Source organism: Pipistrellus kuhlii, unplaced genomic scaffold (genome assembly GCF_014108245.1).
Source record: "Pipistrellus kuhlii isolate mPipKuh1 unplaced genomic scaffold, mPipKuh1.p scaffold_m20_p_17, whole genome shotgun sequence".
Taxonomy (NCBI): Eukaryota; Metazoa; Chordata; class Mammalia; order Chiroptera; family Vespertilionidae; genus Pipistrellus; species Pipistrellus kuhlii.
This window is the reverse complement of record NW_023425482.1, coordinates 1,104,556-1,165,503: the sequence shown is the minus strand read 5'-3', so window position 1 is coordinate 1,165,503 and position 60,948 is coordinate 1,104,556. Positions and strand designations below refer to the sequence as shown.

General features: G+C 47.7%; 1 protein-coding gene across 1 annotated transcript; it reads left to right on the top strand.

Moving 5' to 3' along the window:
- Positions 1-758: 758 nt before the first annotated feature.
- LRFN3 (leucine rich repeat and fibronectin type III domain containing 3) lies at positions 759-11,022 on the top strand. Its single transcript, XM_036440603.2, has 3 exons — positions 759-1,712; positions 3,370-4,806; positions 7,160-11,022. Exons 2-3 carry the CDS (start codon positions 3,386-3,388, stop codon positions 7,614-7,616), a joined length of 1,878 nt encoding a protein of 625 aa, XP_036296496.1. The 5' UTR covers positions 759-1,712; positions 3,370-3,385; the 3' UTR covers positions 7,617-11,022.
- The last annotated feature ends 49,926 nt before the right edge of the window (positions 11,023-60,948 follow it).

The window sequence follows — 60,948 nt, the reverse complement described above, 5'->3', positions numbered from 1 at the left end:
TGAGCACACTGGCCAGGACTAGCTCCAAGTCCAGAGAGTCTTGAAGTCAGCTTTTCCCTTTGCAGCCAGCCCAAGGAGTCTTGGGGAGGAGCACTCCCTCCTGTGGCCTGAAAGGTCAGTCCTGTTACTGGGAAGGGTCCAGGTAAGGAAGCTCCACTTGTGGAAAGGACATCAGAGGAGGTGGTGCTGAGACAGGGGACAAGTTTGGGCGCCAGGGACTCTAGGATGGAAGGCCACATTCAATGCTCTGAATGAGAACTGGACACACACATGTACACATACCCATCCTCACAGCTGAGTTGGCCCATCTCAGGCCCCCACTATGTCTCTTTGACTTTCTCCATGTCTTTGTCTTTATGTCTTTGTCATTGCTCCTTGAATATGTCTGTCTTTCTATCTCTCTGTCTTTCTCTCTATCCTCCTAATCGAAGTCTGCCCATATTTTCTGTCTCTGTCTCTATCTCTGTATCTCTGCCTGTATCCAGGATTCTTGCTCCTAAGCAACGCCCCTGCGACTCCTTGGGAGGCGGGGCGGGGATGCGCCTTTGGAAAAGGGAGGGCAGCCTACGCCTTTAAGCTCGGGCGCGCGCCAAGCCTGCGCCTTTAAGCGCGGGCGCGCGCGCGGCCCTGGGTTCCTGGCGTGGAGGCCGCGGGAGCACCCGGCCGGCCTGCCTTCCCAGCCCCCGCCCCGGCCCCCGCCCCGGCCCCGGCGGGGGAGGGGTCTCTGAGCACGGCCCCTCCCCTGCGCCCCTCCGGTGCCGCGGTGCCCTCACCCTTCGTGCCCCCGGCTGTTCGCCCCACCCCGGCCCCCGGGGCTTCCTGGCCGGCCCCTCCCCCACCGCCGCCGACCCCTTCCCTCCTGGCCAGCCTCTGCTACACACTGGGAAGCAAGCTGGTAGCCTGCACCGCAGACCCAGAGCCTGCAGCCCGACATCGGGGGGGCCTGCACTCCGAGATTGGATCCAGGGATCTGGAAACAGGGACCCCAAGACTGGAGTCTGAACACCAATATCTGGGGCTGGAATCTCAATATCAGTCGCTGAGAACCCAATATTTGGAACCCGAGCCCCAAGACTTGGATTATGGATCCCAACATTTGGAGCCTGAACCTCAAGATTTGGAATCTAAAACCCCCAATCTGGAGCTAAACTGACTTCTGTGTCTGAGACTTTGAAATCTGGGATGGGATTCCTGTGTCTATTCCCCCAGAATCCACTACTTGGGACCCGAACCCTGAGATTTAGGCCTCAAATTCCAAGATCTGTACCCTGGCATTCCAAGGGGCCTAAACCTGAGTTCTGGCCTGAAGTCCTTGCTGCAAACCTGAATGCTGAAATCTGGGACTAGAGACCTCCAAAACTTGACTTAGCAACTCAATAACTGAACCCAGCACCCCAGTTCCAGACCCCAGGACTGGACTTAGGGCTTAGACCCTAAACTCTCCATTTGGCTGTTTTGCATCCCAAGTCTAGAGCTGGGTGACCCTGACTCTGAACAACCTAAAGCGGTGCCTGAGTCTCTAAAACTGGACCCTAGCTGCCCAATATTTGTCTAGAGACTCCATGACCACATATATAAGCTGAAACACGAGGATAGTCCCTCTACAGAGGCCTTGGGGACAGGAAGGAGCGACTAAGCACCCCCTCCAGAGTCCTGATCTTTGACCCCCTGGGAGCCTGAAGACTCTGCTCCCTGGGACGTCTCCAACTCAGGTAAGGCAATTGGGAGGGAGTTTCTCAGTGACTCCCATCATGGGAAGGGACTAGAGAGGAACTTTGTGGTTGGGGGTGAATGTAGGTAAGGACCATGTAACCCTGGGAATCCTCAGGGTTTCTCCCAGAAATAGACCCCCATCCATGGATCTACCTCCAGTTCCTCTGCCTCAGACACTCTCTGGACATTTGGCCAGTCCTTCCCCTCTCTGATCTCCTCTTCCCCACGTGATGGCATCTCTAGGTCTGAGACCCACTCCCAGTAGATCTTCTAACTTCTTCCCACCATGTATCTGACCATCTCCAACCACCTCTCCGATCCACAGCCCCTGTCTCTTTTCTCTCTGACCATCTTTGACACTTCTGTCCACTGCTCCTATCTCTGGCCACTTCTGGCCACCACTCATCTCAGTAACCATCTCTGTCCACCTCTTCTGTCTTTGATCGTCCACAGCCCTGTCCACAGCTTCTCTCTCTGGCCACCTCTATCTATTGCTTCACTCAGTGACCACCTTTGATATCTTTGCTGCTCTCTAGTCATCTTTCATTGGCTCTCCTGCCCTTCTCCAGCCCTGACTTTCAGCTGTGGCCTTTGACTGTCTGACCACTTTTGACATCTCTGTCTACGACTCTTCTCTCCAGCTGCTTCTGTCTGTCTATTCTCCCACTTCCTCTGTCCACATTTCCTCTCTCTGCCCATCTTTCATCATCACTCTTGCCCTCCTCCCACTCCTGACCCTAATTGCCAGTTGACAACCATCTGACCATCTCTAGCCTTTACTGACTGACTACCTCTCTTCTCTGTTCTGTGATCATTTCTAATATCCCTGGCTGCCTTCCCTCTATCTGATGACCTCTCCACACCCATCGCCCAGCTATCCTCTACTCCTGACCACTTTTCTGGCTTTTGACCATTTCTAACCATCTTTTACCATTTCTCCCAGATCTGACCACCCCCTGACCACTTCCTCTCTCTTTGTCCACCACTTGTCTTCTTGATTATCTCTAACCATCTTTCTTCTCTGGTCATTTTCAACTACTTCTGACCACCTATTCTCTCTTTGGCCACCTTTGACCATCTCTTGGTGACTATGTCTAAAGCCCTCTTGCTTATCTTCTAATCACCACCACCCTGACCAACCCTCCCATTCTATCACCACTCTGGCCATTTTTAATCACCTCCCTGCCTTCTGACCATCTTTGTTAATTTCTGCTCCCTCTGTCCTCCCATGACACATCTGAGTCTTTGACCATCTTTTCCAGCTTTTTTTTTTTTTTTTTAATATATTTTATTGATTTTTTACAGAGAGAAAGGGAGTGAGATAGAGAGCTAGAAATGTCGATGAGAGAGAAACATCAACCAGCTGCCTCTTGCCCATCCCCTACCAGGGATGTGCCCGTAACCAATGTACATGCCCTTGACCAGAATCAAACCTGGGACCTTTCAGTCCGCAGACCGACGCTCTACCACTGAGCCAAACTGGTTTCAGCTTTTCCAGCTTTTTGATGTGTCTGACCCTTCCTCTGACCATCATTAACCAACTCTTATGCTCTTAGCTCATTGTTACCTTCTCTCCTGGTCTTGGACCATCCCAACACCCTCTGGTAGCCCTCTTCTGACCTCAGCCTGCCCTAATGCCTCCCTTCTTCCCTGCAGGCCAACCCTGCCCGAGATGGCCATCCTCCCGCTGTTCCTTTGCCTGCTGCCGCTGGCCCCTGCCTCATCTCCACCCCAGCTAGCGACATCCAGTCTGTGTCCCCGTCGCTGCCGCTGCCAGACACAGTCACTGCCCCTGAGTGTGCTGTGCCCAGGGGCAGGCCTCCTGTTTGTACCACCCTCGCTGGACCGCAGGGCAGCCGAGTTGCGCCTAGCGGACAACTTCATCGCGGCTGTGCGCCGCCGTGATCTGGCCAACATGACGGGCCTGCTGCATCTGAGCTTGTCACGTAATACCATCCGCCATGTGGCAGCTGGTGCCTTTGCTGACCTTCGCGCCCTGCGTGCCCTGCATCTAGATGGTAACCGGCTGACCTCACTGGGCGAGGGTCAACTGCGTGGCCTGGTCAATTTGCGCCATCTCATCCTGAGCAACAACCAGCTGGCAGCCCTGGCAGCTGGCGCCCTGGACGACTGTGCCGAGACACTTGAAGACCTCGACCTCTCCTACAACAACCTGGAACAGCTGCCCTGGGAGGCTTTGGGCCGCCTGGGCAACGTCAATACATTGGGCCTCGACCACAACCTGCTGGCTTCTGTGCCTGCTGGCGCCTTTTCCCGCCTGCACAAGTTGGCACGGCTGGATATGACCTCCAACCGCCTGACCACCATCCCACCTGACCCGCTCTTCTCCCGCCTGCCACTGCTAGCCAGGCCCCGGGGGTCACCTGCCTCTGCCCTGGTGCTGGCCTTCGGTGGGAACCCCCTGCACTGCAACTGCGAGCTGGTGTGGCTGCGGCGGCTGGCGAGGGAGGATGACCTTGAAGCCTGCGCCTCCCCGCCGGCTCTGGGTGGCCGCTACTTCTGGGCTGTGGGTGAGGAGGAGTTTGTGTGCGAGCCCCCTGTGGTAACTCACCGCTCACCACCCCTGGCAGTGCCTGCTGGTCGGCCAGCTGCCCTGCGCTGTCGGGCTGTGGGGGACCCTGAGCCCCATGTGCGCTGGGTATCACCCCAGGGCCGGCTGCTAGGCAACTCGAGCCGTGCTCGCGCCTTCCCGAATGGGACGCTGGAGCTGCTGATCACTGAGCCGAGTGATGGAGGCATCTTCACCTGCATTGCGGCCAACGCAGCTGGCGAGGCCACGGCTGCTGTTGAGTTAACTGTGGGTCCCCCACCACCCCCTCAGCTAGCCAACAGCACCAGCTGTGACCCCCTGCGGGACGGGGATCCTGATGTCCTCACCCCACCTTCTGCTGCCTCTGCCTCTGCCTCCGCCAAGGCAGCAGACACTGGGCCCCCTGCTGACCGTGGTGTCCAGGTGACAGAGCACGGGGCCACGGCTGCTCTCGTCCAGTGGCCAGACCAGCGGCCTGTCCCAGGCATTCGCATGTACCAGATCCAGTACAACAGCTCAGCCGACGACATCCTCGTGTACAGGTGCAGTGCCCAGGCAGGGGGCAGCTTGGGTGGGGGAGTGAAATGGAGGGAGGGTTAGAGATACGTCTACTGGTACCCAGGCTGCAACACAGCTGAGAAATGAGGCTGCAAACTTACAAAGGAAATCAGATAGCAAAGGTAAAAGAAATCAGACAGAGAGAGTAAAAAGGAATCTGGCAGCAGTGTTAAAAAGAAATAAGGCAGCAAAAGTAAATAGTAACAAACATATAAAGGAAATTAGGCAGCAAAAGTAAAAAGTGACCAGGCCAAAAGAATAAAGAGTCGAAGGAGAAAGGCAAATTTGGGGAGATACAAGCAATTTTAAGTAGTAAAGGAAAAGAGAGACCAGGTATTTCCAGGTGACAGGGCTAAATACAAGATAGGCTGCAGGAAGAAAAAGAGATCAAGCAAGAAAATGTAGTTATCGTGGGGAAAACGGAATGAGTCAGCCCTGCTGCAAAGGTTTCAGACCAGGGGTTAAAGGAAAATGGGAAGGAAGTTAAACAGAGTTCACTTTGGGTTTGTGCAGTGCAAACTGCTCCACATATTTGGAGTTCTTATATGCAACATCTCAATTTTTTATTTTCTAAACCAAATTAAACCTAGTTTAAGTTCCACCTGCTAGGCGAGCAGGAATGTTCAGTTTGCCACTGTTGGGGATTCCCTTCTCTCTTCAGTTATTGCAAACACAAAACTTGGGGCTTAAATACTCCACGAGATGGGCCAGCATAACTTCTGCCCCTGCGCTGGAGAGTACATGGCACATCTGCTGAGGCCACATGTGTTCTTTAGTCTTGGCTCTGGCGTGAGTGCTTCTGACACCTCTGACCCAGTCCAGCCTTGCATGGAGAGCTGTGGAAGGCTCCCTGTTCTCACTGCCAGGCTGAGTCAGTGGTGCAGTCCCACCTCCTGGCTGCGGAGAACTGGGCCTCCTAAGACTTGGGGTCTGCACCTTGTATCCTACCATGTGGGTCCTGTTTCCCTCCTCGGGGACCCCAAGAGATAATCACTTGATCTTCTTTTCAGTCTTGGAAATCTAATAAGCTCATTCCACTCTCTTTCATAGGCAGAGTGCCCAGTAGATTCCATGGAGGGTCCACCTGAAAATCACACAAATTCTGTCCGCTGTGCCTGGCAGGGGATGGGACGAATGCTGTCCTAGATAGTCACCCTCTCAGAGACAATCGCAGAGTTTCCTGTAGCTCCCTCATTAAAGCAATTTAAGAATAAAACTGATCATAAAACAAGTTAAATCTCCAACAGAGTGCTCTGCTACAAAAAGTAGTATAGTGGAATTGGGTGTTAGAGAAACTAAGCAACAGAGATAAAAGGAGTCAGTAGGCAGAGATGGAAAGAAATAAGGCAACAGAAAAAAAATCAGCAGTGGTGACTGAGGCACATCAGTTTAATGAAAATGGTATCAGATGACAGGACTCACTGCAAAGCAGGTTATAGATAGAATAAGGCAGTGGGACTAGGAAGGTGTTCATTCAAAGGTTAGAAGGAAATTGGCTTAGTGATATGGAGCAATCAGGTGGTTAGATGAGAAAGAACCTAACTGTACACTAGAGGCAAAGAGAAATAGGCACGGGCTGGAGGGAATCAGAAGTTAGAGGGAAACTGAGAGGTAAAATAAGAGGGAAAGTGGATATGGGGTTAGAAGGAAATGGGAATTCGGTTAGAGGGAGGTCAGAGAAGGTGAGGATGCAATTGGGTGGTGAACTAGAGATTGCTGGCTGTAGTCTAGAAGAAGCTTAGGTGGTAAGCTGGTGGGAAGTTGGGTGAAGGAACTCAGGCAGTGAGCTGGGGAGACTAGGGTGGGAGGACCAGAGTGAAAGCAAGTGGTGGAGTGGAGCAAAATTGGGCAGCAAAGTTAGAGGGAACTGTAGTTGCAGGCTGGTGGGAAATTGGGCTGGCAGTGCAGGATGGGAGTCAGGCAGCTGGGGATAAAGTGAAACAGGACTGGGAGAACTCAAGCAGTGGACCACGGAGAAATGGGTAGTGGGCTAGAGTGGAATTAGGCAGCAGAGCAGAGGGGAAGTGGTCAATGGCACTGGAGGGAATTTGAGCTTATGGGGGGCGGGGATCAAACTGGGGGATGTGAGAGGAATGTGACAGTAAAGTTAGATGGTGGGCTGAGGTAAAATTGGCTAACAGACTGGATGCATATCAGTTAGGCCACTGACTGGGTGTCAGACTAAAGGAATTCCAGCAGTGGTTAGAGGGAATTCAGAGGTTAGAGTGAATGCAGCAGCTGGACTGGGGAGAAATTCTCTAGACTGGAGGGTAGGGATGAAGTGCAGAGTGGGTGCTGGTAGCTGGAGACTTGACCCCTGCCTGCCTGTCCCTCCAGGATGATCTCAGCCGACAGCCGGTCCTTCCTGTTGACAGACCTGGCGACGGGCCGCACCTACGATCTGTGCGTGCTAGCGGTGTACGAGGACAGCACCACGGGGCTGACGGCCACACGGCCTGTTGGCTGTGCTCGCTTCTCCACAGAGCCCTCACTGCAGCCCTGCGGGGTCCCGCACGCACCCTTCCTGGGCGGCACCATGATCATCGCGCTGGGTGGTGTCATCGTGGCCTCAGTGCTGGTCTTCATCTTCGTTCTGCTCATGCGCTACAAGGTGCACGGTGGCCAGCCCCCCGGCAAGGCCAAGGCACCTGCACCCGTCAGCAGCGTTTGCTCCCAGACCAACGGCACCACACAGGCCCCGTCTGCTCCCGAGCCCTCCGCACTGAGGGCCCACACCATGGTCCAGCTGGACTGTGAGCCCTGGGGGCCCAGTCACGAACCCACAGGACCCTAACCTCGTGCCCACCAAGGGGTGGCAGGACCTAAGCACCCTGTGGGACCTGGCCTCAGACTCGCCAAATTGTTCATGGTTTTTAAAACTGATGGGGAGGGTGTCAGGGGCACTGAGGGGCACAACAAGAAAGTCCTATTTTTCTAAGCTTGGGCCTGGGCCCTTGCCCTTGTCTCTGTCTGTGGGAGTTGGGATTACCATGCAGGGTCTGGAGCTGGGGATGCCTCTTCTGGGGAGAGATCCATCTAGTTCTGTCCAAGGTCCCTGGATGTGGCTGAGGACCCATTCCTTAAGCGTCGTCTGTGAGCACGCCCTGTGATGGGTGATGCTGTGGTGCCTCTGACAGCCCCAGCTATGCCTTCAGGGAAGGTCATGAGGGAATCCTGGGAGACTGTGGGAGCCCAGAAAAGGTGCCTGACTCAGCCTAGGAAGGGCTTCGGGGAAGAGACATGGGACCTGAGAATTATCTCTGGAGGAGATAATTGGCCAAGAGCAGAGGAAAGGGTGTTCCAGGCAGAGGGCACAGTACAACTAAGGACTTTGTAAGTGCCAGACATTGGGGTACTGTGATAGAGGAGAGGTAGGAGGGGTGAGCAGGGTCCAAGCTTTCCAGGTGGCCAGATAGTATTGGGAAGCCATGGGAGGCTTAATGCAGAGGAGGACAGCATCAGGTTTGGGCTGTAGGAATATCCTAGCTACCATGGGGAAGGTGGACCAGAGGAGAAGACTGAAGTAAGGAGCCCAGATGGAAGCCAGGTTAAGGACTAGTATAAGTAAGGACAAGACTGGACCAGGGCAGGAGGGCTGGGAAAGCAGTTAAGGTTGGATGAGAATGACACTTAGGAGGCTGAGTGGCTGAGTTATGGAGCTGAAGAACCATGGGGGAAGGAAGTGTCCAGGATGAAGCCCAGGGCCCTGGCCAGGGAGGGGACAGCGGAGCTGCTATGATACTGGACCAGGGAGAAGGCGCAGATTTGGGGAAGATACCAAAGCTATTGTGGGACTTGGTGGATATGGAATACCCAGAGAGCATCCAGAGGGAGATAGTCAGGGGTCCTCGGCCTCTGGGAGTTTTCATGTCTAAGGGACAAAGAAAAGCCTAGACTAAAAAAGACTAAACGAGCAGCAGGTGGCAGGACATAGTGAAGCAAACTGGGCAAGTCAGATCCAAGTTATTCTTGTGTTTAATGATATCAAGGCTGCTGTGAGAGTAGTGTTAGGGGTTTAGTTGGACAGATGTCAGACTCCACTGATTTGAAAGTAGGAGGTAAGAAAGTGTAGAGAGGGAGTGTAGACCTGCCATTCTGTGAGCCTAGATCCTGGTTCAGGTTGATCTGGATCTTTCTGCATATCTCTCCAGCGCTGGTCCTCACTGTCTTGAACTGCCCTAGGCTCCCCTCATATACCAAGAGGTTCGGAGGACCAAACCCTGGCCTTGGAAATATCAGGTCTCATAGGAGATCCAGGAATGGGATTAGCAGTAAGAGGAATAGTGCTCCTTGATCTCAGGCTACCTCTAGTGGTGGGTGCAGAGGCAGAGATGTGGAGAGAACTTGGGTCCTATCAGTATTCTCGGGAGTGATGCTGATGTGAGGAGCAGGGTGAAGTGGGCCCAAGACCCGACTGGCTGTTCTCATGATGTAGGGCACCACAGCTTTGTCGGTGGGTGTAGGCCTTGGAAATGGCCTTCCTTGGCCGTGGAACACCTGAATCCCAGGGATCTGGCCTGACTCCCAAGTCCTCCAGCAGCATCATTAGGTCCTTCCTCTTGTTATCCTTAGGGGGGCTGAGGTCAGGAGCAGCCATCAGGGACAGTGAGATATCTTGAGAAAAAGGCCTACGGAGGAGCAGGTTTGGATACCTAGAGCCAGTTGCTGCCATGAGGGGGAGCCAGAGTGCACTGTTCCTCAACCCTGTTTTTAAGTTATTGTGTGCCTACTTGTGCTACATGCTGGGGATACAGGCCTGTCCTGCCCTCATTTACCTCACCATTTGATGGGGAAACAAATGTTAAGTAATCACAAAAGCAGGTGTAAGCATCGGTGATGACAAGTGGGGTCATGCAGGAGAGATCCATGCAACTGAGAGACCTGACCCAGGAAGGGAGTTTGAGGGAGGTTTCCTGGAAGAAATGATGCCTCAGCTGATCTGGTTGGAGCTAACTACACAGCGGGTGGAAAGGGCATTCCAAGCTAATGGAACAGCAGGTACAGAAGTCCGGGAGCTAAGGGATGCATGTGCTGGAGTATGGTGGGGAGAAGGAAGTGATGCAGTGTTGAGACAGGAGAGTAAGAAGGGGACAGATGATGCAGGCTACTGGGAGAGTCTGGATTTTATTCTAAGTGGCATGAGAAGCCATTGGAAGGTTTTGAGCAGTGAGGAGAGTTGTCCTTTTTAATCCTAAAGAAACTCCAGTGGCAGGTCTGTTTTGCATGTGGGAACTAAAGTAAAGCAGGGAGACCAGGAAGGAGGCTAGTGTAATGGTCCAAGCAGAACATGTGGGGGCTGAGTGGATGGATTGAAGAGAGAGTTGAGACTACTTTCCCAGAAGTCTCCATCCTCTATGCAAATGAGGATAGTCTGGATCACTACCCCGCTACCTTTTCAGGCAAGATTGCTAAGACTGGGAAAGAAAGATCCATTCCTTAGATGGGGGAGCTGACCTCTCTGTAGAATAGAAATTAATGACCTTTTCCATGTTCAAGTACCAGGCAAACAGTAGATCGAGGCTCTGCAAGGCAGAGGCTGTGGCTGGTTGTGGGGGATGTGAACACAGGAAATGTGGGCCCAAAAGGGGGACACACCTGGTGGTAACTTATTGCATGACTGGAAGCAGGGAGGAGGAAAGGAGGTATATAGGATAGGCTGGTCCTTCCAGCATGCCCCCTCCCCCCCCGCCAGGCGCCCCCACAGGATGCCTGGACCATCTCTCACTCCCATGCAGAGACAATACAAGTGGACATGTACCTAGAATTTAAAGTTAAAACATAGCTTGTCCAACACTGCCTACCTAAGTCCACCAATTTCCTGAGCTCAGGGAGTGCTACTCCTTCACTGCCCAGCCCCATGTGGCTTTGAAAATGCCTGCACATTTTTGAGACCAGCTTTCTTGGTGCCAAAGTGCCACGATACTGGAAGCATTTTCTTCAAGTGACTAGTTCTGATACCAGGACTTTGTGTGCTGCCCAATCCAACCCATGTGCTGGGTGTGGCTATTCCAACACAGGTGGAGTGTCTGGGCATACTTGTGACCTCTGGCAAGGCCTCAGCTCATGCCAAGTTTTTTCAGCTCTTTACATGGACACATATGTGGGAGAATCAGAAAAAGGGGTCATCTCTTCTGGGTTGAGCATGGCTCCTGCTTTTAATCCCTTTCTGGTGCCTGTGCTGTTTCATGCCACACGAAAGCGAGAATAGGTATCAATGCTCAGTGTTGCCCTGACCTGTGTAGAGTGCTGCGGAGAATGATGTAACAGTGACTGACACACCCTCAGACCATGTCCTCACAGAGTTCCAGTCCAGTGGAGGAAATAGATATGAAAAAATGACAGACCAGAAAGGCCAGGGCTGGGATGGGGGAAGCACAGGTGAGAGTGATTGGGGCCTGTTTAAGCTCAAGGAACTTTGGAAGTCCGGATGGGCTCCTAACAGCCTGGGATGGGAGTTGGGGAGAGTCCAAGATTTCCTGAAGGCAGGGCCAGCTTCATGGCAGTGTGATCTGTGCAGGCACGCAAAGCTCCACTTTTAGAAGGGCCTTGTGCTTGGTTGAATGACCTGCTATCACCACTGTGAACTTCTTCATGGTTTTTGATAAGGTACTCCACATTTTCATTTTGCACTGGGTCTTGCACACTTGCAGGATATACAAAGAGGGCCAGGAAAAGAAAGGGATATGCACAGAAAGCCAAGGAGAGAGAACATTGTGTGCAAAAGACAAGAAAGGAGGATAGAGGATTGTGTACTTAAAGAGCTGGCCAAAGTTCTGTGTAGCAAAGAATGGGGGAAGGGAGATGGTGACAGCTAAGCTCACAAAGTAGGCAGTCGCCAGCTGCCAGGCTGAGGGGCAGTGACTATACCAAGGGCACTGGGAGTCATGGCGAGGGACGGTGTCAGGTTCAGACTTTAGAAAGATCCATCTGGCTACAGTGGGGAGAGTGGCTGAGGACACATAGCAAACAAAGAACAAGTTTGGAGTGGGGGGCTCAGTTACCTGTGGAGGAGGTTGGGAATGTCTGGCTCCTGTGGACAGCTTTATGAAGAGCCTTGAATGCTTGAATGACAAACACCCCAAGGCACCTGGACACTGTCTGGGGAGACCACAAAACCACAGGATGAACCGATAGCTTCCTTTTCACTTGAAGGTTTTCACTGTTGAGGCTGGGAGGAGGGTACACAAGGGTAGGTTAAAGGATGTCACTGGTAAGCACTTGAAAATCTTTTTATATGAGTTCTCATGGATTGATTAATTGAGGTGAATGCAAACTTGGCAAGAAGAGTATAAAAGTGAGACTTCAAATAACTTATTCTGGGTACATTCTGGCTTTGACTCTGTGGAACTCCTAGGGTGTACTTCCCTCTTCCCAGTCCACCGGGAAAAATATCAGTTCTCTGGGAACCTCCTCCTCATCCACAGTCCTAAATGCTGTGGCCCAGGGCTAGAAACTGACTCCCTTTCTGCTTCTCCACTCACTTCTTCCTGGAGTATCACTCCTTCCCCACGTGCCTCACCGCCTTGACTTTCCTTCTTTGCTGATGACCTCTACCATCTCTGTCCCAAGAACTGGGCCCTCTCCTAACCCCTTAGGTATCTCACACCCCCTGGGACCTACGCTGGCCTTAGCTTTTCCCCAAGCTGAAAAGCCTGGAGAGGATCTTAAGCAGGGAGAAAGGAAGCTATTGTAAGAAAGTCAGTTTCTTCTTGAATTCTCTGCTACTCCCCCTCCCCAAGGAAAGGGTTCTGTGGGAAAAGGGGAACTAGAGGGTGCAGGCTCCTAGGTCCTAGGGGAGGAGGGGGCTGAAAAATATATCCAAGGTCCTTGCCGCTCCCAGTCTGGAACCAGCCTTGTCCTTCCTTCTGGATCCTCCATGAAGGTCTATTGTTCCCCAGCTCAGACTGATGTGGCAGCCATTGTCTTCCGTTGGGGAGCTCCACCCCAAATCCTCCAGACTTCCACACCTAGCAGGTTGTCTTTGCCTCTGTCTAGTCACTTCCATGACCCAGGCATTCAGGTCCCTAGTCCCCTATTCCCTCAGACACAAATCGGTCTCCATTCCCCTCCTTTCTCAGAATCAGGAGTCCTGGCTCCTTGCCCCTACCTCCCCAGGACCCCAGAACTTCCAGCCTGAAGCTTCTCCCTCTGCGGCAGGCTCAGGAGTCTGCCCCTCTTAGGAACCATGGCATTCTTGCCTTGCCCCCTTTAATATTCTAAATCATCATTTTTCTGTCTCAAACTTGGATCCCTCACCCGTCCAAAACAACCATGTCCTCCACACTCAAAGGCCCTTTGAGTGTGGAAGACAAATCTTTTTCTTATCTCTCTCTTGGACTTCATGTCTCTCCATCACTCTATTTTTTCTGTTTATTACCTTGTCTGTCCCTCTCCCCACACCCATCTCTCCATTTGGTTATAATTTTCTTGTGTTTTCTCCCTCCCCCTTTTAGTGTCTGCTCATCTCTGTCTCACCCACATAACTGTCTCTTTCCTCGCTCTGTCCCTCCCCCCCTCCTGATGGGGACATCTGTGTACAGGCCCAGGGAGTGTGCTGAGAGCCAGACCCAGGCACCTGAGACTATATGTGCCCCCACAATGTGCCTGGCCGCAGCCTGAGCAGGTGAGGCTCCCAGTCTTGCCTTTTCCCTGGACTCCAGGGTGGAGCTCTTCTCCGGTCCTGCAGTGGGAGGGCTGGAGGGCAGGCTGGCAGGAGAAACTACACTGAGGAGCTGGTATCTGCATCAGCCAGAGCTGTCCTCACACTGCCCTGCTGAGCCCTGCGTTTCCTCTGCAGTGAGCAAGCCTCATAGACACAGGCTGGGGATCCGGGCTGGGTTTGGGCTGGTTGTGCTGTCTGGGGCTGGGGCTGCCTGGCTTGGATCTGTAGCAGGGGATTGGCCACAGTGGAGCTTCTTGGGACAAGGCCCTGGCCAGCTGTGACAAGGGACTGTGTTGGCAGATTCTGGGGCAGAGGATTTAGCAAATTGGTTGTGGGAAGACCAGGCAGGTCTTTTGGGGATGAATGGTCCAAAGGAAGTGACTTTATTTTAAGCTAATATTTGTATAGTAGACATCATTCCATGCCCTTTACATACATCATATAGTCTTCCCATAGCTCTGTGAAGGGGTGCTAGCACCCCTTTTATAGATGAGACAGCTGCGGTCCAGGGAAGTTAAGTACTTTGCCCACGATCACCTGGCTAGAGAGGGCAGGGTCAGAATCAGAACCCGATGTATTGGCCTCAAAATCCACCTGATTATGCGTATTCCCTTCTCTCCTCTCCCGGTTCTCGGTTCCCTCAGGCCAACCGCTGAGTTTATGAGTTTGCAAGGCCATCACTTCATCCGGGCTGTCTTGGAGAAGGAGGCTGGAAAAAGCTTAACTTCCCAAGTGAGTCGCCGCCCCCTGACGGCGGAGCTACCTGAGCCTGCGGCCAGGGCGGCTGCAGAGCACCCACCTTGCGCTTTGGAGCCGAGGGGCTCGCGGCCGGCAGCAGGGTGCGCCTAGCTGGGTCTCGATGGGTGGGAGTGACGGCGTCGATAACGCGAGCGGGCTGGGCGTGCCTCCCTGGACCCTGCGCTGGCACACGCCGCGCCGCCTGCCGGACGGTAGCTACACGGTGGTGACACCGTCGTGGCAGCCCATGACTGGCACAGGAGTTTGCCTGCACACACGCCTGGCCTCACGCCTCCAGTGCCGGTACTGCTGGACTGCGTCCAACACGCTGCCCGCAGCCGCTCCTCGTGCGTCCTGGGCTCCCAGGTGCTGCCGGCGCAGAGAGCACATTTGCCAGGCACGCGCGGATGGCTGGCCACAGTTGTTTGCAAGCGGGAGGCCAGGCCAAATGATTGCTGCCACAGGGTTGCTGGAGCTACGCCTACACGGTGCCCAGTCCGTGCCTGCCGGTCGTCCTCATCCACAGCCAGAGACCTGTGTACGTGCCAGCCTGCGATGCGGGGAGGGGAACGGCACCAAGCGGCGCGGGCTCGGAGCCCTGGCGCCTCGCTGCGCTCTCTGGACATGGATGCATTCCTCCGCCTGGTACAAGTGCTTTGTCGACTACAGCTCAACCCGCAGGCACCGCCTGTGATCCCTTCGTCTCGCTCATGCCCTAGGTGGGCGTTCAGCCGCAGCTTCCCACGCCAAGTGCAGCCGTGCTTTCCCGACGTGGAGGTGCTGGCTCCTGTCAGCCTCGTCACTGACAGCGTTCGGACCAAAGCCGAGCCCTGGCTCAGGCCTTCTCCTGGGCAGAAGCGGCCTATGGCACCGCCATGCCCTGCCTGGAGAGGTGCAGGGCATAGGGCAGCTGATGGCAGGTGAGCAGCTCCGGGCCCAAGAGAGTGCTGAGGTGAGCAGAGAGATTCCTGGGCATCAGGGTAGGGGAACATAAAACTTTATATTCATTTGCTCATAGAGCAGCCAGAGATAGTATTTAAATGCAAGTCTTGTCCCTCCTCCATTCAAAATCTTCCCCTGCAGGCCTGGCCGGCATTGCTCAGTGGGTTAAAGCCTAGACCCATGCACAGAAGGGTCGCAGGTTCCACTCCCAGTCAAGGGCATCTACCTGAGTTACAGGTCCCATCGCCAGCCGGTGGGGGCACATGCTGGAAGCAATCAATCAATTTGTCTCTCTCACATCAATGTTTCTCTCTCCCTCTCTCTCTACTCTCTCTCCCGCTCCCTCCCTTTCTCCCTCACTTCCACTCTTTCTAAAAATCAATGGGGGGAAAATACTCAGGTAAGAATTAATGACAATAACAAAAAAACTTCCCATGAGGTGTAGGGGAGGCTGGGGGAAGGCCAAATGGGAAAAGGAAAAAAAGGAGACATATGTACTACTATTTTTAATACTTTAAAAAATAATTAAAAATAAACTTCCCATGCCATCATCCCACCTCACTCCCAGTGTAGATGTATGGTAGCCCAGAGGCCCAGTAGGTATCCTCTGTGATGGCCCCTGCCTCTGTCTTTGTGCCTGGCAGCTGTACCTACATGCTGAGCCATTGCCCTCACCAAATCCAGTGGCCTCCCTGCCTTCCAGCCGTGGGTCTCCTGCTCTAGAGGGAACTACCCCATGCAGTTTGTCACAATGTGCATTTTTGGCATCATCATCACCGCTGTCACACATGAGTTCAGTTTTGTCCAAGTATAAATCATAGTGTATGGGATCCTGGAAACTCCATCTATGTCTGTTCCACATTTTTGTCTTCTCTAAAATGGAGAAAATATATAGGTCCACAATCCTATATCTAAAATGATTAGAGCCAGGTACATTTTAGATTTTGTAATTTCAAATGGTCATATCATGCAAATAGCATATTTTATATAAGACTTCCAGTGAGTGTTATATAATCACAAATTTTAATATCTCTGCAGTGAAATATCTGCATATTCACATTAAGTGGAATAAATCCAGACTATAAATACTCCACACATAAACTCAGGTCAATTTTTTATGCTAATTAAGTTTTAATATCAGATACACACAATGTGTTTCAGTCTTCAGACTTTTGCATTTAGGGATTGTGGATCTCTAGCACCTACCTCATCAGGGTTTTGTGAGGTGAGACTGAGTTAACATATGAGAAGCATTTGGAACAGAGCTCATGATGTCCTATGAAGAGTGTTCGCTATGTTTATTGTCTCCTAACACTGGCATCTGGAACCTCCAAGTTTTCTAAGCTTTTGTTGTATCCTAGGACCACATGTAGCCACTGGCATGTCCCAAATTTCTCATCAGGGAAGATTTAGGGGTAGATGGTTGTATTTAAATGTGATTGCTAGATAGAGGTTATGGATGTACCAAGCCCCTCTCAGCACCACCATAGAAAGGCAATGGATTCTGGAGCCCAGATGGCCTGGGTTTAAACCTCAGATTGATCACTTGTTAGCTGTATAACCTTGGGCGAATTATTTAACCTCTCTGGGCCCTAGTTTCTTCATCTATGAAACTGGGATGATAAAAAGACCTAACTCATAAGGCTGCAGTGAGGGCTAAATGAGTTAATATTTGGAAAGCTCAGAAACTACGTATATGGTGCATGAACCCATGATACTTCATCCTCCCCTCCATACCGCTTAGGAGATCACTCTGCCACTCTGGAATTAGGAGTTTCCCAAGTGCTCTCATGGCTCCCCTGCATCCAGCAGCCTCTACTCCAGGTGTCCAGTACCTCAAATTCTCAGGGTTCCAGATTTTTATTCTCCCCAACATGGGCCCCCATCTCCTAGGGACCTGACATTCCTGAGTCCCTTCATCGATTAAGGAATGTTTTCTTATTATGTACCAAACCATGTTCAAGACACTGACAATATGTCAGTGACCAAGACAAACAAAATCATTGTTTTCACTGTGCTTATATTCTAGTGGAGAGAGATAAGTAATACATATAAGTCAATTATATAGTGTGTTAGAACATGATATATGCTAAAGAGAGAAAATAAAGCAGGGAAAGTGGGATCAGATTTCTGAGAGTTCAGGTTTCAATAGGAGAGTCTTGCTAAGAAGATGAAATGTAAGCCAAGACTTAGGAGGTGAGGGAGAGAGCTATATGGCTATCTGAGAAACAAGCATTCCAGGCAGAGGGAACAGCAAGTGCCTAGAGTGGGAATCTGCCAGGCATGTTAGAGGAACAACAAGTCCAGGTGGAAGTGGCAGGATTGTGATACAGAGCAGAGGGGGAGACATTGGGGGTCACATCGTATACAGACAGTCATCTGGGCTCTTGCAACAACTTTGGCTTTTTGCTGACAGCCAAGGAAAGATTTTGTTTTCTGTTTTTTGTTTTTTTTAATAAATCTTTTTATTGTTCAGATTATTACAGTTGTTGCTCTTTTTTTTCCACTATAGTTCCCACCCCACCCTCTGCCCTTATCCCTCCCCCTCATCCATAGGTGTACCATTTTTGTCCAGTTTCTTCCCACACCCCTCACATCCCTTTCCCCTGAGATTGTCAGTCCATTCCCTTTCTATGCCCCTGATTCTATTATGTTCATCAGTTTATTCTATTCATATTTTTTATTTTATTATTATTTTTAAAAATATATTTCATTGATTTTTTACAGAGAGGAAGGGAGAGAAATAGAGAGATAGAAACGTTGATGAGAGAGAAACATCGACCAGCTGCCTCCTGCACACTCCCTACCGGGGATGTGCTCACAACCAATGTACATGCCCTTGACCGGAATCGAACCTGGGACCTTTCAGTTTGCAGACTAACGCTCTACCACTGAGCCAAACCGGCTTCGGCAGATTTTTTATTCACTTGAATAGATTCACTTGTTGATAGAAATGTATTTGTTGTTCATAATTTTTGTCTTTACCTTTTTCTTCTTCTTTTTAAAGAATACCTTTCAGCATTTCATATAATACTGGTTTGGTATTGATGGACTCCTTTAGTTTTTTCTTATCTGTGAAGCTCTTTATCTGACCTTCAGTTCTGAATGATATCTTTGCTGGGGAGAGTAATCTTGGTTGTAGGTTCTTGCTATTCATCGCTTTGAATATTTATTGCTACTCCTGTATGGCATGTATAGTTTCTGTTGAGAAATCAGCTGACAATTATATGGATGCTCCCTTGTAGATAACTAACTTCTTTTCTCTTGCTGATTTTAATATTCTCTCTCTTTTTAAAAAAAAATATATTTTATTGATTTTTTACAGAGAGGAGGAGAGAGGGATAGAGAGCTAGAAATGTCAATGAGAGAGAAACATCGACCAGCTGCCTCTTGCACACCCCCTACCGGGGATGTGCCCGCAACCAAGGTACATGCCCTTGACCGGAATCGAACCTGGGGCCTTTCAGTCCGCAGACCGACGCTCTACCACTGAGCCAAACCGGTTTCGGCTTAATATTCTCTCTTTGTCTTTTGCTCTTGGCATGTTAATTATGATGTGTCTTGGTGTGGTCCTCTTTGGATTCCTTTTGTTTGGGGTTTTCTGAGCTTCCTAGATTTGTAAGTCTATTTCTTTCACCAGGTGGGGGAAGTTTTATGTCATTATTTCTTCAAATAGGTTCTCAGTATCTTGCTCTCTCTCTTCTTCTGGCACCCCCATAATTCTGATGTTGGTTCACTTGAAGTCATCCCAGAGGCTCCTTACACTATCTTCATTTTTTAAAAATTCTTTTTGCTTTTTGCTTTTCCAGTTGGGTGTTTTTTGCTTTTTTGTATTTCAAATCTTTGACTTGTTTCTTGTGATCCTCTAGTCTGCTGTTGGGTCTCTGTATATTATTTTTTTTATTTCAGTCAGTGTATTTATTGGCCTTTTCTAGAAAATTATTAAAAATCTTATATCCGTGGTTTTAAACTCTATATCCGGATGGGGCAGAGTCTCAGGGCAGAGCAGACAACATTGGCTTCCCATTAGTCTTTCCCTAAGAGGCCCCTGTGTCTCACTGTTCCATGGTAATTGTTGCACCTCTGAGAGAAAGCCACCCTCGAGTTTCACCCTCTGCCAGACAGTCCAGTTTCTCCCCGAATGAGTCTGGGTCCCCAGAGTCTCACCCAGAACTGGAGTCCAGTGCAGTCAGGTGCTTTTGTCTCCCCCACCCTCCCATTGAGAAAACCAGCTGTGTACTCAGTTGCCTGCCTTCTCTGCACGTGTGCCTCAGTACCTCTGCCCTCCACAGTTCCTCTGAGTCTCAGTGTGCTTTTCTCTTTCCTGTCAGTCCAGTTTCACCCTGTATGAGCCTGGGTCCCCAGAGTCTCATCTGGAACTGGAGTTCAGAGCTGTTGGGAGCTTTTGTCTCCTTCCATATTGAGAAAGCCAGCCACGTACTCAGTTGCCAGCCCTCTCCATGTGTGTGCCTCCGTACCTCTGCCTTCTGCAGCTCCTCTGAGTCTCAGTATGTTTTTCTCTTTTCTTCTAGTTGTAGAATTTCCACTCAGCCAGCCTTCCTATGGTTCTGGGTGATGTCTGTTCTGTCTTTTAGTTGTAGTTTTGAAATTGTATGAGGCAGCAGTTCAGGTGTTTACCTATGCCACCATCTTGGTTTCTCTCCCAAGGAAAGATTTTGTGCAGAATTAAATAGGGATGGTATTTCACTTGGGTGTTAACAAGAACTCTGTGGGTGCCACATGAGGCACAAGCTGTAAGGCTTGTGAAAGAAGCACTGAAAGACCAGTGAGGAAGCTGCTGCAATAGTCCAGGCAGGAGATAATGGAGGTTGGACCAGAGTGGAGGCAGTGAAGGAGAGAGTAAATGAGAGGCTGGGAACCTTCTGGGTGGGTGTGGGCAGAAAGAAAGAGAGAGAGAGAGAGAGAGAGAGAGAGAGAGAGAGAGAGAGAGAGAGAGAAAAGAAGAAGAAGAAGAAGAAGAAGAAGAAGAAGAAAGAAGAAAGAAGAAGGATGAGTAGAGAGAGGAGGAAGAAGAAGAATAAGACGAGAATAAAGAAGCAAGACACAGACTCCCGCAGAAGACTCCCGCCTACTCCATGTCCGCTCTACCTCACATGCAGAGTACATTAATCCTTGACTGAGAGAAGTGGAATCTGGCAAAAAACCTTTGGGTCATGGCTGGAGGCTCTCCTATTAACTGGAAGAGGGGGCACTCCTAGATCCTTAGGGAATTACTTATTTGAATTCCTGCAAGGAAGACCTCTGAGTTTTGCATGAGGACACATCTGGGTTTTTGTAACAAGTCTCCTGGTTAGTGGATGGGAGTGAGAACTTCTAGATCCTTAAATCCCCTACTCCCTCAGCATCCCAACATCCAACCCCTCAGCTTTCATCCCTTACTCCTCCTCAAATGCTCAGGAATGCAGCCTTTCTAGTGACTCCAGTTCTTGAATCACCCCTGCACATGAACCAGCAGCAGCTGAAAATGCCAGTGATTCTGAGTAACCAGTGGTTGCTGGTTGTACTTCTGCAGCTTGGAACTGTGAGCAGAGGCAGGTCTGGAACAAGAGCTGCCTACACTTGCCTAGTCTACAACTGGCAGCATGTGCTATCTCTGCAATTGACCGATGGCTTCTGTGAGCTTGTGGTGGGCCTGTGTGGCAACTTACATGGGGACCCACTGACAATGTAGGAGGTCCTGACCTGTATGCCTTCTTGCACACATGGGCCCTATAGCCACTTGATGCCCCTTGCTATGTCTCTTGGCTCTTCCTTGAGATAATCCTGCATCCCCACTTGAGACTCTGGGGCCCTGTATTGCCCTGGGAGCTCTGAACAGACACTGCAACATGCTGCAGCCTATGTACTTTGAGACTAGCTACGGTGCTTGGATCTGCCCCTTCTCCAGTACTGACCTTCACTTTTTGTGTCCCTTCAGGTATGTATGCCTGTCAGCACCTAAATGTCACTGTTGACTCCTGGAGATCCTAGGCTGGCTTCCATGAGTGAGCCGTAGATGGAAAGCACAATGGACTGCTAGGGAAGGGACTTAAGGGTGACACTCATTGATACTGGAGCCAATTCCTGGGGCAGAACTCCAGGTCCCTGGGGTGAAATAGCCTCTGGGTTTGGGGGGAGGGAACGCTGAGGCCTAGGAGGACAGCTCCTCAGTCTGACGATGAAGACTCCTCCACCGTGGGGGCAGGACTTCTGGTTCTGGGAACTGGAACATGAAAATCCTGAGGTTAGGCTTTGGGGTCTTGAGACTAAGACTTCTAGGTCCTGGGCCCAGAATCACTGGGTTCTGGGCAAGATTCCTGGGTTTAATGGATGGAAAGTCCTCTAGGCAGCAAGGACTCCAGGGTTTAGGGTAACAGTCTTGTGTCCAAAGGCCAGACTTTTATGTTCCAGGAAGGGGATTTCTGGTTTCTGAGGACAGAAACTTCTTTACTCTGTGAGACAGAAACTGATGGGTCTAGGGGCTGGAAAGCCTCCATTCTAGGTGGAGAGGACCCCAGGATCCTGGGTGAGACACTTGCTTGGAGGGTGTGAATGTCTCCATGCTAAGAAGAGCTGAATGCTTGGGTCTCCAGAACCAGACTTGGCGGTCCTAATGTGAATATTCTCTCCCCTTCTCCTTCTTTTCCCATCCTTCCCCCATAGCCATCAAGTGAATTCTAAGTGCTTTTTTACAGAATTTCAGACCTTACTCTCAGTTCAAGTCCTGGGCATATTCAGACTCAATCCAGAAATTCTAAATCCCCAATTCCCAAGTCTTACAAACCCTCACACCTACACCCGTTCCTAGATTCCCAGCCACAGCTGCTATGGGAAAATATGGTCAGAATCATAGGCAACAGCCTTGACACTTGTAAATGCTGTGGGAGAACCTTTTCATACTATGCCTCCACTACAGTGCTCTGAAAACCCTGCCATTACCTAGAAATCCCAGGATTCCTGGGACTCTACAGACTGACTTGATGCATGCATCAGTTCAACAAGTATTTATTGAGCACTGACTATGTATCAGGCATTGTTCTAAATGTTTTGTACATATGTCACTTCCAGAGTTCCTAGCTCAGATCTGATTAAAAAATAAATACAGCCCCAACCCTCAGATTCTACAATTCTCACCTTCCAAGACTTGAAAAAAAGTGCTAGGACCATGGACAGCACCACAAGCATTTATAGGTTGCTGTGGACAGATCCCTAGGCCCTCAATAGGGCCCCCTTGGGATCCTTGGTACTGATACTGAGTTTCCAGAACCCCAACTTGACATGCCTTCTTTTCACAGGTGAAAGGAGTCTGGCAGAATCTGCCATTCCGGGCTCTGAGCAGCAGTGCACTCATCTTTCACCGTGGCTGTGACACTGGTCAAGTGTTACCCCTTTGTCCTGCATGTGATCTATGCCCCCAGGATCCAGGTAGCTCTGGCTCTTCCAGCAGCATATAGGGCCATGTAGTGGGGCTGTGGGCTAATTATAGTCGGGATCCTATGGATGACATCCAGGTGTCATGTGTTGTGACAAACACTAAGTGAACTGAGGATGCATTGGCCTGGCCTTTGGCCATAGCTACTTAGTTGGTTCCCCATTGGGTGCCTGAATGCTGTTGTCAAGATGCCACCTCTGACAACATTCTGTGTTGCCCTGCCAACCACTAACACCCCATCCCTCTTTGCCCACATATGTGACATCCTCTTGGATCCCCCTAAGTCTTTTCTGGCTGTGCTATGAGCTGCTGGCACCAATCCCCTGTTTTTAAGATTGCTGCCCAGCCCTAACCAGTTTGGCTCAGTGAATAGAGTGTTGGCCTGCAGACTGAAGGATCCCAGGTTCGATTTCATTCAAGTGCATGTACCTTAGTTGCAGGCACATCCCCATTGAGGGGTGTGCAGGAGGAAGCTGATCAATGCTTCTCTCTCATTGATGTTTCTAACTCTCTATCCCTCTTCCCTCCTCTCTGTAAAAAAAAATGAATAATATATATATATATATATATATATATATATATATATATATATATATATATATTTTAAGATTGCTGCCCAGTTGGCATACTCAGTGGTTAGGTGTCAACCTATAAACCAGGAGGACCTGATTCAATTCCTGGTCAGGTCACATGCCCAGGTGTAGGCTTGATCCCCAGTGGAGGGCATGCAAGGGGCAGCCCATCAATGATTCTCTTACATCAGGTTTTTATCTCTCCCTCTCTTTTCCTCTCTGAAATCAATAATAAGTTTAAAAAGATTGCATGGTAGATGTATGCCTGAGCACTAGACCCTGCCCCATGCTCAGACTATGAAACCTACCATCTACTGGGTGATCAAGTCTTCCCCTGGAAGAAGTCAAGCCTGTACAGTGAATGACCAGCTCTCACCCCTGCAAGGCCCCATGCTAAGTCCTAGCCCCAGAGGTGAGCCATGAGATTCCAGCAGCTACTTGCCCACAGGAACCATCCATTCCTCCTCCTTATCACAAGCACACTGTGCCCTGCACACTCACACTATATGCTATGCACGCTGGAGTGCCCAGCCATTTGCACAGGGGTTAGAGCCACTGCAGGCTACAAGGAGAGTGGGCACTGCCCTGAGGGCTTTGTGTGCAATGTGGGCTTGTGCTGAGCGGCTCTATCTGTGTGCCACTGCTCACTGCAGCACCTTCAAACACCTCAAACTCCATCCCTTTACTTTTTGACCAGCAGCTGCTGCCACTGCCACTTCAATGGCTGGGTAGCCTACTAACCCTGGCCCACAGCCAGATGGAGGTGGGCCCCTGCCTCTGCCTTGCCTTGGGCAAGCTCTATTATAACACTTTGATGGCACCACCTTTCATCTCCCGGGTACCTGCACCTATCCGATAATGGGCAGGAGCATGTGGCCCCTAAAGATCATGCTGGAGAAAAACCGATAGTTTCTGGAACTCCACCATGAGTGCTCTCCTCATGGACATTGCTCTGGCCTTGACTGTGAGAACTCTGGATATACACGGTTGGGTAAAAGTAGGCTTATAATTGTAAGTTCATTCTTCTATTATTATTATTTTTTAAATATATTTTATTGATTTTTTACAGAGAGAAAGAGAGAGGGATAGAGAGTCAGAAACATTGATGAGAGAGAGAATCATCGATCAGCTGCCTCCTGCACACCCCTACTGGGTATGTGCCCACAACCAAGGTATAATACATGCCCTTGACTGGAATCGAACCTGGGACCTTTCAATCTGCAGGCTGAAGCTCTATCCACTGAGCCAAACTATTATTATTTTTTAAATTGTTTTATTATTTATACTAAAGGCCCAATGCACGAAATTCATGCAAGGGATTCGGTCCTCGCAGCCGCAATGGCTTGCCTTGGCCCTCACAGCCCTCCATCTATTGTAGAAGGTCGTCCGGAAAGTCGTTCAGCTATTTGGTTTAATTAGCATATTATGATTTTATTATTATAGATTGCAACTATAAACCTATTATGCCCATCCCTGTATTCTAGTGAGCCCCCCATCCTCCTCCTCATCTCAGCTGCCTTTGTCTTCTAGATGGCGGGACTTCTGTGTATCGCCCCCATGCCTTCCCTCTCCAATACCTTCATTTCCACCCCTATCTTCCTTCTCCCTTCTCTTCACCAAACCATCTGTCTCCTTCCTCTTCAATTCTCAATTCTTCTCCCAACTGCTGGGGCTGCATGTCCCTACTCCATATTGCCCAGGCTCTCTGTCTCGCCTACTCCTCTCTTCACCACCCAGCATGCCCACTCACCTGTTTCTCCCACCCCTGCGGCCCCCCCAGTCTTCATCTCTGTGTCTTTCCCCTCCACCTGGAGAAGAAAAAGTTGTGCACCCTCCAATGCACCACAACTATCATCATGTGTGTGTGTGGGGGGGGGTTTGTAGGACTAGAGCCACTGCCAGGCTATAAGGACAGTGGGCATGTCTGTGTATCTGAGTGCTCACAGTGCAGAGAGGCTGAGGCTGCTTTTATTTTGTAATTTTTATTATTTTATTTATTAAATATATTGGGGTGACACTAGTCAACATGAACATATAGGTTTCAGGTGCTGGTTTTTCTGTTTCAAGATCTGTATATCTCACTGTGTGCTCACCACCCAAAGTCAAATCTTCTGTCACCATATACTAGGACCCCTTTCCTTCCCTACCCCTTCCCTCTGACAACCATCACACTGCTGTTTGTGTTCATGAGTTTCAGTTTTATATCCCACATACAAGTGAAATCGTATAGTTCTTAGCTCTTATCTGACTTAAGCCACTTAGCATAATGTTCTCAGGGTCTATCCATGTTGTTGCAAATGGTACTGTTTCACCCTTTTTATGTCTGAGTAGTATTCCATTGTGTATACATACCACATCTTCTTCATCCAGTCTTCTATCAGAAACACTTTGGTTGTTCCCATGTCTTGGCCACCATGCATAATGATGCAATGAACACAGGGATGCATATATATTTGTGAATACAAGACTTGAGTTTTTTTGGTATATATTGCTGGCTCATATAGAAGCTTTATTCTTAATTTTTTAAAATAAATCTTTATTGTGCAGATTATTTCAAATGTTCCTCTTTTTTCCCCCCCTCAATTGCTCCTTTCTACCAAGTTCCCACCCCACCCTCTGCTTTTTCCCCACACCCCATTGTCCTCATCCATAGGTGCACAGTTTTTGTTCAGTCTCTTCCTGCACCCCCACTCCGCTTTTCCCCGAGAATCGTCAGTCCACTCCCCTTCCATACCTCTGATTCTATTATATTCACCGGTTAATATTGTTCATCAGATTTTTTAATTCCCTTGGTTTTTTAGATTCACTTGTTGATAGTTACGTATTTGTTGTTCATAATTTTTATCTTTATCTTCTTCCTCTTCCTAAAGAACCCCCTCAGCAATTCATATAATTCTGGTTTGGTGGTGATGAACTCCTTTAGCTTTTTTTTTTTTTTTTTTTTTTTAATTTGTGATGCTCTTTATCTGGCCTTCAATTCTGAGTGATAGCTTTGCTGGGTAGAGTAATTTTTGGCTGTAGGTTTTTGCTATCCATCCTCTTGAATATTTGTTGCCATTCCCGTCTGGCCTGCATGGTTTCTGTTGAGAAATCAGTTGACAATCATATGGGTGCTCCTTTATAGGTAACTACCTGATTTTCTCTTGCTGCTTGTAAGATTCTCTTTTTGTCTTTTGCTCTTGGAATTTTAATTATGATGTGTCTTGGTGTGGTCCTCTTTGGATTCCTTTTGTTTGGGGTTCTGTGGGCTTCCTGGACTTATAAATCTATTTCTTTCCCCAGGTGGGGGAAGTTTTCTGTCACTATTTCTTCCAATAGGTTTTTGGTATCTTGCTCTCTCTCTTCTTCTGGGACCACCATAATTCTGATGTTGGTTCGCTTGAGGTTGTCCCAGAGGTTTCTTACACTATCTTCAACTTTCTGGATTCTCTTGTCTTCTTGCTTCTGTGGAGGACTGTCCTCTGGCTCTTTGTGTTCCAAATCTTTGACTTGATTCTTGCGATCTTCCATTCTATTTTTAGGACTCTGTATAATATTTTTTTATTTCAGACAATGTATTCTTTATTTCTGGTTGATCCCTTTTCATATTCTCAAAGGTCTTGTTTATTTTATTGGCCTTTTCTAGGAAATTCTTGAAAAACCTTATAACTGTGGTTTTGAACTCAATGTCCATTCTTTTAGTTTCCTCCATTTCCTTCCTTTGTGTCCTGCCTCTTCTCTGCATTTTTGCTGCTTCCCTGATTTGATGGAATAGTTTTGTGTGCTTCCATCAAATCAGGGAAGAGCCCAATAGCACAGCCTTCCCAGTTCTCTGAGGTGCACAGCCTTGGTGCAGCCCTTTGTGGGTTGTGTGTGCAGTCTTGTTGTTAAGCCTTGCTTGTTGTTGGTATCACTGGAAAGCGTTGATCTCCAAGTCAATTGGCTGTGAGGATCAGCAGTGTCTCAGCTAGGAGGGCTTCTGTGCTCTGCTTTGGTGGGGCGGAGTCTCTGGGTGGTGCAGATAAGCTTTAAATATATCAATAAAATATATTTTAAAAAAATAAAAATCAATAAAATATATTTTAATAAATAAACAAATAAATAAATAAATTGTTATGGTAGGCTGCATTTAGGTGTCTACCCTATGCCGCCATCTTGGTTTCTCCTATTCTTAATTTTATTTGAGGAAATGCCAGACTGCTTCCCATAGTGGCACCCATGCCTTCCCTCTCCAATACCTTCATTTCCACTCCAGCAGTGAATGAGGTTCCCCCTTTTCCCACAGCCTCTCCAACACTTGTTATTGTTTGTCTTGTTGATAATGGCCAGTTTAACAAGTGTAAGGTAATATCTTATTGTAGTTTTGATTGGCATTTTCCTAATTGCTAGTGATGTTGAACATCTTTTCATATACCTATTCATATGTCTTCTAAGGAGAGGTGTATTTTCAGGTCTTCTGTGAGGCTGCTTTTAAATCCCTTGCCCAAGGGCATCTGGAGCCCAAGCAGGGTGAGGCCAGGGGATGGAAACCCTGTTCTAGTCTTGTTATCCCACGGGTACTAGATAGTTGAGGACCTACTATGTACCAGGTTCACACTGGAGATACAGCACCAAACAGGGCAGAGACCTGCATACATTCTATTTTCTTTTTTTTAAATATATTTTATTGATTTTTTACAGAGAGGAAGGGAGAGGAATAGAGAGCTAGAAATGTTGATGAAAGAGAAACATTGACCAGCTGCCTCCTGCACCACCCCCACTGGGGATGTGCCCACAGCCAATGTACATGCCCTTGACCGGAATCGAACCCGGGACCCTCCAGTCCGCAGGCCGACGCTCTATCCACTGAGCCAAACCGGTTTTGGCAAGACTTGCATACATTCTTGTTGGGAAAACAGATTTAATTTTATATCTTCCTTAAAAATTACAGAGTAGTCATTTTATATCAGACAGTGGTTCTAGAATTATCCCTGAACCAGTGGCATCAGCAAGATCCAGAACTTGTTTACAATGTAAACTCTTGCCCTGCCCCAGATTTAATGAATCATAAACTTTGGAGTGGAACCTAGCAACCTGTGTTTTATTTATTTATTTATTTATTTTAAATATATTATATCTTTATTGATTTTTTTACAAGGAGGAAGGGAGAGAGATAGAGAGCTAGGAACGCCGATGAGAGAGAAACATCGACCAGCTGCCTCTTGCACACCCCCTACTGGGGATGTGCCCGCAACCAATGTACATGCCCCTGACCAGGATAAAACCTGGGACCTTTCAGTCCGCAGACCGACGCTCTACCACTGAGCCAAACTGGTTTCGGCTGCAACCTGTGTTTTAAAAAGCTTTCCAGGAGACACCGATGCAAGGCTAAGTCTGAGAACCTCTCTTTTACCTGCTTTAGGTCAGCTCACCCACCTTCAAACCACTCTAGGAGATAGGGACAATAGTTGTTTGCCATCTGCAGTTGAGGAAACTGAGGCACAAAGAAGCTAAGTCCTTTCCACCTGGCTCCAGAATCCTTGCTCTGACCTCCTATGCTATAGTATCTCTCCAACAATAATGTAAAAATAGTTCCAGCAATAACATAAAAAGAGCAGCTGAACTATATATACTAATAATCTTACCTAATAATAGAGAAACATGTAAATTGACCATACCTTCACTATGCCCACAGCCAATCAGAGTTAGTATGCAAATTAACACAACAAAGATGGTGACTAATTTGCATACATACCTGGGTCCAGGGAACCTCCTCGGCACCCAGATCACTTTCAGCCAGCCATCAGGCAGAGGCTTTAGGCTGAGCCTGCGATCAGAGGTTGGGGATCATTGGGAGGGGGCGGGGGGACGGGATGACCCCTTCCCAAGCATAAACCTGGGGCGGAGGCTTTAGGCTTGGGAGAGGGGCTGAGCCTGCGATCAGACATGGCGGGGGGGCTCCTTCCCAAGCCTAAACCTAAGGCGGAGGCTTTTGACTTGGGAAGGGGCTAAGCTTGGGATTGGAGGGAAAGGGAAAATATCAATGGAAACATATCCTCAGGTGAGGATAAAAAGAAAAATAAGGAAAGAAATGTCATAGCCTATGAAAGACACATCTTGAAAATGCTTAAAGAAAGTTGTCATTTTTCTTGGTGAAGGGACTGGAGCCCTTGTTGATGAAAAAGCCTTGGCGGCTGTGGTGACTGGCAGTGGCTGCAGCAGCGGGGGTGATGGGGCTGGCGCCTTCCCCTGATCAGCCAGGTCGCCTCAAGCAAAGGGAGGTCAGACTGTGGCTTAGGTCTGCTCCCAATAGGACATCCCCTGAGGGCTCCCAGTATGTGAGAGGGGGCAAGCTGGGCTGAGAGAACCCTCCCTAGTGCATGAATTTCATGCACCAGGCCACTAGTCTATACTAATAAAAGGGTAACATGCTAATTAGGACGTCTTCCAGATGTCCATCTGGACAAAGACACAGGGGCTACGAGGGCCTCGGACCAGGTGTGTGTGGGAGGTGCCACTGTGAAAGAGGCGGGCGGAAGCACACAGGAGAGGAGGGCAGTGCCGTGGACCGGTCCAGCACCACTGGTCCAGTGCCGCAAACTCTTTTTGCAGAGGAGTCCAATGCCGTGCCCCCTCTACAGAGGCAGCACAGGACACAAGGCGCAGCCAGGTCCCAGTGCTGCCCCTTCTGCAAAGGCAGCCACAGAGACAGCAGCATGGGCCTAGTCATCTCTCCGCAGAGGCTGAACAGGGTACAACATGCTGTGCCCCAACCTCCCACAGCCCCTCTCCCAGCAGGCCTGGCCCCAGATCACTCCCCACCCACCCGTGGGGGGAGGAGCAGGGCCAGCGCTAAGAAGTGAAGGCCAAGGGTGGGCAGCTGCGGTAGCTGGCAGTGGCATGGTGATGGGGGCAGCGCCTTCCCCTGATCAGCCCTGTTGCCTCCCTCAGAGGAGGACATCCTCTGAGGGTTTTTGGACTATGAGAAGGGGCAGGCTGGGCTGAGGCCCCCCCCCCCCCCCCCCCCCCCCAGTGCATGAGTTTTCATGCACTGGGCTTCTAGTATTAAATACTTGCTCAGAATTAAGCCTTGCACTACCTCAATTCTCCCGACAACTTCATGATGCAGGTACATTTATGGATAAGGGAAACCAAAGCATCAATGATAAGGAGTTTGCCCAATGGCTCATGTCTAGAAAATAATTTGGCATCTGAACATTTGTTCACTTATTTAACAAATAACTATAAATTCTGAGTCTCCATGTCCAGATGTCTCCTCAATGCTCTTCATGGATCCTTGGCCCCACCCTGACACATCATTTTTGTTTCAGTGTCCATCTCTTTCTGATCTCTTTTGCCTCTGGATTTAAATGCTCTGACAGGAATCTATTTGACTTGCTATTTACTTAAAGATTGGTGACCTCTGCCTGCCATGGTCATTTATCCAGCCCTCCAATCAGCTGTGGCAGAGGTGAGGTCATAGGGACACAATACAGCCAGGACTCTTAATGGCAGTGTCAGAATCCCAATTCCAAGTTGGGGAGAAAGAAAAAGGGACTTGGAGTACATATCATTGCAAAGACCAAGGGTATTTCTATTTGGGGGCTTAGCTATTATAGATTAAGAAATTTCAAATACAGTTATAGAAGAAATCTTTCTTCTGTCTTGTTTTCTCTTCTCTGTCTTGGTCTTGCCTTCCTTCTCTGTGTGTTATCTTTATTCTCAAGAAGAATCTCCCCTTATAGTAGCAAGGCTTCAGCAACTTCAAGCTGACAATTCTACCAGTCCTCCTAAAAATGTAACAGCCATTCTCACTGGCCTCAGAAAAAGCACCAGCCTCACCACCCATTAGCTTTAACTGACCAATTTTGGGGACCCAGAGGAGAGAAGAAAAATCTGCTTAGCCAGCCAGGGATTCTGTACCCACCCCTGAAGTCTAGATGTGGAATTATGTCAGTCCACATGGTGAAAGTAAGGATAATGGTTGCCAAAAAGGAGGAGGTATTATAATATTTTATAACAGTAATAAGGGCAAAAAAAGACATCCATGCTGGAATCCACTGACTCAAGCATGATAGAAGGTGGGATCTCTTGGTTCAAGAGATAATCTCCTTCAGCAAGTGCTGGGGAAGGGAGAAAGACAAAGAATAGGGCAGTCATGTTAATAATATCTAGGGCTTGTGAAAATAGGTAGCACATTGCATATGTGCAGATATCCTCAATCATTTCTGGGTACTTTTGCTGTTATGATTAATCCAAGGGAGAGGTCTCTTGGGAAAGATGCAATCTGGGGGTGCTGGTTGCATGGATAGCCAGTCCCTAGCTTACCTGATGCTAACAAACTGCCTCTTCCAGCCATGCAGTGCCCTTCACACAGCCACTGTAGCCTGTGTGTGAACTCCTGCCCTGTGGCCTGTCAGGGTGTTCAAGAGGTGGTATAGCTCCCAACTCCCTGTGTGATGATGGATTCTTCCTGGCTGGGGGTGATTGCGTTCCTGTGGACCATCGTTCTTGCTTGTGCAATGGCCAGTACTTCCCTGTGTTTCCTTGTTTAGAGTTCCACTTGGATCCTTCCACTTTGCTTCTGATCTCCATGTACTTGTATGGGTCTTATCTCAAAACCTCGAGCTGAACTGCACCTTCCCTTCAATATCACCTCTCCTTTTACCCTCCCTCCCTTCTTCCACTGCCTGGCTAGAACATCTTCATAAAAAATTTCTCATTCTCTTATAACTAGGTGTGACCTGTGTCCCCTTCAGCTGTCCTATGAAGAGACTGTGGCATCACAGATGAATCCTAGACTGATGATTGCAAGATGACTAGGGCTGTGGTCTGAGGGGTCAGGGATTGGGCCATACCCTAACCCTAACCCTCCCTGGGTTCTGGAATAAGGGGACCAATGACTTAAGACTCCTGTGACTTATGGGTCCCTGACCATCTCTCTGCCCTCCATGTACCTTGGCCCCTTCCCTGAGCCCTATGGCCCCACTGCTAGTTTCCCTACTTTTGCTGCAGAGCCCCAGTCCCCAGCAAATTCCCACTTTGTCCCATGTGGCTCTGTATGCCCAGCCACATATGCCAGCCCCGCAGAATCAGAGCACTGTAGTAGCCACCCTTATGCCCCTACCTGCCAGTGCCTGCTTGGCTACCTGTTTGCTGCTTTTGGGCTATGTATCCTGTGCCCACTGTTCCTGCTTCCTATTCTAAGACCATACTTTCTAGACAGACAAGTGAACTCATCACAGCCCTGCCTATCCCTGGGAACCTTGGTGAGGAAGGTACACAGGTGCTGGCCTGACTAGTGCTGTGGTCGCTGCCAGGCCTCCACAGGTGGCTGGCACCACTGCCTGTTAGCCCAATCCTCAGCAAACCCCTGTCCTGGAGAAGCCACTGCTCTGCACTGTCACTGGAGATTTCCACTTACACACATTTGGAGGAACCCTCTATGAATTCTCTGGCTCCTGTCTATTGCCTGACAAGTCTCTGTGGCACAGCCCATGCCAACTTTGAGCCCTTTAGTCTGGATTTTACCCCCTTCTGTGGCCATATAGTTGCCCTGAGACCCTGATTCTCTCAGCCTGTGGTCTGTGGCTGGACATGAGTTCAAAAGATCTCAACCACTTCCAGATGAGGCTCCACAGGCTCCACCCACCATCCTTCACTGTCCTCACTACCCTCAGGTCACCCATAGTGACCCCTCTTTTCCTGCTGATACACCCTTTGACTCTTCCATTTGGGTCCTCAAAGATGTCTGCTCCAACTTCCAGCGGCCCTATTCATCTCCTACCAATGGCTACTGACTCCCACTCATTGACTTGCTTCTTGACTCCTTCTCACTGGCTTTCCACTTGTCATCATTCACCACCCTTGAGACTTCTATTACCCTCTTATTAACTACCTAGAGTCCTCAATGACTCCCAATTGATTCCCTTTTAACTCACAAGCTCATCCCTGACTTTCTCACTGACCCTCCCTCTCACCCCAATTGAACATCCTATTAACCCATTGCCCCCCCCAAAAAATGATCCTACTATATTAAATTAACTTTGCTATTAACCTCACTTACTATCCTGTTGACCTCACCCCACTCCCCTACCCCATTGATCTGCACTGAGCTGTCCATTGGCCTTCTCAGGGATCTAATTAATGCCCACATTTACACCCCAGTGGATCTTACCATTGAGCAAGCTCCCACACCATCTGATTTGACCATTAAGCTTCCCATTGATATTCACTCCTCTATTAAATTCTTTTATTATCCCAACTGAGCCTCTTTTTGACTAATTTTCTCACTCACTGAGTCTTCCAGTGTTCCATTATTCCTTGACTCACCTTCTGACCCCACCCCATTTACCCTCTAACTGAGCCTCCCCATTACCACCCAAAGCCACCTACTAAGCCTACTTTTGGTCCTCAATGACCCATAAATTTGTTCATCCACTTCCTCCATTTGCCCTCTTCTTGATCCTCCCATTAATTCTCATGTGACCCCTCTCCACTGACTCCCTAATTATTCTTCTTATCTTCGTTGAGCTCCCACTGACCCCTCTTTAACTCTGATCATCTACTCTACTATTGATCCCCCATTAAATCTTTTACTGACCCTCCATTTAGCCTCCAAATGACCTTTTGAACCCTCTTGTGACCCCTAATGACTACCCACATTAACCAACCACTAATATTCTCCTTGATCCCTCTCTGATGTTTCCAAGAATATTTGCTAACTACTGCTACCCCTTCCCCAGCTGTTCTCCCCACCTACATGCCCTCCCTGTAGATGGACAGAATTCTGGGATCACTGCCTCCATATTTACTGCTAGAACTTCCAACTCTATCTAGACATACTTCCGTTTCTTGCTGTCTTAAAATTGGAACAGCCTGGCACATGTGAAAGCTTTAACTATGTGAACTCTGTGGCACAGGAGACCCAAGAGACTGTCCTGTGCCCTTGCCAGACACCTGGAAGATGGCAGAGATGCCAGGCTGTGGCCCAGTCTGCGGACCCTCTGCCCTGGTCCATGCCCAGCGGCAGCACACTCTTTCAATTCACAGGGGACATGTACTTCCAGCTTCTGGAGGGAACTTAGGCTCCCTGAGGCCATGTTGAACCCACTTCTGTTCCTAAATGACTGGCTGGATGATGTGTGCTGCCACTGTGGCACCTGCCACATGGCTTACCCCGCCCTGGCCATGTACACTGTCACCTGTCAGGCTCTGGGCATGTGTCTGTGGCCCTGGATGATACTGACTTCTGTCATGAGTATGTGGGAATTGGCAAAGACAGGTGAATCTCAGAACTCCAACTTGGGCCATAGTGGAGAGGCAAGAGTTCAGTCCTGGGTGGATGAGGACAAGCAGAAGAGTTAGGACTAGAGTTGAAAAGCGGTCAGACCTGGAGGGGAAGCATTTGCATTTACTGTGCCTGCCTCTCTCTCTCTCTCTAAGACTACTTTTATTAAAGCTGGGAATGGTGAAACAAGGAAGGGCCTAGGAGAGAGGAAGACTGCTTTGGCTCTCCAGAACACTTATGGGAAAGAAGTGAGCCTGAGCCGGGCTACTGTTAGCTCACTGGAAAGTCAGAGAAAAGGGGGAGGCAGGTTCAAGGGGTTAGCCAAGATGAGCTGCCAGTGCCCATTGCTCCCTTGGTTGCAAGTCTCTGGGGACCCTTACAGTTTAGGAGATGCACCCTGTGGGGGAAGAAGTGGGAGAAGGGAAAGGTGGGGCTATGCTCCTGGGAGGGAGACCCACTGTGCTTATCTTTTCCTCACTATCTCTCTGTCTTGTGCCTCTCTCTTTGATCCTCATTATTTCTTCCTGGAAGTCCTATTTTATCTGTTCCTCCTTCTCTCTTCCCTGATACCCCTGGGTTACATTCAAAATGCTCTGTCTCTGCTTTCGGGTCTGTTACCCCATCTCTCCTGTCTTTCACTACCTTCCCTCTCCCCCAAATCCCCCTAGCATTGCAGTGCCAGGCACTCACACTACAAGCTGTGTGTCAGGTGCTGCCCAGTCACTTGCTCACATGACAGCTGCTGCTGTGAGAGCCATGTGTGCCACGTAAGCTTTGTGCTGAGCAGTGCCTTCTGTGTGCCTGCAGCCATCTATGACTGCTTTGGTGCAGGCCACTAGACGTGTTCAGGTACCCAAGCCCAGCCAGGCTGCACATGCTGTAGCCGCTCCGGCCTGGGTGACATGGGCTCAGTGGTCCAGCGGGTGGGGTGCGTGTGCGGCCTCCATGGAGGCATGTGCCACTGCCTGCTTCACAGGGGCCTGCTCACGCTACCCGTCTGTGCCCTTCAACCCTGTGACCATGCTGGCCTGCGCCTCACACCTGGCGACCTGCCAGGCTGCTCAGTCTGCACCTCAACCTCTCCCGGCAGCATCTGCAGCAAGACCATGCCTTAATGAAAGGCTACACAGCACTGAGCCAAAGGCAGCAAAAGGCCTATAATGGCAGCAAAAATATATTTAGGAAAGTAAAACTAGGAAGGGCCTAGAAGAAGCAATAGGAGAGCTTTGGCTGGGCTGCTTTGGCTCACTGAGAAGACAGAGAAAAGGGGGCCTTGGAGACAGATTCAGTGGGTTAGCCCAGCATGAGCTGCCACTGCCTATTGCTCCCCTTGTTGCAAGGCTCATGGGGTCCCTTAGAGATTAGGGGATACGTGCCTGTAGGGGAAGGGGAGATGGGAATGGCACAGGTGTGCTCCCTGGAGGGAGAGTACACACTAGGTCCTTTGTCCCATTAATGTAAAAAAACAAATATTCAAACCTATAAATAATCTTTTTTGTGAGTTTATTTGAGCCAAACTGTCAACAATTTCTGGGAAGCAAAATCTCAACATATTGTGATAATGTTCCAGAGAATGAGTTTTTCACTTTTTTTTAATACATTACAATCAATGAAGGGCATGTAAGTGAGTTACATGAAATCTATTGGTGATAGATTAGGGAGGTGGAAAAAAGCAAAGCAGAGAAACCTCTGGGATTGGGTAAAAAATAAAATGATAGAGGCTAGTGTTGCTCAATGGTTGAGCATAGACCTTTGAACTAGGAGATCACACTTTAATTCCCGGTCAAGGCGCATGCCCAGGTTGTGCCCTGAGGAGTCCAGAAGAAGGGAAGTTATACGTTACCCTGATATTTCACAGGTATGTTATCTTAGATGCAAAAAGAAATAGGCTCAGTAAAGATCAAAGTTGATCTTTGTCAAGGAAGATACTGCCGAAATCGGTTTGGCTCAGGGCAGACCGTCGGTCTGTGGACTAAAAGGTCCCGGGTTCGATTCTGGTCAAGGGCATGTACGTTGGTTGGGGGCACATCCCCGGTGAGGGGTGTGCAGGAGGCAGCTGGTCGATGTTTCTCTCTCATCGACGTTTCTGGCTCTCTATCTCTCTCCCTTCCTCTCTATAAAAAATCAATAAAATATTAATTTATTTAATAAAAAAAAAAAAGATACTGGCCTAGGACATGACTATCCACTATAAACTGCTTTTTAATTAAAGGTTTTTAATTTTGACCATCCTCTGTGGTTATTTTAGATCTCTTGAGTTTTTGCAAGGCCGCCACACAGGCCTTCCCTGACTTAGTCAGGTTAGCATGTGGCCCTTTTTGGTTCAAGTCTGAGCATATTTATCTCTTTCTTGCAGGTAGAACTCTTAGGGGAGGTCTGGGGAGGGTCTCAATAGAAAATGTATAAGCTCTCCAGGTATGCTCTTTTAGGATCCCTGTCTCCACTGATTGGTTGGTGCCAGGCCAGGGTGTCAGTCAATGTAGCTGTCCTGAGGCAGCCATGGCGCCACCTGTCTGTTTTTTTTCCTGCTTTTCTTGGTCTGGAGCTGAAATATAACTGAGACCTAAATGTTATCCTTAAGGATGAAAAGGTTAGGGAGTCTACACTGCCTGACCAGCAATATGAAAGATTAGGGGTCCAAACTGCATGACCAGTGATATGCTAGGAGAGGACAGGTTACCCTGAGGGCAAGGTTCTTGCTTTCCCAGTTTTGTCCCTTGCTAGGCATTCGGAGCTTTCTGGTGAGTTTCTGTACCGGGCCCATTGTCCTTGCTCTGCTCATGTCTAACAATAAGCCCTGGAGAACTGGATGTTGAGAAGTCCTGGAGGAACTCACATTCTTCTGGGTAAAGAGATGAGTAAAACAGGTGGCTATGAAAATGATAAAGAAAAAATGAATCAAGAAAGAGAGACAAAGAGTACAGAGGTTTAGAATTTTAAGGTGATGAGGAATACCCTACTGAGAAAGCAAATTTTAAAAAATTCTTTATTAAGGTGTTATATATGTATTCTTATTCCCCCATTTCCCCCCCCCCCACACACACACACACACTCATGCCATCATCCCCCTGTTGTCTGTGTCCATTGATTAGGCTTATATGCATGCCTAATCAAGTCCTTTGGTTGATCGAGAAGGCAATATTTGACTCAAGATCTAAAGGAGGTAAATGAAGAAGGAGCAAGGCAGAAAGAACATAAAGTGCAAAGGTAAAGTGACTGGGAAGGTGCCTAGTGTGCTGGAGGAATAGCAAGAGAGGCCAGTATAGCTTGTGCTGAGGAAGAGGTTGAGGAGGAGGAGATGATGAAATCGGAGAAGAGACAGGGGCCAGATCACTAGAGACTTATAGAGTGAGCAGAAGTAAAGAATTGGCAGAGTAGTAGCAGGAAAAGCAAAAGTGTGGTGAAATTCAGTATCCAGAAGTAGAGGGAGCTTCAAAAAGGTGTGTGGTCCATGCTCATGAGGAAGATAATGCCAGAGAAGGGGGGCTAAGATTTATTTAGTACTTATTCTGTGTGTGTACTGTTCTGAGCATTTTGCATCATTTTGTTACAGGGCAGTGAAAAGCTAGGAAAATTCCAGGGCAAGAGGAATAGGAAAACTGAGATAAGAAAATTAAAACAAGGCCAAGCAGTGTGGGAAATCTGCAGCCAGCTTGTGAATAGCAAGCCATTATTTACCCAAACCAAGGGCACTTGAGAGCAAATGGTTAAAAACCTCCCAAATGAAAGAATGCGGGAAACGAGGGGAAAAGAGGAAAGGAAAAAAGGACACTTACTCCCTAAGCAGAAAAGCCAGCAGTCTCAAGGTTTGGCAAGATAAAATCGCCAGGTGCTTCTCATGAATTGTGGGAAGGCCACAGTAAAGTAAAAAGGGACTTTGGGAATTAATCTGTACCAAAATAGTTGGCAGAGGAATTCTGAAACCTAGACAGGAGGGTATATAATGCCTCGGACTCCCACCCAACTCACTCTTCAGATTGGCTGACAGCCTTTCTGCGATTCATAAGCCAGATGTATAGATTTGGTTGCCTTGCTTCTTTAATAAATTTGCATGTTTTACTTTATTAATAAATTATTTTCTTAATAAACCAGCTTTATCACAATGCAATCAGGGTCTCTCATTTAAATTCATTTAACGACAAGAACTGGAGTGGGGACACCCCTCTCCCTCTGACTCAGGTGGCTGTCTGGTAACATCTCTCTGGTGTCTGTGAGAGGTGTCTGTTAAATTTCATGTAATCCTGACAGCAGTTGTATCAGTCAACTAGTGCTGCATGACAAACAACCTCAAAAATCTCCGTGACTTGTCCCAAGCAGCTTTTTCATTCACAGGTCTGTGAGTTGACTGGCATTTGGCTGATCTCTGCCTGGGTCATAAAGCATTTACCATATGCTCAGCATTTCTCTAAGCCAGTGGTTCTCAACCTTTCTAAGGCTGCAACCCTTTAATACAGTTCCTCATGTTGTGGTGACCCCCAACCATAAAATTATTATTTTTTAAATATATTTTTTATTCAGCCGAAGCCGGTTTGGCTCAGTGGTAGAGCGTCGGTCTGTGGACTGAAAGGTCCCAGGTTCGATTCCGGTCAAGGGCATGTACATTGGTTGTGGGCACATCCCCGGTAGTGGGTGTGCAAAAGACAACTGGTCGATGTTTCTCTCTCATCGACGTTTCTAGCTCTCTATCTCTCTCCCTTCCTCCTCTCTGTGAAATATCAATAAAATATATTTAAAAAAATATATATATATATATATATTATTGATTTTGTACAGAGAGGGAGAGAGATAGAGAATTAGAAACATCGATCAGAGTCATCGATCAGCTGCCTCTTGCACACCCCCTACTGGAGATATGCCCGGATATGCCAAGGTACATGACCGGAATCGAACCCGGGACCTTTCAGTCCCCAAGCTGACGCTCTATCCATTGAGCCAAACCGGTTTCGGCCATAAAATTATTTTTGTTACTACTTCATAACTGTAATTTTGCTACTGTTATGAATCATAATGTAAATATCTGTGTTTTCTAATAGTCTTAGGCTCTATAGCAACTGTTCTCAACCTGTTGAGAATGACCCACAGGTTGAAAACCGCTAGCAGGGTCTCCTAAGAGAAACACAGATATTTACATTATGATTCATAACAGTAGCAAAATTATAGTTATGAGGTAGCAACAAAAATAATTTTATGGCTGGGGGGTCACCACAACATGAGGAACTGTATTAAAGGGTCGAGGCATTGGAAAAGTTGAGAACCTCTGCTCTAAGCTCTTTTTGTTAATTCATTTTATTCTCCCAACAACCATATGAAGTAGATAATCTTATACTCCCACTTTACAAGTGGAGAAACTGAAGTTTAGAGAGACTAAGTCCCTCACCTAAGTTTCATACTGTTGTGGGGTCGAAATCTGGGTTCAAAATAAGACCACCAGAGGCTGATGATTAATTTAAAAAAAGCAGGCAAGGATTTATTGAAAAACTGCCCTGGCCAGGACAGCTTTGGGAGCACCACACGCAGGTGGGCTCCACACGACCGCCCCGATTCAGGGGTAGGCAGTCCCTTTTAAAGGTTCAAACCACAGGAATTTTCCTTTGTTCTAAATTTTAAATCCTAAAGACTACATTTTAAAGACTGGGGTCTGCCCGCAGGGTCAATGTTAGTCACATCCTACTGGACATTGGAATGTGGCCCTATCTTGCGATAGCAGATAACACAGAAGCAGAGCTCAGCTGTTAGTCTCTAAAGGTTATCTACAGTCTCTATCCCTGAAGCTACTGAGTCAGTGGGAATCAATCTCCTGTGGTCCTGGTCCCAGGCGAGGGAAAATTGCCTTAGCCTCCAGGTCTCCACCTGGAAGCTGAGGTAAGAACCCTGTGTTTTAGTCAGATGCAGGGGCCAGACTTAGCAGAGTTAAAATTCAAACAACAGTTTTTACCAAAGTATGGTTGCCACTATATTTTAATACCTTGTTTGTGGCACAACTGGGAGGGATATCCAGGTTGTTGGGAGGCATGGGAGCAGGCTCAGCCTTCTCAGCCCTTTCCTCCTCCACAGGTGGATGGTGAGTGCTGCCAGCTGCTCTGGGCACTACTAGGCCTGGACCTAGATTACATTAGCGACCATCATGTGGTGGAGCTCAAAGCCTATGGGTTGCATCTCATGTATGACTGAAGCAGCAGGTACACTTAATTGTGCCCTCCATCTCCCATAGTTGGCTAGTGGAGCTGTAGGGGGCCTTTGGTGGTGATGTTGACTCCTTAGACCTGCATCTGGACACCAGATCCTAGCCCAAGAGCCTGCTGCTGTCCTAGCCAGGCCTTGGCTTTAGGATCAGGTGCCCCATGCAGCTTGCCCAGATCTTCAAGACTCCCAAATTGTGTGGACTCTTACAGGCAACCGATGTGCCCTTTGGCAGTTGCCTGGGCCATAGCAGCCCCAAACTTTTTCTCAGGCTTTGCCTACATGATGTATGTCGTACCTATGGCCAGCGCTTTTGCCTCTGTGATTCCCTCACAGCTTATATGAGTATTGTAGCCTGCCAGGAGGCTGGGCTTGGAGTGGCCCAGGCTTTGCCATGAATGCTATGGCTGGGTCTGAGATGCATCCAAGCAGGTTGTGGGCTGACAAGAAGAGTCTCATCTCCTGATGGAGGTCAGAAAAGTCTTAACATGAATGGAATTGGCTGAGGAGAGTGTATGGGAAAATAACCCAAGGGAAAGAAAACTATAAGTACAAAGATGTGGAGGTTGGAAAATATCAATGGGAAGCTACCCTGACTGGGGCAGGAGGCAAAAGGATTATGTGAACCCTGAGAAGAAGAAGAAAATAAAAGACATATACGAAGAAGGGTTCCTGATGGCTAATTAGAAAAAAAGCAGGGGGGAAAAAAGCAGAGCCTAGCAGCCATTTCTGCACAAGAGCCTCTCACACAATGTGCACTTCACAGAGAAGCTTCTGCACATTAAACCTCCCTCCTGCTTACAGTGTTTCTGCTGGCTGAGACAGCCCTTATAAAGGTTTCCTGGAGTCCTATTCCAATCAATAGGAATGAAGCTTTCTCAGCCAATCTGCTTAAGCCAATTAAGCAGAGAGAGGGTTGAATCATACATAAATATTTATTCCATTAATACTGGCAGTCTGGGAGAGTAGCAGGTCATCAACAAAAATCTGCTCTGCTTCTCCCTATACATCAGCTGCTTATATTGGATAGAAGGACAAAGATTACACAGAAAAGTAAGTACAGGACAATCATTACAGGTTATAAGCAGGTTGTGGGCTTACAAGAAGAGCCTTGTCATGTGGGCTGGAGGGATGGTCGCAGACAACAGGTGCCTCTGAGCACCTGGGACCAGATTACAGGCAAATGAGGGCTGAGAAGTATAAAGAGCAGGTTCCTCCAACATTATATTGTTTCAGCAATGAGATTGTAAATCTTTCTATAATGATAAGCAGTTCTTGGGACAGGAGGATGGATTGCGTTTCGTTGTTAGCTCTCTGGCATATAACTCCCAGCCAGGTTAGAATGTGCTTTCTCTAATCAGAACAGAACCAATATGGTTAACAGAGCATGATTAATATTTCTTCTAATTGTAGCTGGTCCCCAATATTCTATTTCTGCCTCTAACTTTCGTCACTGCTTTTTCTATCATCTCATATCTATGAGATTAATTTCAGATGAAAAATCTCATCTTGCTGGACTGTATTTGCTTCTGTCTTGAAAGCAGTTCCCAGGGATGGAACACAGTGAATGCAGGATCTTGGGAGACAGTCTTCCTAATTTGTTGAATGTTGTTTCCTATCAATAGAGAAATGTCAGAAAGATTAAAACAGCACATTCCTTTAAATTCCTCACAACCGAGGATCCAAGATGGCGGCTCGGGTAGACATCTAACGGCAGCAGCACACAACAATTTCAATGGAATACAACTAAAATGTAGAGTGGACATCGCCCAGAGCTACAGGTAGTCGACTGACTGAAAATTCTACAACAAGAAAGAAAGAGAAAACCAGACGGAAAATCAGAGGAGCTGAAAAAAAGCCTAAGGTACGGAGACATGCTGTGCCCACGCACGCACGCGTGCGGAGAGGTCGCAGCCGGAGAGGAGGAGAGGGCTGGGTGCTGCCTGGCGTTCCCTAACAGGAAGGAAATAAAACCCCCAGCCTGGGCTGAACCCCTGAACCGGCAGCGCTGAGCCCCAGTTATGGGCCAGACCCTGGGGACCCAGGCTCCGGCAGGGGAAGACGGGGCTGTGAGGCGGAATCCCAGGGGAGCAGCGAAAAGCAGGGCCCCCAGAGTCGCGCGCACATTGCGCACAGAGGACTAAATGTTGACTCTGATGCTGGATTACCCTAGCGTGAAGAGACAAAGCCTCCGGCGGCGCTGAGCCTCAGTCTGGACTGCTCTGAACCCCAATTCTAGGCCAATCCCTGGGGACCCAAGCTCAAGCAGACAAGACGGGGCTGTGAGGCGGCATCCTGGGAGAGCGGCGAAAGGCCGAGTCCCCTGGAGTCATGCACATTGCTTGCAAGGGAAGGAATGTTGACTCTGATGCAGGATTGCCCTGGAGGGAAGGAAACAGGAGCCCTGGCCGTGTTGGGCCCCAGTTTCGACTGCTCTGAACCCCAATCCTGGGCCAGACCCTGGGGACCCAGGCTCAGGCAGGGGGAGACAGGGCTGTGAGGCGGAATCCCAGGGGAGCAGCGAAAAGCGGAGCCCCCAGAGTCCCGCACACTGCGCGCAGAGGACAGTCTGTTGACTCTGATCCTAGACTCCCCTAGTGGGAAGGAGAAAGAAGGCTCCAGACTGGAGGAACGCGACGGGGAGCAGGAGCCCCTGTCGGACACCGGCCAGCCGGGCGCCAGCAAGGAGCCGGGCGACGGGGCCCCCAAGGGGGGGGTTGCCCCTGAGCCTTCGACCGCTGAGCGCGGCCAACGGAGCCAAGGCCAGGGGCTGCTTCCTGGGCAGCGCCAACCCCGGCAACAGGCTGAAGCAGCGCAGGAGCCTGTGGAGAACAAAGGGGTGCCACAGGCCAACCTGCTGAGCTCCCAGGACAAGGAGGAAGAAACCAAAGACATTCTCAATGTGAAGAAATCAAGTGAGAGCAAAAGATAGTAAAATTACTTAAGAAAGAATACAAAGAAGATCTTGAAAAATCAAAGACTAAGTCAGAACTCAACTCACCAGCCAACATTGCAACATAAATGCGTTAAAAAAAAAAAAAAAAAAAAAGGACAGAATGTTGGAACAGTGGCGGCCAGGCCTAGAGTGGCCAAGCACAAGGCAGTGGCAGCCGGGCCCGGAGCAGCAACGGCCAGGCCCCAGAGCAGCAGCAGCCAGAACCAGAGCATCAACAGCCAGCACTGGAGCAGCCAGACCTGGGGCAGTGGCAGCCAGGCCTGAGGCGGAGGCGGCCAAGCCCAGGGTGGCCAATCCAGGAACACCCAGACCCGGAGTGGACGGGCCTGGAGAAGCCGGGCCCAGAGCAGCCGGGTTGGGAGCAGCCAAGCCCGGAGGATCCAGGCCAGGAGTGGCCAGACTCGGAGCGGCCGGGCCCGGGTCAGCCGGGCCCAGAGCAGCCGGGTCGGGTGCAGCCAGGCCCGGAGCAGCATCTGCCAGGCTGGGAGCGGCCAGGCCCGGAGCAGCCAGGTCTGGTGCGGCCAGGCCCGGAGCAGCGGCTGCCAGGCTGGGAGCGGCCAGGCCCGGAGCAGCGGCTGCCAGGCTGGGAGCGGCCAGGCCCGGAGCAGTCGGGTCTGGTCCGGCCAGGCCCAGAGCAGCAGCTGCCAGGCTGGGAGTGGCCAGGCCCGGAGCAGCAGCTGCCAGGCTAGGAGCGGCCAGGCCCGGAGCAGCCAGGTCGGGTGTGGCCAGGCCTGGAGCAAAATCAGCCAAGTCCAGAGCAACTAGGTCAGGAGCGGCAGTGACCAGACCCGGAGCAGCTGGTTGTGGAATGAACCAGAGCAACAGAGGCCAGTCCCGGAGCAGCCAGGCCCGGAACAGCTCGCTCCTCGCCTGCTCCTGCCCCACGGCTGCCTCTCAGGCATGGCTGGAAACTTTTGTGGGATCTTGAGGGTCTGCTGAATCAAGTGATGAAGGCTTAGATCTGGATGTGTTGAGTTAGTATAGCGCTGGGGTGTTGATCTGTGAGTGCCTTGGGTGGGGCCTGGATGAGGCTGATTGACCTATTTGGAAATGTTTTTTGTGTGAAGTGTATCATTGGGCATGTGGAGGTATTATTGATATGAGAAAATGCTAAGTAACTGATTTACTATCTGAAAAGGGATTTACTATCGGGGAAAGGGAGGGAGGAAGAGACTGAATATAAACTGTGCACCTCTGGATGAGGACAATGGGGGATGGGGAGGGGACAGAGGGTGGGGTGGGAACCTGGTGGAGGGGGGAAGAAATGAGGAACCTTTGTAATAATATGAACAATAAAGATTGATTAAAATAAATAAATAAATAAATAAATAAATAAATAAATTCCTCACAACCATGGTTATGCCACAACAACAAATACCGTATTTTTCGGACCATAAGACGCTTTTTTCCCCCCAGAAGTGGGGGGAAAAAGTCCCTGCATCTTATGGTCCAAATATAGCCTACACATATACTTTTTAAAAAAAGTTTTTTTACTTGCCCGGCTCTGTGTGGTCTCTGTGTGCTTGCCCGGCTCTAAAATGGTTCTAAATGCTGCTGTTTACAGGGTTGATTACATGTGTTTATGACTGTGATGTTGGGTTTTAATGCACATAAAATATTTTAGGACACTATTTGTTTCAGAATCTTTTTTTCTTCATTTCCCTTCTCTAAAAACTGGTGCGTCTTATGGTCCGGAGCGTCTTATGGTCCGAAAAATACAGTAATCTATTGTTGCCCGATTCTCTAGAACTGCCTCCCTGACCTGGCTCCACTCTTTATTTGTCCCCTGTGTAGCTCTGGAAGTGGCATTCTGGGCTTTTAGCATGCCATAAGCCAGTCAGGTCACTTCTACACTAAAGGAGCCTCCATTACCAGCATAACAAAAATGGTTAAAGCAGTATAGCCAATAGGTCTCCACAGGTGGAGATCATCATTAATAGTCCAGTATCAGGGCCCTGAGAAGGTCTCCTTTGGTTTGGAACCTGTGATGTTTCTGGGGTATAAAGATGGTCAGTCATCCTAAGGAACAAGGCCCTCTGGTGCTATTGGCAGGGATCCTATATAATAAAAAAGTAATAATATGCAAATTGACCATCATTTCAACACACAAGATAGCTGCCCCCATGTGGTTATTAGATGGCTACCCCCATGTGGTCAAAGATGGCTGCTCCCATTTGGACACAAGATGGCTGCCACAAGATGGCCAGCAGGGGAGGGCAGTTGGGAGGGATCAGGTCTGCAATGGAGGACAGTTGTGGGCAATCAGGCCAGCAGGAGAGGACAGTTGGGAGGGACCAGGCCTGCAAGGGAGGGCAGTTAGGGGTGACCAGGCCAACAGAGGAGGGAGGTTAGGGGTGACTGGGCCTGCAGGGAAGGGCAGTTGTGGGGGACCCAGGCCTGCAGGGGAGAGCAGTTGGGGGACCAGGCCTACAGGGGAGGGCAGTCAGGGGCAAACAGGCTGGCAGGGGAGCAGTTAGGCATCAATCAAGCTGTCAGGGGAGTGGTTAGGGGGTGATCAGGCTGGCAGGCAGAAGTGGTTAGGAGCAATCAGGAAGGCAAGCAAGCAAGCAGTTGGGAGCCAGCAGTCCTGGATTGTTAGAATGATGTCTGACTGCCCTTTTAGGCCCCATCCTATGTGGATTGGGCCTAAACGAGCAGTTGGATATCTCTTGAGGGGTCCCAGATTGGAGAGGGTGCAGGCTGGGCTGAGGGACACACCCTCCTGTGCCCAAATTTCATGCACCAGGCCTCTAGTATATGAATAAACAGCTACTTCACATATCAGAAACCACCCAGCCAGCAGCTTAGTATGTCCATTACAATAAGGGAGGGTGAATTTATCAGAACAGGTTATGTTGTAGTTATTAGATACTTAAAAGACAATAGCTAGAACACCTGGTACGAGTCAGACATTCACCATAGGAAGCTACTGGAACAACCTTTAGAAAAAGCATTCCTGCATCCTTTTCCCAAACAGTAGGTTGTAGGAAGCGGTTATAGGGTTAAGCCTGGGACTGACCTGCTGGCAAAGCTGCAAACAAGTCCCAGCTTAGAGGGGACAGTGCTCTAAGCATAATTAAGCTTGATCTTGTGACTGCTCCCTAGTTCTTTCCTGGGTAGCTAATGGGCTGTGGGAGGGGCAGCAAGTGCTGCCAAAATAAGTGAAACTTACAAGAACATTGTAAATTACCTTGTTTGTCACTGACTATAAACAAAGCATCAACTTTGCAGTCTGGGTCTGTTCTGTGATCTCAACCAGGCACAGAAGATCCATGTAGACCCAGCTTATTCTGTCTTTTTCTTCATCCTTCACTGGCCCACCCTCAGGCTCACCGAACCCTTGGCTGTGCTGGCACAGAGCAGTGGGTATCAACATATAAAGATCCCTATATATGACTTTCTTTCCAAAATAAATGTAATAATTCTATATATGAGCAACAGGTGCCCCAACTCCTACTAGGCATGGGTTTCTCCAATGCCGGCTTGCAACCAGGAGCTAATCAGGCTTACCCCAGACAGGGGTCAGCAGACAACTGACCCCCCCCCCCCCCCATGACAGAACACCAGAACGCTCTATTCAACTTAGGTTTGTTTTTTTTGTTTTTAAAAATATTTAAAGGAAACTGAAAGATGTATCTTTAACTGGGTGGCCAAATGCAGCTAAAAATTTTAATTCTAGGGAATAAATGGAAAATGGATATTTGAAGACAACCATAACCTTATTCTCAAACCACTTCTGTGTTAGTGGGGCAGTGGTGGTCTCCTACTGCTTCAGATTTATGACATATAGTTTAGCAATCTCAATAGCACTTCTCCCTCAGTGTCTGGCAGAAGTCTTAGCACTGGCTATCATTGTCCCGGTGTAGACCATTTGTCTATTCTTAAACTGTCCACAGAGGCCAGGAAATGTAGTACTCTGATTTGTATCTAATTGGCCAGGCCTGGGACATGTGCCCAGAAGCCAGTGGGTAGGTATATTACCTAGGAAACCCCATAAACTGAAAGTGGAGCTAGTTCCCAGAAGAAATTGGAGGCTGTTACCAGAAACTATGGATGGATCCTGGGCAGGCAAGTGTTCCCATCAACGTTTTGCAGCTCCTTGAGTCCATTGGAAAATAAAGAAAGCCCCCAAAGATAGTTTGTCTTGAAGATTAGGGGCCCTTAAGATAGGAAAACATGGATGTTTACCCCTCAGGGCAACCTGGGAATGAAGAGATGCCCGTACTGGGACAAGGCATAAAAGCAGATACGTCTGCCATTGCAAATCCACTCCGTGCCAGTTTTTTGTTTTTTAAATATATTTTTATTGATTTTTTACAGAGAGGAAGGGAGAGAGATAGAGAGCTAGAAACACCGATGAGGGAGAAACATCGACCAGCTGCCTCTTGCACACCACCTACCGGGGATGTGTGCGCAACCAATGTACATGCCCTTGACCAGAATCGAACCTGGGACCTTTCAGTCCGCAGACCGATGCTCTACCACTGAGCCAAACCGGCTTCGGCCATGCCAGTTTTTAAAAAAATATATGTTTTATTGATTTTTTACAAAGAGGAAGGGAGAGAGATAGAGAGCCAGAAAGGTTGATGAGAGAGAAACATCGACCAGCTGCCTCTTGCACACCCCCTACTGGGGATGTGCGCGCAACCAATGTACATGCCCTTGACCAGAATCGAACCTGGGACCCTTCAGTCCGCAGACCAACGCTCTACCACTGAGCCAAACCGGTTTCGGGGTGGTTGATGTTTCTATCTCTCTATCCTTCTCCCTCCCTCTCTGTAAAAACTCAATAAAATTTAAAAAAATTAATTAAAAGAAGAAAAGAAAATAAAGAACACAGGTCAAGAAATCAGAACCTCTGTGATCAATCGAACCTGGGACCTTTCAGTCCGTAGACCGACGCTGTACCACTGAGCCAAACCGGTTTCGGCCCATGCCAGTTCTTACAATGCTATCCACACATCAGAATCTTTAGAGAGTCCTTAGTAAATCATAATTAAAATTCCAAGAGCAAAAGACAAAGAGAGAATATTAAAAGCAGCAAGAGAAAAGCAGGTAGTTACCTATAAAGGAGCACCTATACAATTGTCAGCTGATTTCTCAACAGAAACCATGCAGGCCAGACGGGAATGGCAAGAAATATTCAAGGTGATGAACAGTAAGAACCTACAGCCAAAGATAATCTACCCAGCAAAGCTATCACTCAGAATCGAAGGCCAGATAAAGAGCTTCACTAATAAAAAAAAGCTAAAGGAGTTCATCACCGCCAAACCAGAATTATATGAATTGCTGAAGGGGGTTCTTTTGGAAGAGAAAGTAAATAAAGATAAAAATTATGAACAACAAATACGTAACTATCAACAAGTGAATCTAAAAACCAAGGAAATTAAAAAAAAAATCTGATGAACAATATTAACTGTTGAATATAATAGAATCAGAGGTATGGAAGGGGAGTGAACTGACGATTCTTGGGGAAAAGGGGAGAGGGGGATGTGGGAAGAGATTGAACATAAACTGTGCACCTATGGATGAGGACAATGGGGGGTGGGGAAAGGGCAGAGGATGGGGTGGGAACCTGGTGGAGGAGAGCAATGGGGGGTGGGGGGGAAAGGAACATTTGTAATAATATGAACAATAAAAATTTATTAAAAAAAAAAAGAATCTTTAGAGAGTTCTTAGGACTTTTCATACACAGATAGAAAGCGGAAGAATGTCCTAGGTTAAGAGTGACTAAAAAACCACAACAATCAAATGCAGTGCAAAAGCTTGATTACATCCTGGTTCAAATAAAAGTTATAGATATTTAAGAAACAACTGGAGAAACATCAAAAATTTTTTATTTTTCCACAATCTCATAAGGAAAAATATCTCAATGAATTTTTACTTTGTCTTATTAAAAGGCTGAGTACCTTTTAAAATGCCTAAGAAACATTTGTATTTCCTTTTCTATTAACTTTCTGAAAAGACTTTACCCATTCTTTTACATTGGATTATTGATCTTTTTAATTTCTAGGAATTCTTTATATATTAGGGAAATTGATCCTCTGTGATGTTACACATATGCTTCATTGTTGTATTCATAATAGTTTTTTGGATCTGCTTTTGAGTCTGCCTGTCTCTGAAAGTTGGGGAGGCACTGTTTCGGCCTGGCTGCCAGGAACACTGTAATTGTTTGAGTGACCAAGGTCTCCAGTACTGGCCTTTTTCCTGCCCACAGGGTACAAGCTGAATCCTAAAGAGGATGTCACATGTTGCCTAGTGCTTGTGGGCCTCTTCAACACCTTTGATGACTTCAGTGGGCTTGTACCAATGCCTATTATGCCCCGTGCCTATGAGCTAGCTACATTGGTGGGTTCCAGGCCTCAAGATCTTGACTGGTTCCATGTCATTGTTGAATTCCCACCCTGTCCTGGCTGCACTTCCCTCCAACCATGGGTAATCCTTGGTGTTAGGGATGGCTGTGCAGCTGTGGGAATCAATCAGGTAATATCAGTAAGGGACTTCCTCAATTCTACCAAAACCTTAGGTAACCTGACACTGATCCCTGACATAGTACTGTTCTCCTATGATCCTCCATTGGCTCAAACCTTGCTCTGGTTTCCCATGACCCTCTAAGACCCCAAATAAACCATCCTGGACTTGTCAGGACCCACTGACCTCACCTTTTCCCAAGGCCTGCTGAATTCCTAGCAACTACTGAATAATCAAAGCTGTAATATGGGAGGCACAGGTAGATGGATGTGGGAGCCCAGGTCAAGTGCCCCCTTTAGGGGGTCAATGAAAGCTTTCTGAAAGAGGTGACAAACGAGCTGAGACCTCAAGTTAGACTGTGAAAGAGAGCAAGTAGGAGCATCGCAGAACAAGGCCAGGAAAAAGGAGGGACTATATTTTGGGACTGTAGTGAAATTCAACTAATGAGTATTAAGTAGCCTGTTAAATGTCTATGGACCTAAGGCCAAGGAGGTTGTTGATGACTTAAGAAATCACAAGATCCATGGAGCAGCAACTGGATTGCAAAGTTGAGGAATGAGACTTAAGAAGAGACAGCAGGCATAGACACCGCCATTGACAAAGGGGGAGATAGAAATCAGCCAGGAAGAGGCTAGGTTATCTTACAACTGATTTATTATGATGATGATTTTGAGATGGGAGAAACTCAGAGATGTTTAAGTGCTCATGGGAAGAAACCAGACAAGGAGAGGGTTGGAAATCCAGCAGAGAGATAGCAGGGTGGAGGCCACCTGGCTCTCCAAGGAACATGGGAGCCAGCGAGCAGCAGCAGAATTGGAATCGGGGTAGAAAAAAATGGGTAGTATTTATAAGAAAAAAACAAACCTGAAGTCCCATAGGAGAGATAGAATCAGCTGTGAATTCGAGGCTAATTGTAGGAGTAGGAGGATGGGCCAGCAAGAGAACAGTGAGGGTATCTGTCACAAACTGGCAGGTAAGCTAAGCCAAAGCCTTTGATTAAAGGGTCAAGAGACCCCTGACTATGTCTTTTAAATTTCTACTGTAACTTTGCTTAAGTGACACAACTTCTCTCTGTGCCTATTTGCTCATCCACAAAAAATAGTAATAATAGTACCTATCAACCAGCCAGCGTGGCTCAGTGGTTGAGCATTGACCTATGTTCATGGTTTGATTCTGGATCAGGACATATGCCCTGCTTATGGGTTGAGTCCCCAGGATGGGGCATAGCCGATTAATGATTCTCTCTCATCATTGATGTTTCTATCTCTTTCTCCTTCTTCCTTCCTCTCTGAAGTCAATAAAAATATTTTTAAAAATAGTGCCCACCACATAGGGTAGCTGTGAGGATACATGGTTGGCATATAATAAGTGCCCAGTAAGTCTAAGCTCTTGCTGCCACTTTTATATTACTAGAGGCCTAATGCATGAAATTCATGCAAGAGTAGGCCTTTCTTCCCCTGGCTGCTGGCCCCAGCTTCCTTCTGCTACCCGGGCAGGACCCAGACTTCCCCTGCAGCCCAGCTTTGTCTGGAAGGTTGTCAGGTCTAATTAGCATATTATACTTTTATTATTATAAATTATTGAAGTGGCAGCATATATAGTAGAGTGGTTAAGAACACAGGTCAAGCCGAAACCCGTTTGGCTCAGTGGAGAGAGCGTCAGCCTGCAGACTGAAAGGTCCCAGGTTCGATTCCGGTCAAGGGCATGTGCCTGGGTTGTGGGCATATCCCCAGTATGGGGTGTGCAGGAGGCAGCTGGTCGATGTTTCTATCTCTCTATCCTTCTCACTTCGTTTCTGTAAAAACTCAAAAAAATAAAAAAGTTAATTAAAAAAAAAAAAAAAAGAACACAGGTCAAGAAATCAGAACAGAGAATCCAAGATGGCTGCACAGGTAAACACCTAGCTAAAGCCACACACAATTTCAATAAAATACAACTAAAATATAAAATGGACATTACCCAGAACTATAGGAAAGTCGACTGACTGGAAATTCTACAACAAGAAGCAAGGAGAAAACCAGAAGGAAGCGCGGAGGAGCTGGAAAAGCCTAGGGTACGGAGACACACAGCGCGCACGGAGAGGACGGAGCCGGAGAGAAGGGGCGGCTGAGTGCCTGGCTGGCATTCCCTAGCAGGAAGGAGATAAAAGCTCCGACTGTGCTGGGCCCCAGTTCCGACTGCCCTGAACCCCAGTTCTAGGCCAGACCCCAGGGACCCAGCTCATCCATAGGGAGCTGGGCTGTAAGGCGGAACCCCGGGGGAGCGGTGAAAGGAGGTCCCAGAGGCACACACATTGCGAGCAGAGAAGGGACGGTTGGCTGTGCCACAGGACTGCCCTGGCGGGAAGAAGACTGGGGCTCCAGACTGCTCTGAATGCCACCTCCAATCCCACTTCCAACTGAACTGAACCCCAGTTCCAGGCTCATTGGGGGATAGTTACCTAGACTGTTTGGTAATAGGTGAAAATCGAGGGCACCTTTCTCTCAGAAGTGCTTGCAGCGAGTACTGAAGGACCCTGAGACTCAGGAGCTGCATAGGGCGGGGCTGACGGAAGCCAAGGCTGTAGGTTCCACCCTGAAACTCCACCCCATTAGGGAAGCAGGGAAGCTGCGAAAATGCGACAATGAAATAGATCACAAACAAAAGAAATGGAGGACAAAAAGCGACTGGATATAAAGTTCATCTCTACGCTTATAAGGTTTTTCAAGAATTTCCTAGAAAAGGTCGATAAGACCTATGAGGATATGAAAAGGGATCAACTAGAATTAATAAGAGATCTTATTAACTCTAATCTAAATCTTATCAACAAGAAATGATAAGGGATCAACAAGAAATAAAGAATACATTGTCTGAAATAAAAAATATTATACTGAGTCCTAAAAACAGAATGGAAGATCGCAAGAATCAAGTCAAAGATTTGGAACATAAAGAGCCAGAAGACACTTCTCTGAAAAAGCAAGAAGGCAAGAGAATCCAGAAAATTGAAGATAATGTAAGAAACCTCTGGAACAACTTCAAGCGAACCAACATCAGAATTATGGGGGTCCCAGAAGATGAGAGAGAGCAAGATATCGAAAACATACTGAAAGAAATAATGACAGAAAACTTCCCCCACCTGGTGAAAGAATTAGACTTACAAGTCCAGGAAGCGCACAGAACTCCAAACAAAAGGAATCCAAAGAGGACCACACCAAGACACATCATAATTAAAATCCCAAGAGCAAAAGACAAAGAGAGAATATTAAAAGCAGCAAGAGAAAAGCAGGTAGTTACCTATAAAGGAGCACCTATACAATTGTCAGCTGATTTCTCAACAGAAACCATGCAGGCCAGACGGGAATGGCAAGAAATATTCAAAGTGATGAATAGTAAGAACCTACAGCCAAAGATAATCTACCCAGCAAAGCTATTACTCAGAATCGAAGGCCAGATAAAGAGCTTCACTAATAAAAAAAAGCTAAAGGAGTTCATCACCGCCAAACCAGAATTATATGAATTGCTGAAGGGGGTTCTTTTGGAAGAGAAAGTAAATAAAGATAAAAATTATGAACAACAAATACGTAACTATCAACAAGTGAATCTAAAAACCAAGGAAATTAAAAAAAAAATCTGATGAACAATATTAACTGTTGAATATAATAGAATCAGAGGTATGGAAGGGGAGTGAACTGACGATTCTTGGGGAAAAGGGGAGAGGGGGATGTGGGAAGAGATTGAACATAAACTGTGCACCTATGGATGAGGACAATGGGGGGTGGGGAAAGGGCAGAGGATGGGGTGGGAACCTGGTGGAGGAGAGCAATGGGGGGTGGGGGGGAAAGGAACATTTGTAATAATATGAACAATAAAAATTTATTAAAAAAAAAAAGAATCTTTAGAGAGTTCTTAGGACTTTTCATACACAGATAGAAAGCGGAAGAATGTCCTAGGTTAAGAGTGACTAAAAAACCACAACAATCAAATGCAGTGCAAAAGCTTGATTACATCCTGGTTCAAATAAAAGTTATAGATATTTAAGAAACAACTGGAGAAACATCAAAAATTTTTTATTTTTCCACAATCTCATAAGGAAAAATATCTCAATGAATTTTTACTTTGTCTTATTAAAAGGCTGAGTACCTTTTAAAATGCCTAAGAAACATTTGTATTTCCTTTTCTATTAACTTTCTGAAAAGACTTTACCCATTCTTTTACATTGGATTATTGATCTTTTTAATTTCTAGGAATTCTTTATATATTAGGGAAATTGATCCTCTGTGATGTTACACATATGCTTCATTGTTGTATTCATAATAGTTTTTTGGATCTGCTTTTGAGTCTGCCTGTCTCTGAAAGTTGGGGAGGCACTGTTTCGGCCTGGCTGCCAGGAACACTGTAATTGTTTGAGTGACCAAGGTCTCCAGTACTGGCCTTTTTCCTGCCCACAGGGTACAAGCTGAATCCTAAAGAGGATGTCACATGTTGCCTAGTGCTTGTGGGCCTCTTCAACACCTTTGATGACTTCAGTGGGCTTGTACCAATGCCTATTATGCCCCGTGCCTATGAGCTAGCTACATTGGTGGGTTCCAGGCCTCAAGATCTTGACTGGTTCCATGTCATTGTTGAATTCCCACCCTGTCCTGGCTGCACTTCCCTCCAACCATGGGTAATCCTTGGTGTTAGGGATGGCTGTGCAGCTGTGGGAATCAATCAGGTAATATCAGTAAGGGACTTCCTCAATTCTACCAAAACCTTAGGTAACCTGACACTGATCCCTGACATAGTACTGTTCTCCTATGATCCTCCATTGGCTCAAACCTTGCTCTGGTTTCCCATGACCCTCTAAGACCCCAAATAAACCATCCTGGACTTGTCAGGACCCACTGACCTCACCTTTTCCCAAGGCCTGCTGAATTCCTAGCAACTACTGAATAATCAAAGCTGTAATATGGGAGGCACAGGTAGATGGATGTGGGAGCCCAGGTCAAGTGCCCCCTTTAGGGGGTCAATGAAAGCTTTCTGAAAGAGGTGACAAACGAGCTGAGACCTCAAGTTAGACTGTGAAAGAGAGCAAGTAGGAGCATCGCAGAACAAGGCCAGGAAAAAGGAGGGACTATATTTTGGGACTGTAGTGAAATTCAACTAATGAGTATTAAGTAGCCTGTTAAATGTTTATGGACCTAAGGCCAAGGAGGTTGTTGATGACTTAAGAAATCACAAGATCCATGGAGCAGCACCTGGATTGCAAAGTTGAGGAGTGAGACTTAAGAGGAGACAGCAGGCATAGACACCGCCATTGACAAAGGGGGAGATAGAAATCAGCCAGGAAGAGGCTAGGTTATCTTACAACTGATTTATTATGATGATGATTTTGAGATGGGAGAAACTCAGAGATGTTTAAGTGCTCATGGGAAGAAACCAGACAAGGAGAGGGTTGGAAATCCAGCAGAGAGATGGCAGGGTGGAGGCCACCTGGCTCTCCAAGGAACATGGGAGCCAGCGAGCAGCAGCAGAATTGGAATCGGGGTAGAAAAAAATGGGTAGTATTTATAAGAAAAAAACAAACCTGAAGTCCCATAGGAGAGATAGAATCAGCTGTGAATTCGAGGCTAATTGTAGGAGTAGGAGGATGGGCCAGCAAGAGAACAGTGAGGGTACCTGTCACAAACTGGCAGGTAAGCTAAGCCAAAGCCTTTGATTAAAGGGTCAAGAGACCCCTGACTATGTCTTTTAAATTTCTACTGTAACTTTGCTTAAGTGACACAACTTCTCTCTGTGCCTATTTGCTCATCCACAAAAATAGTAATAATAGTACCTATCAACCAGCCAGCGTGGCTCAGTGGTTGAGCATTGACCTATGTTCATGGTTTGATTCTGGATCAGGACATATGCCCTGCTTATGGGTTGAGTCCCCAGGATGGGGCATAGCCGATTAATGATTCTCTCTCATCATTGATGTTTCTATCTCTTTCTCCTTCTTCCTTCCTCTCTGAAGTCAATAAAAATATTTTTAAAAATAGTGCCCACCACATAGGGTAGCTGTGAGGATACATGGTTGGCATATAATAAGTGCCCAGTAAGTCTAAGCTCTTGCTGCCACTTTTATATTACTAGAGGCCTAATGCATGAAATTCATGCAAGAGTAGGCCTTTCTTCCCCTGGCTGCTGGCCCCAGCTTCCTTCTGCTACCCGGGCAGGACCCAGACTTCCCCTGCAGCCCAGCTTTGTCTGGAAGGTTGTCAGGTCTAATTAGCATATTATACTTTTATTATTATAAATTATTGAAGTGGCAGCATATATAGTAGAGTGGTTAAGAACACAGGTCAAGCCGAAACCCGTTTGGCTCAGTGGAGAGAGCGTCAGCCTGCAGACTGAAAGGTCCCAGGTTCGATTCCGGTCAAGGGCATGTGCCTGGGTTGTGGGCATATCCCCAGTATGGGGTGTGCAGGAGGCAGCTGGTCGATGTTTCTATCTCTCTATCCTTCTCACTTCGTTTCTGTAAAAACTCAAAAAAATAAAAAAGTTAATTAAAAAAAAAGAAAAAAAGAACACAGGTCAAGAAATCAGAACAGAGAATCCAAGATGGCTGCACAGGTAAACACCTAGCTAAAGCCACACACAATTTCAATAAAATACAACTAAAATATAAAATGGACATTACCCAGAACTATAGGAAAGTCGACTGACTGGAAATTCTACAACAAGAAGCAAGGAGAAAACCAGAAGGAAGCGCGGAGGAGCTGGAAAAGCCTAGGGTACGGAGACACACAGCGCGCACGGAGAGGACGGAGCCGGAGAGAAGGGGCGGCTGAGTGCCTGGCTGGCATTCCCTAGCAGGAAGGAGATAAAAGCTCCGACTGTGCTGGGCCCCAGTTCCGACTGCCCTGAACCCCAGTTCTAGGCCAGACCCCAGGGACCCAGCTCATCCATAGGGAGCTGGGCTGTAAGGCGGAACCCCGGGGGAGCGGTGAAAGGAGGTCCCAGAGGCACACACATTGCGAGCAGAGAAGGGACGGTTGGCTGTGCCACAGGACTGCCCTGGCGGGAAGAAGACTGGGGCTCCAGACTGCTCTGAATGCCACCTCCAATCCCACTTCCAACTGAACTGAACCCCAGTTCCAGGCTCATTGGGGGATAGTTACCTAGACTGTTTGGTAATAGGTGAAAATCGAGGGCACCTTTCTCTCAGAAGTGCTTGCAGCGAGTACTGAAGGACCCTGAGACTCAGGAGCTGCATAGGGCGGGGCTGACGGAAGCCAAGGCTGTAGGTTCCACCCTGAAACTCCACCCCATTAGGGAAGCAGGGAAGCTGCGAAAATGCGACAATGAAATAGATCACAAACAAAAGAAATGGAGGACAAAAAGCGACTGGATATAAAGTTCATCTCTACGCTTATAAGGTTTTTCAAGAATTTCCTAGAAAAGGTCGATAAGACCTATGAGGATATGAAAAGGGATCAACTAGAATTAATAAGAGATCTTATTAACTCTAATCTAAATCTTATCAACAAGAAATGATAAGGGATCAACAAGAAATAAAGAATACATTGTCTGAAATAAAAAATATTATACTGAGTCCTAAAAACAGAATGGAAGATCGCAAGAATCAAGTCAAAGATTTGGAACATAAAGAGCCAGAAGACACTTCTCTGAAAAAGCAAGAAGGCAAGAGAATCCAGAAAATTGAAGATAATGTAAGAAACCTCTGGAACAACTTCAAGCGAACCAACATCAGAATTATGGGGGTCCCAGAAGATGAGAGAGAGCAAGATATCGAAAACATACTGAAAGAAATAGTGACAGAAAACTTCCCCCACCTGGTGAAAGAATTAGACTTACAAGTCCAGGAAGCGCACAGAACTCCAAACAAAAGGAATCCAAAGAGGACCACACCAAGACACATCATAATTAAAATCCCAAGAGCAAAAGACAAAGAGAGAATATTAAAAGCAGCAAGAGAAAAGCAGGTAGTTACCTATAAAGGAGCACCTATACAATTGTCAGCTGATTTCTCAACAGAAACCATGCAGGCCAGACGGGAATGGCAAGAAATATTCAAGGTGATGAACAGTAAGAACCTACAGCCAAAGATAATCTACCCAGCAAAGCTATCACTCAGAATCGAAGGCCAGATAAAGAGCTTCACTAATAAAAAAAAGCTAAAGGAGTTCATCACCGCCAAACCAGAATTATATGAATTGCTGAAGGGGGTTCTTTTGGAAGAGAAAGTAAATAAAGATAAAAATTATGAACAACAAATACGTAACTATCAACAAGTGAATCTAAAAACCAAGGAAATTAAAAAAAAAATCTGATGAACAATATTAACTGTTGAATATAATAGAATCAGAGGTATGGAAGGGGAGTGAACTGACGATTCTTGGGGAAAAGGGGAGAGGGGGATGTGGGAAGAGATTGAACATAAACTGTGCACCTATGGATGAGGACAATGGGGGGTGGGGAAAGGGCAGAGGATGGGGTGGGAACCTGGTGGAGGAGAGCAATGGGGGGTGGGGGGGAAAGGAACATTTGTAATAATATGAACAATAAAAATTTATTAAAAAAAAAAAGAATCTTTAGAGAGTTCTTAGGACTTTTCATACACAGATAGAAAGCGGAAGAATGTCCTAGGTTAAGAGTGACTAAAAAACCACAACAATCAAATGCAGTGCAAAAGCTTGATTACATCCTGGTTCAAATAAAAGTTATAGATATTTAAGAAACAACTGGAGAAACATCAAAAATTTTTTATTTTTCCACAATCTCATAAGGAAAAATATCTCAATGAATTTTTACTTTGTCTTATTAAAAGGCTGAGTACCTTTTAAAATGCCTAAGAAACATTTGTATTTCCTTTTCTATTAACTTTCTGAAAAGACTTTACCCATTCTTTTACATTGGATTATTGATCTTTTTAATTTCTAGGAATTCTTTATATATTAGGGAAATTGATCCTCTGTGATGTTACACATATGCTTCATTGTTGTATTCATAATAGTTTTTTGGATCTGCTTTTGAGTCTGCCTGTCTCTGAAAGTTGGGGAGGCACTGTTTCGGCCTGGCTGCCAGGAACACTGTAATTGTTTGAGTGACCAAGGTCTCCAGTACTGGCCTTTTTCCTGCCCACAGGGTACAAGCTGAATCCTAAAGAGGATGTCACATGTTGCCTAGTGCTTGTGGGCCTCTTCAACACCTTTGATGACTTCAGTGGGCTTGTACCAATGCCTATTATGCCCCGTGCCTATGAGCTAGCTACATTGGTGGGTTCCAGGCCTCAAGATCTTGACTGGTTCCATGTCATTGTTGAATTCCCACCCTGTCCTGGCTGCACTTCCCTCCAACCATGGGTAATCCTTGGTGTTAGGGATGGCTGTGCAGCTGTGGGAATCAATCAGGTAATATCAGTAAGGGACTTCCTCAATTCTACCAAAACCTTAGGTAACCTGACACTGATCCCTGACATAGTACTGTTCTCCTATGATCCTCCATTGGCTCAAACCTTGCTCTGGTTTCCCATGACCCTCTAAGACCCCAAATAAACCATCCTGGACTTGTCAGGACCCACTGACCTCACCTTTTCCCAAGGCCTGCTGAATTCCTAGCAACTACTGAATAATCAAAGCTGTAATATGGGAGGCACAGGTAGATGGATGTGGGAGCCCAGGTCAAGTGCCCCCTTTAGGGGGTCAATGAAAGCTTTCTGAAAGAGGTGACAAACGAGCTGAGACCTCAAGTTAGACTGTGAAAGAGAGCAAGTAGGAGCATCGCAGAACAAGGCCAGGAAAAAGGAGGGACTATATTTTGGGACTGTAGTGAAATTCAACTAATGAGTATTAAGTAGCCTGTTAAATGTTTATGGACCTAAGGCCAAGGAGGTTGTTGATGACTTAAGAAATCACAAGATCCATGGAGCAGCACCTGGATTGCAAAGTTGAGGAGTGAGACTTAAGAGGAGACAGCAGGCATAGACACCGCCATTGACAAAGGGGGAGATAGAAATCAGCCAGGAAGAGGCTAGGTTATCTTACAACTGATTTATTATGATGATGATTTTGAGATGGGAGAAACTCAGAGATGTTTAAGTGCTCATGGGAAGAAACCAGACAAGGAGAGGGTTGGAAATCCAGCAGAGAGATGGCAGGGTGGAGGCCACCTGGCTCTCCAAGGAACATGGGAGCCAGCGAGCAGCAGCAGAATTGGAATCGGGGTAGAAAAAAATGGGTAGTATTTATAAGAAAAAAACAAACCTGAAGTCCCATAGGAGAGATAGAATCAGCTGTGAATTCGAGGCTAATTGTAGGAGTAGGAGGATGGGCCAGCAAGAGAACAGTGAGGGTACCTGTCACAAACTGGCAGGTAAGCTAAGCCAAAGCCTTTGATTAAAGGGTCAAGAGACCCCTGACTATGTCTTTTAAATTTCTACTGTAACTTTGCTTAAGTGACACAACTTCTCTCTGTGCCTATTTGCTCATCCACAAAAATAGTAATAATAGTACCTATCAACCAGCCAGCGTGGCTCAGTGGTTGAGCATTGACCTATGTTCATGGTTTGATTCTGGATCAGGACATATGCCCTGCTTATGGGTTGAGTCCCCAGGATGGGGCATAGCCGATTAATGATTCTCTCTCATCATTGATGTTTCTATCTCTTTCTCCTTCTTCCTTCCTCTCTGAAGTCAATAAAAATATTTTTAAAAATAGTGCCCACCACATAGGGTAGCTGTGAGGATACATGGTTGGCATATAATAAGTGCCCAGTAAGTCTAAGCTCTTGCTGCCACTTTTATATTACTAGAGGCCTAATGCATGAAATTCATGCAAGAGTAGGCCTTTCTTCCCCTGGCTGCTGGCCCCAGCTTCCTTCTGCTACCCGGGCAGGACCCAGACTTCCCCTGCAGCCCAGCTTTGTCTGGAAGGTTGTCAGGTCTAATTAGCATATTATACTT

Coding starts and splice junctions, on each gene's coding strand:
- LRFN3 (XM_036440603.2), top strand. CDS start 3,386: ATGGCCATCCTCCCGCTGTTCCTTTGCCTGCTGCCGCTGGCCCCTGCC. Junction 4,807..7,159: donor GACGACATCCTCGTGTACAG/GTGCAGTGCCCA, acceptor CTGTCCCTCCAG/GATGATCTCAGCCGACAGCC.